The sequence below is a fragment of the Rutidosis leptorrhynchoides genome, chromosome 1, assembly GCF_046630445.1.
Source record: "Rutidosis leptorrhynchoides isolate AG116_Rl617_1_P2 chromosome 1, CSIRO_AGI_Rlap_v1, whole genome shotgun sequence".
Classification (NCBI taxonomy): Eukaryota; Viridiplantae; Streptophyta; class Magnoliopsida; order Asterales; family Asteraceae; genus Rutidosis; species Rutidosis leptorrhynchoides.
In genome coordinates, this window is record NC_092333.1 from 86,864,290 (window position 1) to 86,936,378 (window position 72,089).

General features: G+C 31.9%; 3 protein-coding genes across 4 annotated transcripts in view; 2 read left to right on the forward strand and 1 right to left on the reverse strand.

The window, feature by feature from the left end:
• The first annotated feature begins 43,479 nt into the window (after positions 1 to 43,479).
• LOC139886480 (polygalacturonase At1g48100-like) lies at positions 43,480 to 48,434 on the forward strand. The gene is made up of 7 exons (XM_071870311.1): positions 43,480 to 43,857; positions 46,253 to 46,384; positions 46,720 to 46,947; positions 47,073 to 47,117; positions 47,198 to 47,405; positions 47,487 to 47,677; positions 47,760 to 48,434. Exons 1-7 carry the CDS (start codon positions 43,480 to 43,482, stop codon positions 48,159 to 48,161), a joined length of 1,584 nt encoding a protein of 527 aa, XP_071726412.1. The 3' UTR covers positions 48,162 to 48,434.
• LOC139886479 (uncharacterized protein At4g10930) lies at positions 47,409 to 56,947 on the reverse strand. Its single transcript, XM_071870310.1, has 16 exons — positions 56,820 to 56,947; positions 56,634 to 56,718; positions 56,302 to 56,399; positions 56,042 to 56,132; positions 55,560 to 55,609; positions 55,236 to 55,314; positions 55,013 to 55,122; positions 54,830 to 54,895; positions 54,439 to 54,677; positions 53,949 to 54,251; positions 53,401 to 53,463; positions 53,244 to 53,316; positions 51,596 to 52,673; positions 51,039 to 51,113; positions 49,950 to 50,963; positions 47,409 to 49,103 (listed from the first exon to the last, which is right to left on the reverse strand). Exons 2-16 carry the CDS (start codon positions 56,700 to 56,702, stop codon positions 48,891 to 48,893), a joined length of 3,621 nt encoding a protein of 1,206 aa, XP_071726411.1. The 5' UTR covers positions 56,703 to 56,718; positions 56,820 to 56,947; the 3' UTR covers positions 47,409 to 48,890.
• A 14,142-nt stretch (positions 56,948 to 71,089) lies between these two features.
• Positions 71,090 to 72,089, forward strand: part of LOC139862521 (DNA glycosylase/AP lyase ROS1-like) — a 5,685-nt gene continuing 4,685 nt past the window's right edge. For both annotated transcript variants that reach the window (XM_071851144.1, XM_071851149.1), the window contains exon 1: positions 71,090 to 71,736. In XM_071851144.1, coding sequence (XP_071707245.1) covers positions 71,262 to 71,736 — 475 coding nt within the window. In that variant the 5' untranslated portion in view covers positions 71,090 to 71,261. The remainder of the gene's footprint in view (positions 71,737 to 72,089) is intronic.

Consider the following 72,089-nt stretch of genomic DNA (forward strand, 5'->3'; position numbering starts at 1 on the left):
TCTTAACCCATTGCGTAAAATAGCATTTGGGTTCCCCGCAATATATGCGTCAAAGTAAACACATCGTAACTTATGGATTTCCTAATGTGATATCCCCCATCTTTCGAACGAAAGCCTTTTATAAACCAAGGCATTCTTGGAACGTTCTTCGAATGTCTTACAAACTGATCTCGCCTTAAATAGTTGTGCCGAAGAATTCTGACCGACTCTAGACAAGATTTCATCAATCATGTCTCCGGGTAGGTCTCTTAAAATATTGGGTTGTCTATCCATTTTGTGTTTTTATACTGTAAAATAGACAAGAGTTAGATTCATAAAAAAAATACTTATTAATACAAGCAATTTTTACATATATCATAAAGCATAAGCACACTATATTACATATATTACACCACATGAATATAACTATCTTATTCCGACTCACTTGTTTCTTCTTCTTCGGTTTTGGTTCGTTTTGCCAAGTTTCTAGGGATATATGATGTTCCCCTAATACGAGCCGTCGTTTTCCACATTGGTTTAGAAAAACCTGGTGGTTTAGAGGTTCCCGGGTCATTGTTACAACTTAAGGACTTCGGGGGTTGACGATACATATAAAGTTCATCGGGGTTGGAATTAGATTTCTCTATTTTTATGCCCTTTCCCTTATTATTTTCTTTTGCCTTTTTAAATTCAGTTGGGGTAATTTCTATAACAACATCGGAATTCTCGTCGGAATCCGATTCATCGGAGAATTGGTAATCCTCCCAATATTTTGCTTCCTTGGCGGAAACACCATTGACCATAATTAACCTTGGTCAGTTGGTTGAGGATTTTCTTTTACTTAACCGTTTTATTATTTCCCCCACCGGTTCTATTTCTTCATCCGGTTCCGATTCTTCTTCCGGTTCCGATTCTTCTTCCGGTTCCGACTCTTCTTCCGGTTCCTCTTCGGGAACTTGTGAATCAGTCCACGAATCATTCCAATTTACATTTGACTCTTCATTATTATTAGGTGAGTTAATGGGACTTGTTCTAGAGGTAGACATCTATCACATAATATCAAACGAGTTAAGAGATTAATATATCACATAATATTCACATGTTAAAAATATATAGTTTCCAACAAAATTTGTTAAGCAATCATTTTTCAAGTAAACACGGTCGAAGTCCAGACTCACTAATGCATCCTAACAAACTCGATAAGACACACTAATGCAAAATTCTGGTTCTCTAAGACCAACGCTCGGATACCAACTGAAATGTCCCGTTCTTATTGATTAAAAACGTTCCATATTAATTGATTTCGTTGCGAGGTTTTGACCTCTATATGAGACGTTTTTCAAAGACTGCATTCATTTTTAAACAAACCATAACCTTTATTTCATCAATAAAGGTTTAAAAAGCTTTACGTAGATTATCAAATAATGATAATCTAAAATATCCTGTTTACACACGACCATTACATAATGGTTTACAATACAAATATGTTACAACAAAATAAGTTTCTTGAATGCAGTTTTTACACAATATCATACAAGCATGGACTCCAAATCTCGTCCTTATTTAAGTATGCGACAGCGGAAGCTCTTAGTATTCACCTGAGAATAAACATGCTTTAAACGTCAACAAAAATGTTGGTGAGTTATAGGTTTAACCTATATATATCAAATCATAACAATAGACCACAAGATTTCATATTTCAATACACATCCCATACATAGAGATAAAAATCATTCATATGGTGAACACCTGGTAACCGACATTAACAAGATGCATATATAAGAATATCCCCATCATTCCGGGACACCCTTCGGATATGATATAAATTTCGAAGTACTAAAGCATCCGGTACTTTGGATGGGGTTTGTTAGGCCCAATAGATCTATCTTTAGGATTCGCGTCAATTAGGGTGTCTGTTACCTAATTCTTAGATTACCAGACTTAATAAAAAGGGGCATATTCGATTTCGATAATTCAACCATAGAATGTAGTTTCACGTACTTGTGTCTATTTTGTAAATCATTTATAAAACCTGCATGTATTCTCATCCCAAAAATATTAGATTTTAAAAGTGGGACTATAACTCACTTTCACAGATTTTTACTTCGTCGGGAAGTAAGACTTGGCCACTGGTTGATTCACGAACCTATAACAATATATACATATATATCAAAGTATGTTCAAAATATATTTACAACACTTTTAATATATTTTGATGTTTTAAGTTTATTAAGTCAGCTGTCCTCGTTAGTAACCTACAACTAGTTTTCCATAGTTAGATGTACAGAAATAAATCGATAAATATTATCTTGAATCAATCCACGACCCAGTGTATACGTATCTCAGTATTGATCACAACTCAAACTATATATATTTTGAAATCAACCTCAACCCTGTATAGCTAACTCCAACATTCACATATAGAGTGTCTATGGTTGTTCCGAAATATATATAGATGTGTCGACATGATAGGTTGAAACATTGTATACGTGTCTATGGTATCTCAAGATTACATAATATACAATACAAGTTGATTAATTTATGGTTGGAATAGATTTGTTACCAATTTTCACGTAGCTAAAATGAGAAAAATTATCCAATCTTGTTTTACCCATAACTTCTTCATTTTAAATCCGTTTTGAGTGAATCAAATTGCTATGGTTTCATATTGAACTCTATTTTATGAATCTAAACAGAAAAAGTATAGGTTTATAGTCGGAAAAATAAGTTACAAGTCGTTTTTGTAAAGGTAGTCATTTCAGTCGAAAGAACGACGTCTAGATGACCATTTTAGAAAACATACTTCCACTTTGAGTTTAACCATAATTTTTGGATATAGTTTCATGTTCATAATAAAAATCATTTTCTCAGAATAACAACTTTTAAATCAATGTTTATCATAGTTTTTAGTTAACTAACCCAAAACAACCCGCGGTGTTACTACGACGGCGTAAATCCGGTTTTACGATGTTTTTCGTGTTTCCAGGTTTTAAATCATTAAGTTAGCATATCATATAGATATAGAACATGTGTTTAGTTGATTTTAAAAGTCAAGTTAGAAGGATTAACTTTTGTTTGCGAACAAGTTTAGAATTAACTAAACTATGTTCTAGTGATTACAAGTTTAAACCTTCGAATAAGATAGCTTTATATGTATGAATCGAATGATGTTATGAACATCATTACTACCTTAAGTTCCTTGGATAAACCTACTGGAAAAGAGAAAAATTGATCTAGCTTCAACGGATCCTTGGATGGCTCGAAGTTCTTGAAGCAGAATCATGACACGAAAACAAGTTCAAGTAAGATCATCACTTGAAATAAGATTGTTATAGTTATAGAAATTGAACCAAAGTTTGAATATGATTATTACCTTGTATTAGAATGATAACCTACTGTAAGAAACAAAGATTTCTTGAGGTTAGATGATCACCTTACAAGATTGGAAGTGAGCTAGCAAACTTGAAAGTATTCTTGATTTTATGTAACTAGAACTTGTAGAATTTATGAAGAACACTTAGAATTTGAAGATAGAACTTGAGAGAGATCAATTAGATGAAGAAAATTGAAGAATGAAAGTGTTTGTAGGTGTTTTTGGTCGTTGGTGTATGGATTAGATATAAAGGATATGTAATTTTGTTTTCATGTAAATAAGTCATGAATGATTACTCATATTTTTGTTATTTTATGAGATATTTCATGCTAGTTGCCAAATGATGGTTCCCACATGTGTTAGGTGACTCACATGGGCTGCTAAGGGCTGATCATTGGAGTGTATATACCAATAGTACATACATCTAAAAGCTGTGTATTGTACGAGTACGAATACGGGTGCATACGAGTAGAATTGTTGATGAAACTGAACGAGGATGTAATTGTAAGCATTTTTGTTAAGTAGAAGTATTTTGATAAGTGTATTAAAGTCTTTCAAAAGTGTATAAATACATATTAAAACACTACATGTATATACATTTTAACTGAGTCGTTAAGTCATCGTTAGTCGTTACATGTAAGTGTTGTTTTGAAACCTTTAGGTTAACGATCTTGTTAAATGTTGTTAACCCAATGTTTATAATATCAAATGAGATTTTAAATTATTAAATTATCATGATATTATCATGTATGAATATCTCTTAATATGATATATATACATTAAATGTCTTTACAACGATAATCGTTACATATATGTCTCGTTTAAAAATCATTAAGTTAGTAGTCTTGTTTTTACATATGTAGTTCATTGTTAATATACTTAATGATATGTTTACTTATCATAGTAGTTTAATTAACTATATATATATCCATATATATGTCATCATATAGTTTTTACAAGTTTTAACGTTCGTGAATCACCGGTCAACTTGGGTGGTCAATTGTCTATATGAAACATATTTCAATTAATCAAGTCTTAAAAAGTTTGATTGCTTAACATGTTGGAAACATTTAATCATGTAAATATCAATCTCAATTAATATATATATACATGGAAAAGTTCGGGTCACTACAACCGACGCCTTGAGCAGGAAGGACAGAGAACCCATTCGAGTAAAATCTATGAATATAATGATTCACAATAACTTTACTACTCAAATAAAGGAGGCGCAACAAGGAGTTTTAAAAGAGGGAAATTTAAAGGATGAAATACCCAAAGAATCGAAGAAGCATCTTAATATTCGGGAAGACGGAACCCGGTATAGGGATGAAAGGATTTGGGTACCAAAATTTGGAGATATGAGAGAAATGGTACTTAGAGAAGCTCATAAAACCAGATACTCAATACATCCTGGAACGGGGAAGATGTACAAGGATCTCAAGAAACATTTTTGGTGGCCGGGTATGAAAGCCGATGTTGCTAAATACGTAGGAGAATGTTTGACGTGTTCTAAGGTAAAAGCTGAGCATCAGAAACCATCAGGTCTACTTCAACAACCCGAAATCCTGGAATGGAAATGGGAAAACATAACCATGGATTTCATCACTAAATTGCCAAGGACTGCAAGTGGTTTTGATACTATTTGGGTAATAGTTGATCGTCTCACCAAATCAGCACACTTCCTGCCAATAAGAGAAGATGACAAGATGGAGAAGTTAGCACGACTGTATTTGAAGGAAGTCGTCTCCAGACATGGAATACCAATCTCTATTATCTCTGATAGGGATGGCAGATTTATTTCAAGATTCTGGCAGACATTACAGCAAGCATTAGGAACTCGTCTAGACATGAGTACTGCCTATCATCCACAAACTGATGGGCAGAGCGAAAGGACGATACAAACACTTGAAGACATGCTACGAGCATGTGTTATTGATTTCGGAAACAGTTGGGATCGACATCTACCGTTAGCAGAATTTTCCTACAACAACAGCTACCATTCAAGAATTGAGATGGTGCCGTTTGAAGCATTTTATGGTAGAAAGTGCAGGTCTCCGATTTGTTGGAGTAGAGTGGGGGATAGACAGATTACGGGTTCGAAGATAATACAAGAAACTACCGAGAAGATCATCCAAATTCAACAACGGTTGAAAACCGCCCAAAGTCGACAAAAGAGCTACGCTGACATTAAAAGAAAAGATATAGAATTTGAAATTGGAGAGATGGTCATGCTTAAAGTTGCACCTTGGAAAGGCGTTGTTCGATTTGGTAAACGAGGGAAATTAAATCCAAGGTATATCGGACCATTCAAGATTATTGATCGTGTCAGACCAGTAGCTTACCAACTTGAGTTACCTCAACAACTCGCGACTGTACATAACACTTTCCACGTCTCGAATTTGAAAAAATGTTTTGCTAAAGAAGATCTTACTATTCCGTTAGATGAAATCCAAATCAACGAAAAACTTCAATTCATCGAAGAACCCGTCGAAATAATGGATCGTGAGGTTAAAAGACTTAAGCAAAACAAGATACCAATTGTTAAGGTTCGATGGAATGCTCGTAGAGGACCCGAGTTCACCTGGGAATGAGAAGATCAGATGAAGAAGAAATACCCGCATTTTTTTCCAGAAGATACGTCAACACCTCCAACTGCTTAAAATTTCGGGACGAAATTTATTTAATGGGTAGGTACTGTAGTGACCCGAACTTTTCCATGTTTATATATATATTAAATGAAATTGTTATTTACATGATTAAGTGTTTCCAACATGTTAACCAATCAAACTTGTTAAGACCTGATTAATTGAAATAGGTTTCATATATACAATTGACCACCCAAGTTGACCGGTGATTCACGAACGTTAAAACTTGTAAAAACTATATGATGACATATATATGGTTATATATATAGTTAACATGATATTATGATAAGTAAACATATCATTAAGTATATTAAAAATGAACTACATATGTAAAAACAAGACTACTAACTTAATGATTTTGAAACGAGACATATATGTAACGATTATCGTTGTAACGACATTTAATGTATATATATCATATTAAGAGATATTCGTACATCATAATATCATGATAATATAATAATTTAAAATCTCATTTGATATTATAAACATTGGGTTAACAACATTTAACAAGATCGTTAACCTAAAGGTTTCAAAACAACACTTACATGTAACGACTAACGATGACTTAACGACTCAGTTAAAATGTATATACATGTAGTGTTTTAATATGTATTCATACACTTTTGAAAGACTTCAATACACTTATCAAAATACTTCTACTTAACAAAAATGCTTACAATTACATCCTCGTTCAGTTTCATCAACAATTCTACTCGTATGCACCCGTATTCGTACTCGTACAATACACAGCTTTTAGATGTATGTACTATTGGTATATGAAATGACTCGTTCATATACATTATAAACGATTCACAATAGTTGATTACATTGCGAGGTATTTGCCTCTATATGATACATTTTACAAACATTGCATTCGTTTTTAAAAGAAAAAATTTCTTTACATCGAAAATTGACAGGCATGCATACCATTTCATAATATCCACTATCCAACTATAAATTGATTTAATAATAATATTTGATGAACTCAATGACTCGAATGCAACGTTCTTCGAAATATGCTATGAAAGACTCCAAGTAATATCTTTAAAATGAGCAAATGCACAGCGGAAGATTTCTTTAACACCTGAGAATAAACATGCTTTAAACTGTCAACCAAAAGGTTGGTGAGTTCATTAGTTTATCATAATCATTTATTTCCATCATTTTAATAGACCACAAGAATTTCATTTCCAGTTCTCATAAATATACGTCCCATGCATAGAGACAAAAATAATCATTCATATGGTGAACACCTGGTAACCGACATTAACTAGATACATATAAGAATATCCCCTATCATTCCGGGATCCTCCTTCGGACATGATATAAATTTCGAAGTACTAAAGCATCCGGTACTTTGGATGGGGTTTGTTAGGCCCAATAGATCTATCTTTAGGATTCGCGTCAATTAGGGTGTCTGTTCCCTAATTCTTAGATTACCAGACTTTAATAAAAAGGGGCATATTCGATTTCGATAATTCAACCATAGAATGTAGTTTCAATTACTTGTGTTTATTTCGTCAAACATTTATAAAAGCGCATGTATTCTCAGTCCCAAAAATATAAAGGGTAAAAAGGCAAATGAAACTCACGCATATAAATATTGTAAAACAGTTAATAAAGCATTTGCATGTATTCTCAGCCCAAAAATGTAATGAGTAAAAAGGGAGCAAATGAAACTCACCATACTGTATTTCGTAGTAAAAATACATATAACGTCATTGAACAAGTGCAAGGTTGGCCTCGGATTCACGAACCTAAATTAATTATATATAATTATGTGTTGATCAATATTTGTCTAACAAATTAGGCCAAGTCATAGTGTACCACAATCCTAATGCTCGAGACTAATATGCAAAAGTCAACAAAAGTAAATTTGACTCAAAATAATTTCCAAAAATCTATACATGATTAATATATAGTTTAAATATCGTCGTTTTATATTTTTAAATATTTTTAAGAGATTTATTAGAGTAAATAATATAATTTATTTATTAATAAATAAAATTTTATATTAAATTTATATAATATAATATACTTTTATATATATTAAGTAATAAAATTTATAGGGTTCATTTAATATCATAAAGATAATATGATAGGTATTATTAAAGTAAGTTATTACACGTAGTAAAATATGTTTGTATCACATATTTATTTGATAAAATAATATCTATAATGATAGTAAGTAAAAGTTGTATTATTTTGTAATAATAATTATTATTATAAAAATATCAATATTTATAATTACTAAGATGACATTATGATAAAACGATAATTCTAATTATGATAACTTTAATATTTACGATAATTTTTAATATTATCTTTAAAATAATAATTCTATTTAAAATAATAATAATAATAATGATATTTTATAGTAACAATAACATTTCTATTAAAATGATAATTTTTGTTAAAATGATAGTTTTAATACTAACGATATTTTTAATAATAATAGTAATGATAAAAATAATAAGAACGATAATTTTATCTAAATCAATATCTTATAATATTTTAATTTCATCATGATACTCTTACTCATTATTTCCTAATCGTTTCGTTTAATAGCTTTTAATCGTCTTTTATATCGTGTTCATAATAATGATAATAATAGTAATCAAAATAATTAGGTGTTACAAATATTTGTTTTAATTACACTAATATTAATAATGATAGTTATTATAACATTTTTAACGATAATACTAATAATTATCTTAATGATAATATAGTAATAATAATAATAACAATGACAATATCCATTTTTAAATAATAATATATATATTAATAATGATAATAATAATAATAATACTAATAATAATAATAATAATAATAATAATAATAATAATTGGATAATAATAATAATAATAATAATAATACTAATTATAACTTTAACGATAATAACGATAGTAATAATAAAAAAAATAACAATTTTTAATGATAAATCCCTTTTATTGATAAAGATAATAATAATGATAATAATAAGATAAAACTAGAACGACGATAAAAACGACGATAATAATAATCATTTTTAATAAAAATATCGAAAATTTAATTGATTATAACTTCTAATCCGTTCATCGAAACCATTCGATATCTAAAGGAAAAGTCCTTAATTTTTCGCTAGCTTTCCAAGGACATGCATATCTTATACCTTATCTCAACCGCAAGTGTAACTAATTCAATATTCAACCTAACCTGTCTAAGGCAATATCAAAAGTACAAGCATGCATAATCCTAAATACTAGAGCACTAGTCAGGGATACACTATTAGTATGTAAAAGTGAAATTATGAGTACTCACGTATCAATATTGAGATTCAATATTGCAGGAAAGGTACGTAGACGCAACGGAAATGATAAACACTATATTGACCTCACGAGCATACCCATGAACCATACTCAATCACCTCCATAGCTATAACCCATAATTTCCTTAATCCTATCCTACTCGAAAAACAATTTCGAAATCACTCGGACAGCACTCCGTCGTAATATTTTATGTATACTAATAATATCTTGAAATAATACGGAGTAAATATATATATGTAAATCGATTGAGAGAGTTTAGAGAAAAATATTTTCAAGTTTCTATGAAATAATGAAACCTATTGAATTCTATTTATAATAGATTTTTGAATTATTAAAGTGAATTATTAAAGTATGAATTATCAAAGTGAATTATTAAAGTATGAATTATTAAAGTGAATTATTAAAGTATGAATTATTAAAGTGAATTATTAAAGTATGAATTATTAAAGTGAATTATTAAAGTATAAATTATTAAAGTGAATTATTAAAGTTAAAGTAAAGTAAAAATAAAGTAAAGGTAAAGTTTAAGTATAGTAAAAGTATAAAACTATGTACGTATAATACGCGTATAAATATATATAATATTAATTTAAATCGTTATATATATTTAATAAAATAAAATATAAATATCGTTATCTTTATCATACTAGTTAAGTAATAAGTTGTCAAAAGTGGTTCTAGATATTTATAAAAGTTATATACGTTTTAATAATAAAGTTCTTTTTAAACTGAAAACGTTTTTGTACGTTTGAAACTAAATAGATCAATCGAGTCTTTATGAGATTCAATCTTCCACTATCCTTTGTCTAGTTCTCAATGATTGACAATTTGTTCTTATTTATAAATCACTTTACCATTTTCCGAATATTATTAAAACGGAAAGATTTCTCAAATCAACGTGGGCCTTTCAACAGAGACTTGTAATCATAATTCAATATATCTGATAATTCAATCATTTGATCTTATCTTCTAATTCCACTGATAAATATTTTGAAACAGATACAATCATATAAAGTATTTAATCTAATATTTTGTTTACGTTTCAAGTTATAATATGTATACACATATACATATATAATCATATTCGTTTAATGGTTCGTGAATCGTTGGAACATGGTCGAGGTTGAATGAATGTATGAACATAGTTTAAAATTCTTGCAATTTAACTTAACAAATATTGCTTATCGTGTCGGAAACATATAAAGATTAAAGTTTAAATTTGGTTGGAAATTTTCGGGTTGTCACAGTACCTACCCGTTGAAGAAATTTCGTCCCGAAATTTGAGTGGAAAGGTCGTGAATGAGAATAAGTATGTTTTCATGATGCATACGGGCTGAAAATTAGAGTTTTATCATCATCGAATAATTTGGATAAACAATCCATTTATATGAAGAGTACTAATGAAGCTAACATAGAAGAGTAAAATGAGTAAGTGTAGATTCATCTTATCATTTGACGTAGATATGATTGATTCCCAGATTTCAAGGGATTTGAAGAAAATCTTCTTAATAAGATTTGACTCTCCGGTAATCAAGGGAATTAGGATCCGCTTTAAATGCGGTCGTCCATTTTAATTGTTCTGTTTGAGATTTTCTTATAAATTCACCTCCTTCGTTTCCTTACAACTCACACCTTCTGTTGATTCATTTTATGCAAGTTCCTAGACATCTACCCGCGTCCATTGCAGGTACAACAGTTTACAGGCCACCATGATTGCTCGTTATTATCCTATCCGTGTTTGTATGTGGTTACAGGAACTGCAGGAACGAGATTTAGATGTTTAACTATGTTAGACTTAGTCAGACGTACGAGTGAAGCCTCACTAGTACAGCTGACAGGCTCATACGCACGGTTGATGCTGAGCTAAGTCACAATTACCACCTAAATGAGAAGACACGAGTGAGTGATCACCCGTACGACTGATGAAGCCAACTCGTACGTGTGATGAATGAATCGTATATGTGAGTCAACAGCAGGGGTATATAAAGTCTTATGTTCTTCATTTTAGGTTAAGCCACTCATTTGTTACACACACTCAGATCTAGTGAGCTCCTCCGATTCTCTCTCAGTCCAAATCACCCAGGTGGTGAATAATAGCTCTAGGTGTCGATCTAATCACACTTGATTTAGTTGTGGTTTGACTAAATTAATCAAAAAAAACACAACCTATTCACTAGAGGGTTTGATTCACTTATTCCGCCATTGTGTGAGTTAAATCTGTTGATTTCTAAGTTCCTAGCCATGTTTCATCACCTTCTATTCTTTCCCCCTCAATTCATATTTTAAAGTATTCATCAATATGCTCCATCCAGTTCTGATTCTCGATATACTTCTAACTTTCATATCGGTCATTCTTCTTTTTCATCTACCGCCGGAAGAATCTATTTACTTCTACTATACTCTTGGGTTTATAGTGTTTCTAGTTCTCCCGTGTCTTTATATTGCTATATGCATCGATATATATGGTTTATAATTTCTGGTTTGTCGTTGGGATTTATATGTTCCCTTATATTTCAAAGTATCTGCTTCTGTCTTCTATAATCATTATCATTCACAGTTAATGCTCTCTTTTATTTGCTGCAATTTATACCCCAATTTCTATTTCGGAGTTTTGTCCTTTCGTTTCTTCTTCTTGCGATTAAGCACCGCTTGTAATGGTCCAGAATTCACAGATATGAATTTCGGAATGAACATTGTTAATGTTCTAGGAAGAAAATTGTGATGGCACGATCTTGACTTGTCAAATTACTAGAATACCTTGAAAAAGGCCGAATCATCAAGAAATATTTTCTTGATATTTTAGAGGTTAAATAGAATACAAGAGTCGTATAACATGGCACATGATGATGTTATGATCTGTGAATCATCACGTTCCATTTAGAAACTCAGCATGACTTACTGTAATATAATCACATTGATCAAGTGTCATTATATTATACTAATTCATGCTTCAGTTCCCAACATTACTTCAAAATATTCCTATTTTAAACTTGAATGTTTCAGAATTTTGAAACTAAAATAGTTTCTTTTATGATGTAATACAAATAGCACGAAGAGGTAAATGATTTCAAATAAGAAAAATTAAGAAAATATCTTCAGAAATATGGAGGATATTTATAATGAAAGATATGATGATATTTTAGAATTTCTAATATCAGAGGATGATGAAGAATATTGTCCGCAGGGGTTTAGAGTCAGGAGCAAGGTATTCGTTAATGACTTCAGCAGGTACTGAATTATTTGGATCCTTTGAAGTCAGGTTCAGTCTTTGTAATTTGTCCACAGCCTCCTTCTTACTTTGCTTAATCCATTTTTCAGTTCCAAAACTTCTTTTTTTCTGCGCTTTGCCAACACACTTCATCATTATCATCCAGCTTTTACCGTTTAAAGTCGTTTATAGTTTTTGCTGCTTCATCAGCATTTTTTTTTTTCATTTTCGGAGAACCAATTCGTAGTTCGGAGTGTTTTTCAGAAACTTCACATTCAAATTAAGTCCATAAGATAGACGTTATATATACACATATAACTGTTGGCGTAGACATCCTGCGAGATTTCAAAATACTGATTGCTAATTCCCAATGATTCGTATGGCAATTCTCATTACAAGATGCGAATGAGTAAATGATGGGGTTTCAATGAATAATTATAATGACTTTTTGGAGAGGCTAAAGTCAAAGGGTAATGAAGTTATTGGTACATCTGCTAATAATGTGGTGGAATGTAAAAGGTTCCCTGGTAACGAAGGTGTATATCTCAAGGTTATAATAAGGTTAGTCTGACTGAAAAGTTGAAGTTGACTTGCTGGAGCTGTGACAAAACTGGCTACTTTGAATAGGAGTCGCAAAGTTATTTTTGCTAATAAATGCCAAAGAATCTGACGCGGATACGTTGTTTAAACTTTTACTTTGGTTTCAAGAGTTTTTCGGGTACATAACTGTGGGTAACATGTGGTTGGATTATCATCTCGATTGCTCATCATTCGAAGTGCCTTCAGAAATTTTCGAAGGGTTTGAACACATATTGTAATCGTTAACATACATTTGATGTTCTAACACAGTTTTGAAGTCAAAATATAGCTTGTGAAAGATGTAAGGATCTAAGAGTGATGATTTTGGTCATATCTCAAGTTGAATTTTGAGATTTCAAAATCAGAATATGTAATTAAATTTTGAATGAGTATGGTTGTTTTGATTTTTATAAAAGAATGTATATTGTTGTGAAAGTAGGGAGTATAATGGATGATTTACTGAATCAGATTCGAAGAATGTAACATATTAATTGTGAATTTATATATCTCTCGGGTATTACCTACCCGTTAAAAAAAATTTCACAATTAATATTTTGTACAAAAGAATTTTATTACAGTCTTTATGAAAATATATATATGTATATTTTCTTCAGATGTAACATAGATTTAATGAGTTAATATTAAATTAAACTCATTTGATTTACGGTTGAAACTAGAATTGAATAATCCCTAAAGGCTTTAAAAAGTACATAACTTTTACGCAGTATTTCTTTAATGACATTGAAATTATGAATCAATACTTCGTTATTTGTTGATGTATGATGTTCGGTTCGTGGAATTCTTGTGAATTTCGCAAAGTACGAATGATGTTATCTGAAAAGTTTTGGGTACATCGATGATGAAAGTGTAAAATCAAATATATACTTGATTTATTATGAATTGGAATTTGTTGAATTGCGACAGAGATTGTAGTTAACGCTGGTTAAGTTGCGGCCAAAGGACGTACATTATTGCATATTTGTAATATGAATTAACCGAGTAGCTAAGATTCACACACAATAGCTTAGCACGAAAAGATTTATTTCAAAATATATATATATATATATATATATATATATATATATATATATATATATATAATATACATATAATTTCTTCAGATGGAATGAGTTAATTCTTCATAACTCGTTGATACAATATACATGTTATTGATTCGTAATGATGTCCACAGTGATTCTTAAACTGACGGAGTTTGTGATGTTATCGGTGTTGTTGATTCAGATGTTGACTGTACTGACGATGCTGGTAACGCTGACGGTACTGTTGATGCTGTTGGTAAAGCAAGTTTATCTTGTTAATCACACACCATTTTTGTCAGGGTTTCTACTCTTTCTTCTATCATTTTGGTTCGCTTAACTGATTTATGGTTAGGGCTAGATTAGATAATCTCTAAGACTTTAGAGATTACATAATCGCCGCGGAAGGTTTCTCCAATGAAGTTATGAATTAATACTTCGTCAGTTATTGTTGTTGGTACTCCTTGGTATCTATGGTGCGTATGACGTTGATGCTCGTGGGACAGATTGTGAAGTTGAGGTTTACGACGCGGTTGTGGTTGGAGGTGGTAATGGTACTGTTGGCGTTGATGATGGTGGTACTGGTTATGCTGCTGGTGCTGCTGCTGGTGTTTGTAATCTCTGCACCATATTCTCCAAAGCCACTACCCGAGCGCGAAGCTCGTTGACTTCTTCTATTACACCGGGGTGATTGTCGGTTCGGACGAACGGATAAATAAAATCTAAAATTTGATGTAATATATAATCGTGACGAGATACTCTGGAAATGAGCGATAAAATGGTGTTTCGGACAGGTTCGCCGGTAAGTACTTCAGGTTCTTCGTCAAGAGGGCAATGTGGTGGATGGAAGAGATCACCTTCTTCTTATATCCAATGATTGAGGAGGCTACGAACCCATCCCCAATTCATCCAGAATAGGTGATGACTGATTGGTTGATCTATTCCGGTCACACTGCTTTCGGAGCTTGAATGGGATTCCATTTCGGAATCTGAGTGACTTGAACTGATGACGAATTCCATTTCGTACGATTGGATAAAGGATTTTTTTTTTTCGATATGAAATGATTTTGGCTAACGGATGGTATTCTAATTACATAGTATATATATATATATATATATATATATATATATATATATATATATATATATATATATATAGATCAAAAGATTTCGTAGATTACGGAGGACTTTGCGGGATATGTCAGGCAAAGTTTAAAGTAACAGATACGATAAGATATGATTTAGCAGATATGCTAAGATATGAATTTTTGTCTATACACTATTCATGCAATTAATGCAGCAAGACGTGTCTTAGACTAAAAATGATAAGCAGGTAATTTCCTGAGGATGATAAGTAGTTAATTTTTGACACAAAATAATAAGCAAAACTTTTGACATGCAGACACGGTCGAAGTCCAGACTCAATAATGCATCCTATCGACTTATCAGTTAGACACATTAATGCAGACCTGGTTCGCTAAGACCACCGCTCTGATACCAACTGAAATGACCCGTTCATAAACATTATAAACGATTCACAATAGTTGATTACATTGCGAGGTATTTGCCTCTATATGATACATTTTACAAACATTGCATTCGTTTTTAAAAGACAAAATTTCTTTACATCGAAAATTGACAGGCATGCATACCATTTCATAATATCCACTATCCAACTATAAATTGATTTAATAATAATATTTGATGAACTCAATGACTCGAATGCAACATTCTTCAAAATATGCTATGAAAGACTCCAAGTAATATCTTTAAAATGAGCAAATGCACAGCGGAAGATTTCTTTAACACCTGAGAATAAACATGCTTTAAAGTGTCAACCAAAAGGTTGGTGAGTTCATTAGTTTATCATAATCATTTATTTCCATCATTTTAATAGACCACAAGAATTTCATTTCCAGTTCTCATAAATATACCTCCCATGCATAGAGACAAAAATAATCATTCATATGGTGAACACCTGGTAACCGACATTAACTAGATACATATAAGAATATCCCCTATCATTCCGGGATCCTCCTTCGGACATGATATAAATTTCGAAGTACTAAAGCATCCGGTACTTTGGATGGGGTTTGTTAGGCCCAATAGATCTATCTTTAGGATTCGCGTCAATTAGGGTGTCTGTTCCCTAATTCTTAGATTACCAGACTTTAATAAAAAGGGGCATATTCGATTTCGATAATTCAACCATAGAATGTAGTTTCAATTACTTGTGTCTATTTCGTCAAACATTTATAAAAGCGCATGTATTCTCAGTCCCAAAAATATAAAGGGTAAAAAGGCAAATGAAACTCACGCATATAAATATTGTAAAACAGTTAATAAAGCATTTGCATGTATTCTCAGCCTAAAAATGTAATGAGTAAAAAGGGAGCAAATGAAACTCACCATACTGTATTTCGTAGTAAAAATACATATAACGTCATTGAACAAGTGCAAGGTTGGCCTCGAATTCACGAACCTAAATTAATTATATATAATTATGTGTTGGTCAATATTTGTCTAACAAATTAGGCCAAGTCATAGTGTACCACAATCCTAATGCTCGAGACTAATATGCAAAAGTCAACAAAAGTAAATTTGACTCAAAATAATTTCCAAAAATCTATACATGATTAATATATAGTTTAAATATCGTCGTTTTATATTTTTAAATATTTTTAAGAGATTTATTAGAGTAAATAATATAATTTATTTATTAATAAATAAAATTTTATATTAAATTTATATAATATAATATACTTTTATATATATTAAGTAATAAAATTTATAGGGTTCATTTAATATCATAAAGATAATATGATAGGTATTATTAAAGTAAGTTATTACACGTAGTAAAATATGTTTGTATCACATATTTATTTGATAAAATAATATCTATAATGATAGTAAGTAAAAGTTGTATTATTTTGTAATAATAATTATTATTATAAAAATATCAATATTTATAATTACTAAGATGACATTATGATAAAACGATAATTCTAATTATGATAACTTTAATATTTACGATAATTTTTAATATTATCTTTAAAATAATAATTCTATTTAAAATAATAATAATAATGATATTTTATAGTAACAATGACATTTCTATTAAAATGATAATTTTTGTTAAAATGATAGTTTTAATACTAACGATATTTTTAATAATAATAGTAATGATAAAAATAATAAGAACGATAATTTTATCTAAATCAATATCTTATAATATTTTAATTTCATCATGATACTCTTACTCATTATTTCCTAATCGTTTCGTTTAATAGCTTTTAATTGTCTTTTATATCGTGTTCATAATAATGATAATAATAGTAATCAAAATAATTAGGTGTTACAAATATTTGTTTTAATTACACTAATATTAATAATGATAGTTATTATAACATTTTTAACGATAATACTAATAATTATCTTAATGATAATATAGTAATAATAATAATAACAATGACAATATCCATTTTTAAATAATGATATATATATTAATAATGATAATAATAATAATAATACTAATAATAATAATAATAATAATAATAATAATAATAATAATTGGATAATAATAATAATAATAATACTAATTATAACTTTAACGATAATAACGATAGTAATAATAAAAAAAATAACATTTTTTAATGATAAATCCCTTTTATTGATAAAGATAATAATAATGATAATAATAAGATAAAACTAGAATGACGATAAAAACGACGATAATAATAATCATTTTTAATAAAAATATCGAAAATTTAATTGAGTATAACTTCTAATCCGTTCATCGAAACCATTCGATATCTAAAGGAAAAGTCCTTAATTTTTCGCTAGCTTTCCAAGGACATGCATATCTTATACCTTATCTCAACCGCAAGTGTAACTAATTCAATATTCAACCTAACCTGTCTAAGGGCAATATCAAAAGTACAAGCAGCCATAATCCTAAATACTCGAGCACTAGTCAGGGATACACTATTAGTATGTAAAAGTTAAATTATGAGTACTCACGTATCAATATTGAGATTCAATATTGCAGGAAAGGTACGTAGACGCAACGGAAATGATAAACACTATATTGACCTCACGAGCATACCCATGAACCATACTCAATCACCTCCATAGCTATAACCCATAATTTCCTTAATCCTATCCTACTCGAAAAACAATTTCGAAATCACTCGGACAGCACTCCGTCGTAATATTTTATGTATACTAATAATATCTTGAAATAATACGGAGTAAATATATATATGTAAATCGATTGAGAGAGTTTAGAGAAAAATATTTTCAAGTTTCTATGAAATAATGAAACCTATTGAATTCTATTTATAATAGATTTTTGAATTATTAAAGTGAATTATTAAAGTATGAATTATCAAAGTGAATTATTAAAGTATGAATTATTAAAGTGAATTATTAAAGTATGAATTATTAAAGTGAATTATTAAAGTATGAATTATTAAAGTGAATTATTAAAGTATAAATTATTAAAGTGAATTATTAAAGTTAAAGTAAAGTAAAAATAAAGTAAAGGTAAAGTTTAAGTATAGTAAAAGTATAAAACTATGTACGTATAATACGCGTATAAATATATATAATATTAATTTAAATCGTTATATATATTTAATAAAATAAAATATAAATATCGTTATCTTTATCATACTAGTTAAGTAATGAGTTGTCAAAAGTGGTTCTAGATATTTATAAAAGTTATATACGTTTTAATAATAAAGTTCTTTTTAAACTGAAAACGTTTTTGTACGTTTGAAACTAAATAGATCAATCGAGTCTTTATGAGATTCAATCTTCCACTATCCTTTGTCTAGTTCTCAATGATTGACAATTTGTTCTTATTTATAAATCACTTTACCATTTTCCGAATATTATTAAAACGGAAAGATTTCTCAAATCAACGTGGGCCTTTCAACAGAGACTTGTAATCATAATTCAATATATCTGATAATTCAATCATTTGATCTTATCTTATAATTCCATTGATAAATATTTTGAAACAGATACAATCATATAAAGTATTTAATCTAATATTTTATTTACGTTTCAAGTTATAATATGTATACACATATACATATATAATCATATTCGTTTAATGGTTCGTGAATCGTTGGAACATGGTCGAGGTTGAATGAATGTATGAACATCGTTTAAAATTCTTGCAATTTAACTTAACAAATATTGCTTATCGTGTCGGAAACATATAAAGATTAAAGTTTAAATTTGGTTGGAAATTTTCGGGTTGTCACAGTATATACACTCCAATGATCAGCTCTTAGCAGCCCATGTGAGTCATCTAACATATTTGGGAACCGTCATTTGGCAACTAGCATGAAATATCTCATAAAATTACAAAAATATGAGTAATCATTCATGACTTATTTTCATGAAAACAAAATTACATATCCTTTATATCTAATCCATACACCAACGACCAAAAACACCTACAAATACTTTCATTCTTCAATTTTCTTCATCTAATTGATCTCTCTCAAGTTCTATCTTCAAGTTCTAAGTGTTCTTCATAAATTCTACAAGTTCTAGTTTCATAAAATCAAGAATACTTCCAAGTTTGCTAGCTTACTTCCAATCTTGTAGAGTGATCATCCAACCTCAAGAAATTTTTCTTATTTACAGTAAGATATCTTTCTAATATAAGGTAATACTCATATTCAAACTTTGATTCAATTTCTATAACTATAACAATCTTATTTCGAGTGAAAATCTTACTTGAACTTGTTTTCGTGTCATGATTCTACTTCAAGAACTTTCAAGCCATCCAAGATCCTTTGAAGATAGATCCATTTATCTCTTTTCCAGTAGGTTTATCCACAAAACTTGATGTAGTAATGATGTTCATAACATCATTCAATTCATACATATAAAGCTATCTTATTCGAAGGTTTAAACTTGAAATCACTAGAACATAGTTTAGTTAATTCTAAACTTGATCGCAAACAAAAGTTAATCCTTCTAACTTGACTTTTAAAATTAACTAAACACATGTTCTATATCTATATGATATGCTAACTTAATGATTTAAAACCTGGAAACACGAAAAACACCGTAAAATTGGACATACGCCGTCGTAGTAACACCGCGGGCTGTTTTGGGTTTGATAATTAAAAACTATGATAAACTTTGATTTAAAAGTTGTTCTTCTGGGAAAATGATTTTTCTTATGAACATGAAACTATATCCAAAAATCATGGTTAAACTCAAAGTGGAAGTATGTTTTTCAAAATGGCCATCAAGACGTCGTTCTTTCGACTAAAATGACTACCTCTTACAAAAATGACTTGTAACTTATATTTCCGACTATAAACCTATACTTTTTCTGTTTAGATTCATAAAATAGAGTCAATATGAAACCATAGCAATTTGATTCACTCAAAACGGATTTAAAATGAAGAAGTTATGGGTAAAACAAGATTGGATATTTTTTTATTTTTGTAGTCACGGGAAATATTAACAATTCTATACAAATCATATCCTAGCTAACTTATATTGTATTATACATGTATTCTAATATATTATGTAATCTTGGGATACCATAGACACGTATGCAAATGTTTTGACATATCATATCGACCCATGTATATATATTATTTGAAACAACCATAGACACTCTATATGCAGTAATGTTGGAGTTAGCTATACAGGGTTGAGGTTGATTCCAAAAATATATATACTTTGAGTTGTGATCTAGCCTGAGACGTGTATACACTGGGTCATGGATTGATTCAAGATAATATATATCGATTTATTTCTGTACATATAACTGTGGACAACTAGTTGTAGGTTACTAACGAGGACAGCTGACTTAATAAACATAAAACATCAAAATGTATTAAAAGTGTTGTAAATATATTTTGAACATACTTTGATATATATGTACATATTTGTTATAGGTCCGTGGATCGACCAGTGGCCAAGTCTTACCTCCCGACGAAGTAAAAATCTGTGAAAGTGAGTTATAGTCCCACTTTTAAAATCTAATATTTTTGGGATGAGAATACATGCAGGTTTTATAAATGATTTACAAAATAGACACAAGTACGTGAAACTACATTCTATGGTTGAATTATCGAAATCGATTATGCCCCTTTTTATTAAGTCTGGTAATCTAAGAATTAGGGAACAGACACCCTAATTGACGCGAATCCTAAAGATAGATCTATTGGGCCTAACAAACCCCATCCAAAGTACCGGATGCTTTAGTACTTCGAAATTTATATCATATCCGAAGGGTATCCCGGAATGATGGGGATATTCTTATATATGCATCTTGTTAATGTCGGTTACCAGGTGTTCACCATATGAATGATTTTTATCTCTATGTATGGGATGTATATTGAAATATGAAATCTTGTGGTCTATTGTTACGATTTGATATATATAGGTTAAACCTATAACTCACCAACATTTTTGTTGACGTTTTAAGCATGTTTATTCTCGGGTGATTATTAAGAGCTTCCGCTGTCGCATACTTAAATAAGGACAAGATTTGGAGTCCATGCTTGTATGATATTGTGTAAAAACTGCATTCAAGAAACTTAATTCGTTGTAATATATTTGTATTGTAAACCATTATATAATAATCGTGTGTAAACAGGATATTTTAGATTATCATTATTTGATAATCTACGTAAAGCTTTTTAAACCTTTATTGATGAAATAAAGGTTATGGTTTGTTTTAAAATGAATGCAGTCTTTGAAAAACGTCTCATATAGAGGTCAAAACCTCGCAACAAAATCATTTAATATGGAACGTTTTTAATCAATAAGAACGGGACATTTCAGTATACAGTTAAGTCTTGATAATTGGGTGCTCATGATACGACAACTTTTGGAATGGTTTACTATTATTTTAACGATATAAATCTTGTGGTTCAATATAACATACTTACTAAACCTATGATTTCACCAACGTTTTCGTTGACAGATTTTTCTATGTTTCTCTCAGGTCCTTGAATGCTAAGTGGTACATGTTTCCGCACATTATTTTGATACTTACTTGGATGTCGAGTATACATGCATATATGGAGCGTCTTTTGACTTTATTTAAATTGTGTCGCATAGGTTTCATTTGTACTTAAACGTTGTAACGTACTAGTTGTCGAACTACTTTTGTAAACCTTGAAACATCCTTACATTTGAAATGAATGCGACATATTTTGGTCAAACTTGGTTTTAAAGACTTATGACCACGTAACGGGACCTAAGTTGACGGCGTCGTCAATGGCGATGTTGGCGGGTCGTCACATGCACCTTAACTAAGGTTGTTTTTGAAAAAAGATTGATTAAGCGTTGAATAGTTCTAAATTCGGATTAGTCAATGGTCGTAATTGAACGTAATATTGAATAACAATAACATGTTTGATAATCATTTTTAATAAACTTTTGAAATGATATAAAATTAATGTATTAACATTTTTTATTGATAAATAAATAAATGTAGTTGTTTGATAAGAATTTTAGATATGTATAATTTAAGGAGTATATTGAAGGAAAATAATATGCTTAATTAATGGTTTAGATAGTTAAATTTAACTATGAATGGCTTAGATCATATTTTTGTATCATTGAACTTTATTTGTCATTAAGATATTATAAATAAACAGATTCAATGCCGAATTATTGAACATTAAATACTATTTTAAGAAGAAATCGAACACAACCTAGGTTTCTTTTGTTTATTCATTCCGTGTTTATTTGGTTTGGAGCTCTAGTTCTTAGTTTCTTTTATGTTGAGCTCAGATGTCATCCTTTTGTATGTTGTGCGGAGCTTCATCTTTTGAATGATGTTTTCTCGGTTGTTATAAAGTATTTTTTTGTCAAAAAATTAATAACACACCATAGGCTAATATTATATCCAGGTCTTGGGTGTTGGTTGAACTTAATAATCTTTTCTTGGTTAATCATGTTAATGAACAAAGAAAGTTTGTTTAAACATAAATGACACACTTAATGGCTACATCAACTTATGTAATGCAGTGTTCGAGATATATTAGTTATTTTATGACATGTTTAGACTGCTAGTATTAGATTGCTGTTGGGAGCACCAAACCCACCGCGATTACATGCCACCGAAAATAGCAGCCGTGGTTGACACCGTCATTACTACACCAATATGCTTCTAGCCATAGTATGGCATATTTGACCATGCTATAGTCGGTTTTTGATGAATTAAAAAAATCAAAAATTGAAAAATTAGCCGTCGAATGGTAACGACTGGGAGGTTTTTAATTTTAAAACTCTTATTTTTATCTTATAAATACACACATAATTTCAACAATTTTTCTCACACAATCTATGTATTTTCTCTACTTTCAACCATTTTTTCTCACACAAACTTATCATTTAACTTCAACAATTTAACATATCTTAATGGATCTAATTGTTATTTGTATGAACGTACATTATGTGGCTAAAATTGGGTATGACTGGAGGTCATACGCTGGCAGGATGTGAAAATTATTTGAGATCGATGTTACTGACTTCGATACATCAAGGTTGTGTCACTGCCTCCGATAATATATTAAATACCGTTTGAATTCTCGGAGATTGTGTATTTCGACGAAGACATGAAAGAATTTACGTTTCTTATGTGAGATAACCAATGAGATGCCAAAAACAACGAGCCAAGATACGCTCTTCTCGAATTGAGTGTTATCTTTATTCTTTGATGGAAATCATGAACGTCCATTTAATTCGAGTAGTCTTGAGTCAGGTTACGCGAGTAAGGACTCGATTTCTACCTATTAAATGTGTTTATGTAATGGTATTATAAACTTTTAAGACTTTAAAATCGTTGTAATTTTTTGCTTTTATGACGTTTTAGTATGTAATCGTGTAATTTTAATGAAATATTTTTAATTTTATAAATTTGTAATTAATATAATTATAAATTATAATACTAGTATGTATATTATAATAATAATAATAATAATAATGATAATAATAATAATAATAATAATAATAATAATAATAATAATAATAATAATAATAATAATAATAATAATAATAATATGGAGGTGGGTCCAATGTTATAGTATAAACATATATCATGGATACTAGTGTAGTGTGATGAGTTAGTAATGAGAAGGAAATAGTAATGTGTCGTTGACATAACACAATGTTAAAGTTAAGATATATGTAACGGAAAAGAGTAATCTTAGCTTCATGGACTTAATAATCTTGGACTTAATAATTATGATTTGAAAACTACACTTTAAGTTTAAAATATTACTACCATAATAATTTAGAAATTAGAAATAACGTACCAAAGTACAGTTTGTAAAAAACTGTGGGTGCATATCATATTCAGGAAACTTTTGTAGATGCTGGTATTGCAATGTACCTTCTGGCTTTTGTTGTACATCAACTATTGTTGCATCATCAAATAGATGCAAATTTCTCCCTGATAATTATTGCAATACATCATTGTCCCATCTTTATTTTGTAAAAATATTATGATAGACACCAGATGACACAATGATAATTTAACAATAGATTTATTCTTCGGGGTACCTTCGGGTAATTAGGCCCTAAAATTAAATTGCGACATCTGAGTAAAATTACTCACGGTCCACATGCAACTAAGTAACCATGAAAAAAGTTCATAGTTTAATTTATTGTGAAAGAGTGACCATTTTTTTGATTAAAAAACGATAATATTAACCAATCGGAAGATTAACAAGTACAATCGGTACATCACCTTACTAGAAACACACATTTTCTAGGACATTTTTCATCCTTTTCGGAAGAAATGTCGCCCATATAGACCTTTTCGGAAGACATGTCGTCGGAACATGTCCTCTGCGAAGTTTCATGCCTGAAAGTTTTTCCGGACGAAATTTTGATTCTTTTCCAGACGAACGTGGTACCCACATTGACTTTCTTCAATAACGAACGATTCATTCTGAACGACATTTGGTGACGACATGTCTTCCGTCCGTAGGCACTATCAAATAAATATTTAATATGTAATAATAAGTAAGTTTATTAATAATTTATTTTTATCTTTTTAGACGACATGTCGTCCAAAAAGCTGCTCGTCATTTTTGTTAGGAGAGCTGCATCGTCCCCATTCTGGACCACCATGTCCTCCGGAAAGCCCTCTGTGGTGTTTTTACAACAGGTTAACAATATGCATTTTACTAGCCTAAAAACGGCACATTACAAAACACAAACCAGCTGTACGATTACAATATATTTCACAAACACTACAATAACTTTCAATTATTAGGAGTAATGAAAGGATCCGTCCTAATCCATCCGGATGAAGTCCATATCGATTATAAACGATTCACAACAGTTGATTACATCGCGAGATACTTGACCTCTATATGATACATTTTACAAACATTGCATTCATTTTTGAAAAGACAATCTTTCATTTCATTGAAAATTAACAACATGCATACCATTTCGTAATATATCTTACTATAATTGACTTAATAATAATCTTGATGAACTCAACGACTCGAATGCAACGTCTTTTGAAATATATCATGAATGACTCCAAATAATATCTCTAAGATGAGCAAATGCACAGCGGAAGATTTCTTTCGTACCTGAGAATAAACATGCTTTAAAGTGTCAACCAAAAGGTTGGTGAGTTCATTAGTTTAACATAAATAATCATTTCCATCATTTTAATAGACCACAAGATTTCATATTTCCATTTCTCATAATCATACGTCCCATGCATAGAGACAAAAATATCATTCATATGGATTGAACACCTGGTAACCGACATTCACAATATACATAATAAGAATATCCCCATCATTCCGGGATCCTCCTTCGGACATGATATAAATTTCGAAGTACTAAAGCATCCGGTACTTTGGATGGGGCTTGTTGGGCCCGATAGATCTATCTTTAGAGTTCGCGTCAATTAGGGTGTCTGTTCCCTAATTCTTAGATTACCAGACTTAATAAAAAGGGCATATTCGATTAGATAATCCAACCATATAATGTAGTTTCGATTACTTGTGTCTATATCGTAAAACATTTATAAAAGCAGCTCATGTATTCTCAGTCCCAAAAATATATATTGCAAAAACATTTAAAAAGGGATTAATGAAACTCGCGCATATAAATATTGTAAAACAGTTATTAAAACAGTGCATGTATTCTCAGCCCAAAAATGTAATGAGTAAAAGGGAGCAAATGAAACTCACGCATATAAATATTGTAAAACAGTTAATAAAACATTTGCATGTATTCTCAGCCCAAAAACGTAAAGAGTAAAAAGGGAAAATGAACTCACCTATTGTATTTTGTAGTAAAAATACATATAACAACATTGCACAAATGCAGGGTTGGCCTCGGATTCACGAACCTATATCAGGTATATATATTAACACATATAATAACATTTAAACAAGTTCGTATATTAATATTTATTAATAAATAACTTAGTTACATCTAGTTAGATAGTTTAAATAAATGCTTAAAATTTAAATATTAGATTCATATTAAAGTGTTCTAATTAAAATATATAATGTATTAAAGTTTATATATATATATATGATTATATTAAGATATTTTCATATATTATGTGTAATTTAAATAATAATAATACTTTAGTTTTAAGATATTATTATGTAATATGATATATGTATATAATAAATATGGTTTTGTAAAAACATTATTTGTTTGATAATATAATAATTATAATAATAATAGTAATTCTAATAATAATAATAATAATAATAATAATAATAATAATAATAATAATAATAATAATAATAATAATAATAATAATAATACCTAATATAAACAACACGCGTTCTATTAGGGTTTCCCCAAAAACAGATCGAGATAGCAGAAGTACCATAGAGAAGGGTTTCATCATCGAGCAATCGTTCAAAAAGAAAATTATCATCATCCTCATCATCATCTTATCTTCCCTTCCACATCATTATCATCGTCAATCGAGCACTCAATTTTTTTATCGGTATAGTTACAATAGTTTGAAATTAGATTTCAATTTCCCATGAATCCGTATGATTTTGTGTAACCCTAACTGTAATTTATTATGAATCTGTTTGTAGTTAGGGTTTTTAAGTGGCTTCTGTTGAATGAGGGGTGTATCGAAGCTATTTCATAGCAGAAGAACTCGTTATGGTATTCGACGACTCCGGCAGTTAGATTCACCTCATTTGACGCCAAATTTACACCGTCGCCCCATAGACCGTTGACATCATTACCATTGCGTATCGGTATTTGTCAAAAACTTAACTAATTAAAATTCATTTTCCTATTTGTAAGTTCTGTTTTACCTCTAATCTTAGTTATAAACCAATTGCTTATGATTCGAACATAATTCAGTAATTGTAGTAGCAGTAGTTGTATGAATTTAATTATTTGTGTTATCTTCGTATAGAACAGAAATAGAATAGGTAGTTATAGGACGATGATGATGAAGGTGTATTATTTCGATAGTGGGAATGATACCATTGATGTGTGAATTGACCTAGAATTAGTAGTAGTAATGACTAATTATTATATGTGTGTATTTGCGTTGGTGTTCTTGTATGTGCAGCAGGTTTATCAAATCGCAAGATAAGGTAACGGGGAGTGGTAGCTTGAGGTTTATTGGTGGTTGGTTTTGTGCAGCCCAGGAACGAAAAGTATATGTAGTTTTATGTGAGGGGGGTTTGATATAGTGCACAATATGAAGTGGAACAAATTGTAGGTGTAGCAGTTCAAGATACGGTGTTGTTTTCTGAACAAACAAAAAGGAAGTAATAGCAGCAACATATGTTAGTATTTTAATGGTGCCGGTTGGGATTTAATGCGAACAGAGAATAAAGTAGTACCGCAGTAGAAGTTACCTGCAATTCGTGACGTGTTGTGGTTTCAAACAAGGGTAATCGTAGCAGCAGAAGTAACTAAGGTGGAGAGGTGGTTTGGTGTTCTCTGGTGGTGGTGATTTTAATGGGATTCGAATAAACCGAGATCAAAGGAACACGTGCATTAGCAACAGCCGAAGATTTGCAGGTTGTGGTCGTGGCTTCCCAGTTAGACAGAAGCCGAAAACAGAAGTTACCAGTGGCAGTTGGTTACAGAAGAAGATGAAAGAGCAAGAAGATGGTCATGGGTCAAAGTGGTTCATGAGTGAATTGGTTCAATGTATATGTATGTATATATCAATAATATAGGTAGATAAAGATATATGAAGGTAGATAAATATAGATAGTGATAGATTGTGATAGCCAACAGAAAGGTGTACTAGTGTGTAGCAAAAGAGATTAATAAATGGAATTTGAGTTCCATTCTTGTGGCCATCGAATATATGGAAGATATATAATAGGAGACTTACAAGTGGTCTCTTTAGTGGTGATGTTAAATCATACAGATAATGCAATCTATATATATACTATAGATGTTAAAGTCCAACACTAAAAACAAAGGAATATATATACCGTAAGATTTGTTGAAGATGAAATTGATATTCTTTGAATATGAAAATAGAAAAGAAGTAGAAATAAGAACAATTTAATTGATGATGGTTGTTTTGTTTGTAAGAGACGAGTAGTCTCAGTAGGCAAACAAAATTAGTTGTTGGATGATAATGATAAGTAGGGTACCTATATATATAATAAGATAATTAAATTACATTCAATCAACTAATATCAATACCTAACAATTAGTTAGTGGCAAGGGAATCAAACATCACACACTCATTATATTTGTTATATTTATATATTTGTTTTGATAGTTTATAATTAGTATTACTAATAATTATTATTATTATAACTATAGTAATAATACTATCAATGTCATAAATATTAATAACACAAGTTTATAATGATATAATAGTAGTAATATTATTACTAATGATAATGATAACAATTACCATGAATGTATAGTAATAATATTGTTAATATCAATAATTCGAATTTTACTAATATTATTAATAACAACAGCAATATTAATAATAATAATAATAATAATATATATCAATTTTCATATATTAACTTATTCATACCAAATTTCAAATATTTATACATATATATATCTATATATATATTTAGTTGCTTACAATCATTTGTTCGTGAATCGTCGAAAACAGTCAAGGATAAATGAATACATGATTACAGTTCAAAGTTTTTGAAACATCAATATTACAGACTTTGCTTATCATATCGAAATCAAATAAGATTTAAGTTTAAATTTGGTCGGAAATTCCCGGGTCATCACAGTACCTACCCGTTAAAGAAATTTCGTCCCGAAATTTGAGTGAGGTCGTCATGGCTAACAATAAATATATTTTCCTGACGAATATGAGCTGATAAATAGAGTCTTATCATTATTGAATAATATGGATAAAACAATTTGATTACTCGAAGCGTAAGAGTGAAGCTATCACAAAAGATTGAAATAGGAAAAGTAAAGATTCGTCTTAACTTTTGACAGAGTCAGGGTTGAATTTTGAAAGTAAGGTGTATCTTAATTTTTGACGTAGTCACGATTGAATTTAGAAAACAGTATGCGTCTTAACTTTTGACGTTGTTTTGGTTGAATTCCGTAATTCAAGGGATATAAAGAAAATTTTCGAAATCTAAAAGATTTGATTCTTTGGCGAATAAAGGAATTAAGATCTCTATAATTAAATATGGGGATCTGCCTCGATTACTCTGTCTGATATTTCCATTATAAATTAAGCTCTCCCGTTCCATTATTCTCACCATTCCTATACTTTCTTTCTTAGTTCATATATCCAAAAGATTGTGAAAATGCTTAATCCAGTTCTAATCTTTGATATTTTTCTAATTATCAGTTATCCTTCTTTTCAATCTTCCATCAGAAGAATCTGTTTACTTCTACTATTACCTTGTGGTGATACTATTCTTAATTATACCGTGTCTTTATATTACTATTTGTATTAATATCCACGGTTTGTAATCTCCGTGTTGTTATTGGGCTTTATATTTTCCCTTATTTATCGAAGCTTCATGCTCTTAGTTTTCTCTTCCCGACTTTAAATCAAGCGAATAATGATCCAGAATTCCTAAATGTGGAGTTTCAAATGAATTTAATGTTCTAAACAAGAAAGAAAGTAATCGCATGATTTGATTTGTCAAATTACCCGAACCTCTAAGAATAGAACTATCAAGAATATATTTTCTTGATATGTTCAGAAGTTAAGTAGAATGAGAGAGTTTTGTAACATGGCACGTGATGATGTTATGATCTGTGAATCATCACGTCCCATTAGAAACTCAGCATGACTTACTGTAATATAATCACGGTGATCAAGTGTCATTATATTATACTAACTCATGCATCAATTCCCAACATTACTTCAAAATCATTCATAATTTAAACTTGAAGGTTTACAGAATATAGAAACTAACAGTTTCTATATGATGTAACACTGATAGCATGAAGAGATTAATGATTTCTGATAAGATTAGTTATGAAAATATATTCAGAAATATCGAGGATATTTATAATGAGAGATACGATAATATCTCGGAATATCTAAGATCAAAGGATGATAGAAACTATTGTCCGCAAGGGTTTAGAGTAAGGAGCAAGATATTCACTAAAGACTTTAGCAGACATTGAATCATTTGGATTCTTTGAAGTCAAACTTATTCTTTGTGATTTGTCCACTGCTTTCTTCATAGTTTCGCATAATCTGGTTTTCGGTACTAAATTTTCTATTGAATGTTTCCAACATAATGATACACAGGAAGCACGAAGAGGTATATAATTTCGGACGAAAATATTTATGAAAATATCCTCTGAAATATCGAAGATATTGATGATGATATTTTGGAATTTCTAAGTTCGATGGTTGATGAGGAAGATTTTCCGCAAGATTTTAACATGAGTACGGAGCAAGATATTCATTGAAGGTTTCATCGGATCCAGAATTACCTGGATTCTGTGAATATATGGTATGGTACTTGTATTTGTCCTTGGTCTCCTTCGTGGTTAGCTCACTCCGTTTTCCAGTTCCAACTTTTCTGAGCTTTTCCAACATACTATTCTTTATCATCAAACTTTCGATGATTAAGGTCATTTACGGTTGTCTATGGTTTCTGTTGCTTCATTCAGCTTTTTCAACATTCAGAGTATTGATTTGTGACTGAGCGCTTTTCAGAATTTCAGACCGAGAGATCATAATTCTAAGAGATAAATGTCATACATATAACTGTTGATGTAGATATGCTGTGAGTTTTCAAAGTACTGATTGCTGATTCCTGGTAATTGTTATGGCAGTTCTCGTTACAAGATGCGGATGAGTATATGATAGGGTTTCAATGGATAAATATAGTGATTTATCGGAGAGGTTTAAGCCAAGGAGCAATGAGGTTGCTGGTAAGTTTACTGCTAATGTGGTGGAATATAAACGGTTCCCAGGTAACGATGATGAAAGGTAAACTTATATATCAAAGTTATAATAAGACTTATTCGAATGAAAGGTCGATGTACTAGCTGGAGCTGTGACAAAATTTGCTACTTTGAAAAGGGATCGCAAAGTTATTTTTGCTAATAAATGCCAAAGGATCTGACGTGTCTACGTGTTAAATTTTTATTCAGTTGCTGAGAGTTTCTCAGGTGCATAACTAGATGCATAAATCTTTTCTTCTGTAGATGAAGTGTGGTTGATTCATCCTATCATTTGAGGTGTTTTTCAAGAATCATGAGAAGTTTGAACGCAGATTGTAATCGTCAAGATACAAATGAGGTTTAAGATGAAATCAAGTGGCAAACCTGAAGAGATGTTTAGTTTCATATGTTATAATCAATATTTTTTTTAATTGTCCAATTTTATTAGTCCGCAGTCGATAATCCACAGTTGACAGTCCAATAATTCATATATAATTTAATATATAATATTCGAATTAATTAATACGTATCGTGACCCGTGTACATGTCTCAGACTCGATCACAACTCAAACTATATATATTATTGTAGAATCAACCTCAACCCTGTATAGCTAACTCCCACATTACTGTATATAGAGTGTCTATGGTTATTCCAAATAATATATATAGATGGGTCGATATGATATGTCAAAACCTTGTATACGTGTCCCGACATTTAAAATGCGTAAAATAAATAACAGAATTTAAATGACGATAAATAAAGTGCGTAAAGTAAATAAAAGAAATTAAATGACGATAAATAAAATTGCGATAATTAATTTGCGATAAATAAAATGTGATCAGTTAGCTAGGAACAGTTAGCTAGGATTTTGTTAGCGTGGATTCTTAACAAAATTTCTCATAGTTAATTTGTTTGTTTCTAACAAATTTTATTTTGTCCAATGTTTTCTTCATTATGCCACTTGTCGGATTTTGATATGTCAAAATCCAAATATGAAATTGAATGAAAATGGTTATTCTGTGATGAACGGATTCGTATAGCTGTGGTTGCAAGTAGGATAGTAAATGACTGTTGAATCAGATTCGAAGAATGTACAGTGTAACTTATTAATGCGAAATCTAAATATTCCTCGGGTATTACCTACCCGTTAAAATATTTTTACCATTAACAGTTTGTACAATAAGAATTTTAATTACATTCTTTATGAAAACATATATACATATATATTTTCTTCAGACGTAATTATGGATTTAATGAGTCAATGTGATATTAAACTCGTGAGTTTTACGGCTAGAACGAGGGTACATAATCTTTAAAATATTAGAGATTACATAATTACCATGAAGGACGAAGATAGTTTATGTAGAACGATTCGTAAAATGATTCGTAGAACAATGATTATGCTTGAGGTATAGATTGCGAGGTTGAGACGTGTGATGATGTTGTTGTTGTTGGTACTCCTTGGTATCCATGGTGCGTATGACGTTGATTTTCGAGGTATAGATTAAGATGTTGAGGTGTGGGATGCGGATGTTGATGTTGGTGGTAGTACTGGTTATGCTGCTGGTGCTGCTGCTGGTGTTTGTAACCTTCGCACCATATTCTCTAAAGTCACTACCCGAGCGCGAAGCTCGTTGACTTCTTCTATTACACCGGAGTGATTTTCGGTTCGGACAAGCGGATAAATATAATCTAGAATTTGGTATAGTATATAATCGTGGCGAGATACTCTGGAAATGAGAGAAAAGATGGTGTTTCGAACAGGTTCACCGGTAAGTGCTTCAGGTTCTTCGCCAATAGGGCAATGTGGCGGATGAAAAGGATCACCTTCTTCTTGTCTCCAATGATTGAGGAGGCTACGAACCCATCTCCAATTCATCCAGAATAGATGATGACTGATTGGTTGATCCATTCCGATCACACTACTTTCAGAGCTTGAGTGGGATTCCATTTCAGAATCCGAGGGACTTGAACTAATGACGAATTCCATTTCATACGATTGAATAAAGGATTTTTTTTTTTAGATATGAAATGATTTTCTGGCTAACGGATGGTATTCTTAATTACATAGAATATCCATATATATAGAACAAAAGGTTTCGTAGATTACGGAGAAATTTACGGGATACGCCAGGCAAGGTTTACAGTAACAGATATGCTAAAATATGAATCTTGTCTATACACTATTCATGCAATCAATGCAGCAAGACGTGTCTAGACTAAGAATGATAAGCAGATAATTTTCGACACAAAATGATAAGCAAAACTTTTTGACATGCAGACCAGGTCGAAGTCCAGACTCACTAATGCATTCTAACGACTATCAGTTAGACTCACTAATGCAAGACCTGGTTCGCTAAGACCACCGCTCTGATACCAAATGAAAGGACCCGTCCTAATCCATCCGGACGAAGTCCATATCGATTATAAATGATTCACAACAGTTGATTACATCGCGAGGTACTTGACCTCTATATGATACATTTTACAAACATTGCATTCGTTTTTGAAAAGACAATCTTTCATTTCATTGAAAATTAACAACATGCATACCATTTCGTAATATATCTTACTATAATTGACTTAATAATAATCTTGATGAACTCAACGACTCGAATGCAACGTCTTTTGAAATATATCATGAATGACTCCAAATAATATCTCTAAGATGAGCAAATGCACAGCGGAAGATTTCTTTCGTACCTGAGAATAAACATGCTTTAAAGTGTCAACCAAAAGGTTGGTGAGTTCATTAGTTTAACATAAATAATCATTTCCATCATTTTAATAGACCACAAGATTTCATATTTCCATTTCTCATAATCATACGTCCCATGCATAGAGACAAAAATATCATTCATATGGATTGAACATCTGGTAACCGACATTCACAATATACATAATAAGAATATCCCCATCATTCCGGGATCCTCCTTCGGACATGATATAAATTTCGAAGTACTAAAGCATCCGGTACTTTGGATGGGGCTTGTTGGGCCCGATAGATCTATCTTTAGAGTTCGCGTCAATTAGGGTGTCTGTTCCCTAATTCTTAGATTACCAAACTTAATAAAAAGGGCATATTCGATTAGATAATCCAACCATAGAATGTAGTTTCGATTACTTGTGTCTATATCGTAAAACATTTATAAAAGCAGCTCATGTATTCTCAGTCCCAAAAATATATATTGCAAAAATATTTAAAAAGGGATTAATGAAACTCACGCATATAAATATTGTAAAACAGTTATTAAAACAGTGCATGTATTCTTAGCCCAAAAATGTAATGAGTAAAAGGGAGCAAATGAAACTCACGCATATAAATATTGTAAAACAGTTAATAAAACATTTGCATGTATTCTCAGCCCAAAAACGTAAAGAGTAAAAAGGGAAAATGAACTCACCTATTGTATTTTGTAGTAAAAATACATATAACAACATTGCACAAATGCAAGGTTGGCCTCGGATTCACGAACCTATATCAGGTATATATATTAACACATATAATAACATTTAAACAAGTTCGTATATTAATATTTATTAATAAATAACTTAGTTACATCTAGTTAGATAGTTTAAATAAATGCTTAAAATTTAAATGTTAGATTCATATTAAAGTGTTTTAATTAAAATATATAATGTATTAAAGTTTATATATATATATGATTATATTAAGATATTTTCATATATTATGTGTAATTTAAATAATAATAATACTTTAGTTTTAAGATATTATTATGTAATATGATATATGTATATAATAAATATGGTATTGTAAAAACATTATTTGTTTGATAATATAATAATTATAATAATAATAGTAATTCTAATAATAATAATAATAATAATAATAATAATAATAATAATAATAATAATAATAATAATAATAATAATAATAATAATAATAATAATAATAATAATACCTAATATAAATAACACGCGTTCTATTAGGGTTTCCCCAAAAACAGATCGAGATAGCAGAAGTACCACAGAGAAGGGTTTCATCATCGAGCAATCGTTCAAAAAGAAAATTATCATCATCCTCATCATCATCTTATCTTCCCTTCCACATCATTATCATCGTCAATCGAGCACTCAATTTTTTTATCGGTATAGTTACAATAGTTTGAAATTAGATTTCAATTTCCCATGAATCCGTATGATTTTGTGTAACCCTAACTGTAATTTATTATGAATCTGTTTGTAATTAGGGTTTTTAAGTGGCTTCTGTTGAATGAGGGGTGTATCGAAGCTATTTCATAGCAGAAGAACTTGTTATGGTATTCGACGACTCCGGCAGTTAGATTCACCTCATTTGACGCTAAATTTACACCGTCGCCCCATAGACCGTTGACATCATTACCATTGCGTATCGGTATTTGTCAAAAACTTAACTAATTAAAATTCATTTTCCTATTTGTAAGTTCTGTTTTACCTCTAATCTTAGTTATAAACTAATTGCTTATGATCCGAACATAATTCAGTAATTGTAGTAGCAGTAGTTGTATGAATTTAATTATTTGTGTGATCTTCGTATAGAACAGAAATAGAATAGGTAGTTATAGGACGATGATGATGAAGGTGTATTATTTCGATGGTGGGAATGATACCATTGGTGTGTGAATTGACCTAGAATTAGTAGTAGTAATGACTAATTATTATATGTGTGTATTTGCGTTGGTGTTCTTGTATGTGCAGCAGGTTTATCAAATAGCAAGATAAGGTAACGGGGAGTGGTAGCTTGAGGTTTATTGGTGGTTGGTTTTGTGCAGCCCAGGAACGAAAAGTATATGTAGTTTTGTGTGAGGGGGGTTTGATATAGTGCACAATATGAAGTGGAACAAATTATAGGTGTAGCAGTTCAAGATACGGTGTTGTTGTCTGAACAAACAAAAAGGAAGTAATAGCAGCAACATATGTTAGTATTTTAATGGTGCCGGTTGGGATTTAATGCGAACAGAGAATAAATTAGTACCGCAGTAGAAGTTACCTGCAATTCGTGATGTGTTGTGGTTTCAAACAAGGGTAATCGCAGCAGCAGAAGTAACTAAGGTGGAGAGGTGGTTTGGTGTTCTCTGGTGGTGGTGATTTTAATGGGGTTCGAATAAACCGAGATCAAAGGAACACGTGCATTAGCAACAGCCGAAGATTTGCAGGTTGTGGTCGTGGCTTCCCAGTTAGACAGAAGCCGAAAACAGAAGTTACCAGTGGCAGTTGGTTACAGAAGAAGATGAAAGAGCAAGAAGATGGTCATGGGTCAAAGTGGTTCATGAGTGAATTGGTTCAATGTATATGTATGTATATATCAATAATATAGGTAGATAAAGATATATGAAGGTAGATAAATATAGATAGTGATAGATTGTGATAGCCAACAGAAAGGTGTACTAGTGTGTAGCAAAAGAGATTAATAAATGGAATTTGAGTTCCATTCTTGTGGCCATCGAATATATGGAAGATATATAATAGGAGACTTACAAGTGGTCTCTTTAGTGGTGATGTTAAATCATACAGATAATGCAATCTATATATATACTATAGATGTTAAAGTCCAACACTAAAAACAAAGGAATATATATACCGTAAGATTTGTTGAAGATGAAATTGATATTCTTTGAATATGAAAATAGAAAAGAAGTAGAAATAAGAACAATTTAAATGATGATGGTTGTTTTGTTTGTAAGAGACGAGTAGTCTCAGTAGGCAAACAAAATTAGTTGTTGGATGATAATGATAAGTAGGTACCTATATATATAATAAGATAATTAAATTACATTCAATCAACTAATATCAATACCCAACAATTAGTTAGTGGCAAGGGAATCAAACATCACACACTCATTATATTTGTTATATTTATATATTTGTTTTGATAGTTTATAATTAGTATTACTAATAATTATTATTATTATAACTATAGTAATAATACTATCAATGTCATAAATATTAATAACACAAGTTTATAATGATATAATAGTAGTAATATTATTACTAATGATAATGATAACAATTACCATGAATGTATAGTAATAATATTGTTAATATCAATAATTCGAATTTTACTAATATTATTAATAACAACAGCAATATTAATAATAATAATAATAATAATATATATCAATTTTCATATATTAACTTATTCATACCAAATTTCAAATATTTATACATATATATCTATATATATATATATATATTTAGTTGCTTACAATCATTTGTTCGTTAATCGTCGGAAACCGTCAAGGATAAATGAATACATGATTACAGTTCAAAGTTTTTGAAACATCAATATTACAGACTTTGCTTATCGTATCGAAATCAAATAAGATTTAAGTTTAAATTTGGTCGGAAATTCTCGGGTCATCACAAGTAACATGTACCACAGTGAACCAAATGTCATTTGTTTATCGGTCATTGAAGCCGGTCTTCTCTGGGTTTTAACTCACAGTATTGAATGCTCATTTGGTCGCTTCTCGAATGAATCAGCTTCATAATACATAAACAATACCTCTTACGTAAGGAGCGTTTGTGAATCGTATATTTGCAAAGATTAATTGGTGTGCTTGAAGGTCTTATTGGATGACATCCGATAACTAAGTTATATATCAACTTGGCATTCGTTGCTGAAACTTCGGTATCGTCGAGCTCCGATTAAGAAACTTTGTCTACTAGATCGGATCATACCAATCTATCCACTTGCAAGTCGCAACGGGAGAACTATGAAACAAAAAATGAAATTAGCTTATGATGTAATATTTCGTTACTGAGCATAAATATTAAGCAAATAAATTTAACTAAACCGGATAATTAGGAAAACGATGGAATCATCGATATGCATTTCGATCTGACGATGACATTCGGATAACGGCAACTTCGCCACACTCACAGTATCTCGCCGTTTCGAATTCGCTGCAAAAATGATGATGGTGAGGTTGAGGTTAGGAAAATGTTAATGATAGTGCTTAAATAGATGAAAATGGTCAGCCAATTTTTTTTTTAATATTTTACATTTTTTAGATGACATGTCATTCGGGAAAGTTACCCAGAAAAAAAATGTTCTAATTGGAGCCAAAAATAAGTTCACGAGGGAAATACAAATCCAAAATAAAAAATGTTTTCTTCGGGACGACATGTCGCCCTGAAAAAATAGCGCGCACAAAAATATACTTTTTGGAGCCAAACTTGTTATCACCAAAGAAAAATAAAAAAATGAATTACCTTTATAGACGATATGTGTCGTCCAGAAAAGTATACAATCAAACTTTTCAGAAAAGCTTGTCAAAAGTAAGTTTTCGTCTTGTGAATCTTTTCTTAATGACAACGTGTCATCCAAAAAGGTGTCATCCGGATATATAAAGTTCCTTGTAGTGTCAGGAAATCCAAATCAGGCCAATTAAGGGTGTGTTTGGCACACCAGCTTATTGGAGCTTATGGGAGCTTATAGGAGCTTGAGCTTATGATTTTAATAAGCTCCAGGTTATAAGCTTTGTTTGGTAGACATAAAAAGTAGAGCTTATGAAAATCATAAGCTCTTAAAGGATAAGCTACTTGTAGTAGCTTATGAAGAAAAAAAAATAGAGCTTATGAACTGGAAAATAACTTTCAGCTAGTTTACCAAACACTTATAAAAAATAATAAGTTCCAGCTACCAGCTTTTAAAATAAGCTCCAGCTCCAGCTCTAGTCCATAAGCTCCAGCTCCAGCTACAAGCTCCAGCTCCAGCTATTTTCATCCAAACACACCCTAAGTGGCAAAATAAAAGAACGTAACAAACGTCCCCACCAACATACTGAAAAAGCCGTTTACTAAGAAACTAATCAATACAAACATAAACACAGAATAACCTAACAACTGATTGCACTAAACATGATAAAAAAAAAAAAATTAACAGTAACACCATCCGCCACCCACAGAGACCTCAAACTCAAAAAATAAAGGTAGGAAATGATTTTTGAACAATTATATTATCTCTGCTTATTGATACATTATTCCAACAATTGAATATGTTAGGTGTAAGTTTATACAAAAAAACTCAAAAATGCTCTAACAAATCTAACTAAACAAGCAACTAAAATGCTCCAACAATTCCTACATACTTGAAATGCAATTACTCACAAGCTTATATATAGTAATAACTAGTGTTCGAACTCTCGCTTCGCGCCGGAGGTTCAGTTTTTAATGTATTTTATTGCGTTTAGTTTGTAAAATTATTTCGTGGCTAACGATGATGTCGTTGAAGCGCAACTCGAGTCGAACTAAAATGTATATCTCGTGAAAGATTTAAATGTTATTTTAAATTAACAATATATGTACATCTCCGCGTTTCGCTTGGAATTGTCGACTTTTAAAAATTTAACGCAAAATCAACGTGTATGAAAAGTACCCCAAATATTTAGCGTTTTTTAAAAAGCGTCCGTTTTGCGTATAGTTAGTGACATTGTGTTCCTAAAATTATTTCGAGTTTAACGATGGTGTCAGAAAATTTAACTCGATGCGAGCGAGAGGATATGACCCGTTGAATATTTGGGTGGAATTTATTTAAGAATTTTTATGAAAATAATTATTTGACACTTTACCTCTTGTTTGGGGTCGATTTAATTTTTTGAAGAAAGTGGTGGGGACATTGTAAGTGAAATGAAATTTAGAAAGAAAAAAAAGTGAAAAGACGAAAACGTCCTTAGTTACTATTCATCATTTTTGTGTAATAGCTAATAAATTAATTTCCTATGGTTAGAAATGAACAAATCATATACTCAGTACTTAATTTGCTCACCAATGAAGTTTTGTTCCTTTCGCTCAACACATACTATACTAATCAACAAAATGCAATTATTCACCCAAAAGTCTATTTGTTTTGTCCAACATGAAGTCTACGACGGATAGCTAACCTGAAATCTAGGGAAAAAAAATTATTATTTTTCTTCTTCCTTTTGTAATCTAATGAATCTTTTATGATTTTTAATTTGAGGGTAAGATGGAAGGAAGTTGTATGGTGTGCATCAACAAAATTATTAAGATAGACCATTGATCGGGAATGTGTTTGGTTAACCAGACAAAAATACTATTAACAAAGGTTCACTCGTGAATGGTTTGCATGTGATATGAGCCCTTTTACATTGACCCACTCATTTGTCTTTACTCATTTTGGAATTTTTTTTACTACATACTTATTCAAGGGGGAAATTGTCAATACAACTTGTGTTATATGTGGCAAGTAATAATAATACCAAAGTTAATGATAATACATGAGTTTATTAAATGTGGTGCTTTAAAAATAAGATAAACAGAGTTGCAGGGATAACTCAATTCATTTTTATCACCTTTAATTTTATACCCAATCAATGTTATCAAGATGGCATAATATTAAACTGGTGTTCAAATACATTTTTCAGAGGTGGATCAACTTCTTCAAGCGTAACTTAGAATCTTTATCTTTATGATCCTCCTCGTTGGTGTATCAAATTATTACATTTTTATATTCCATGTGTTTCATCTACAATTTGCTATTTATGTAAAGATAATGTAATTAATTGATATAACATATCACTTAATAGAAAAACGACCACAACACATCATCATCATATTACACATTACACATTACACATATAATAAATATAAATATATAATTACGGAGTAATAATTTACCGTACTTATAAACCTTCTAAAGCAAAAGTTAATTATTTTCCTAAATATTAGTAAATCATTATGGTTCTTGTAAGTTTTGGTTGTTTCGTGTTTGGGTCTAGTTTGTATCTTATTAGGTTTTTGATCTATCTATTGATGAAATATCCACATTTATGTTAATTTTTTTTTTTTTTTGAAAAGCAAGTAAAACTTTCATTGATAAATGGAATATTTACAAAGCCCTATAAACTATACATTATGATGAGTCGTGAATATGGATAAAAAAAAATGAACCCGGAATCATAAAAACATGAACGAAGAGACACTAAACCCCGCGGCACTTGAGTGAATTCGAGCTGGGCTGGAGCGGCCAGACAGTACCGCTAACGCGATGACAAAGTTGACCACTACAACCCATTTAACCAAGTGAATAGTGGGATCTACGACATGTCTTCATGACCCGTTTCGAGACCGTATGAGAGCTTTGTATTCAATTATCCGATGCCCGTTCTATGAGTGTTCAAGGATGTGTAGAATGAGGGATTGATGAGCCATTGATGCCATTCGATTGTTGATTTCTTTGATCTTTTAGATATTCATGAAAACGATTGTGCTTGGATCTCGGAGAGTATAATGGCAGGACACCAATCTTTCTTACTAAATACTTTGCCATTTCGGTATTTCCATAATATGTAAATTGTGGTCCATTTTGTTGCTTGCCAAATATATTTACCAGAGGATGATGTGGTGAATGTTTGATCCGCTAAAGTAATGTCTTGGAGGTTGGAAAGCGAGTTTGTGGAAAGATTCCACCAAGATAAGATTGCGTTCCAGATCGTTTGGGTTGAAGTGCATTGGAGTAGAATATGTTCTATGGTTTCGACATGTGAGTTACAGAGTGGGCAAAGAACGGTATCGAGATCAATGTTTCGCTTATCAAATTCTACTCTAGTCGGGATTCTACCAAGTATGATCTTCCAAATGAAGATGTTAATCTTTTGTGGTATGAGTTTGTTTCTGGGCGTATTGAAGGTGTTGGAAGGTATTTCGAGTTTGAGATTGTCTAAAATGGATGAGAGGGATTTTGTAGTGAAGAATCCGGAATTATCTAAGTTCCATATCCAAGTATCGAGTTTTTCAGAAAGGTTAATGGAAGAAAAGGTTGTTTAGTTCCGATAGTTCATTAATTGTTCGTCCATATGGTTCACGAGACCAATTCCAGGTTCCGAAAGTGCGCGAGTTGGTGGAAGAAATGCGTTCCGATACTAATGCATTTTTATTTGATTCAAGCATGTAGAGTCTTCTGAATTGGTTGCTAAAAGCTTCTGTTCCGAACCATTTTTCAAGCCAAAATTTGGTGTTGTTGCCACTCCCTATGCTTTTTGTTATTGCGGTGGTGAAATTGGCTCCAAGATTGTCAGCAATTTTTCCGGCCTTGATGATTTCATTCCATATTGTGGTACCTGAAATATTTCTAGAGAAGACATTAGTGTTAACCCCCCCCCCCCCCCCCCCCCCCCCCCTCCCCCTCCCCCTCCCCCTCCCCGTAAATGCTCGATATGACTTTGGCCCAAAGTGCGGTTTTTTCATTATAAAATCGTCACCACCATTTACATAGTAGGGAAATATTTTTGCAGAAAAGAGACCCGGTGTTCAGCCCGCCTTTGTCGTAAGATAAGAGGATATGTTCCCATTTAATCCAGTTTATTTTATTTTCTGTGTCCGAACCACCCCAAAAAAAATTTTCTTCTTTTTGATTCAAGTAAGTTGATTATTTTAACTGGTGCATGGAATAAGGAAAAGTAGTATAGAGGTATACTGGATAAGACGCATTTAATTAAGGTTTGGCGGCCTCCGTATGACATGTATAGTGGTATACTGGATAAGACGGATTTATGTTATTATATTCGTTTTTAGCAAAATAAAAAGTGTGTATAAATATATTAATGTATGTATAGTGAATCAAGTTTGTGAATTTATTTTAAGTATATTTTCAACTGTCATGTAAATTGATAACTCATTTATCAAAATTTAGTAATCGAATCATTAGATTGTGGGAATGTGGGTTCAAAGTTAGTTAGAATATATAGTGTCAATTTATGTGTGAATTATACTTATACGTGGGAAAAGAAGTAAGTTTATCTTATTAATAAAGATTAAATTAATGAAAATGGCACCATTACAAAAGTACAAGTGATGATATGTTAATACATACACTGATACACATATAAAGTAACTATTGCTTATATATAAAGTAACTATTGCTTATATATAAATACTACAACACGTCTCATCTTTTAACACACTCTCTGCTTCACTAGCTAACCTCTCTGCATTGCAATGACTACTTATTCATCTAATTTCAAAAGCTTTACATTGACAATATTGATTGCAATTTTAGTTTGGAGCTCATTTTCGTATCAATCCTGCAATGCAAAACGGCATTGGAAAAGTACATCAACTTCATTCTCAAGGAAGAAAACAGGAAACAATCACAACAACCACAACTACAACTACAACCACCACCACAAAAATGGTGGTAAAACGAAGCCGAAATCGCCTTCTACTACTCGTAAGTCACCACCGCCACCGTTACCATCGTCACCTCCTCCACCAAAATACAATGTGCCATCAAGTCCGCCTGAAAATGATAATGGCGCGATTTATAATGTGTTGAGTTTTGGAGCAAAAGGAGATGGAATTACTGATGATACAAAGGTTAGTAATTACGGAGTACATGTTTTTCTTATATTTAATATATTTTCTCACATTTTCTAATAAATATAATAAATAGCGTGATGAGTGGTCGAGTACTCGAGTGGATTGTAATATTTCTATCATTGAATTTGATACATTTACCGTAGTCATGTATTAGGTACTTAATACAATTTAATTATTTAATGCATATATTATGGTGAATTTATTAAATTTGATATAATTTTAAAACCCGTGATAGAATGAAACTGAAAAAGTTGGTTTGGTGGATGAATAATGTTCGTTGTAATCGTGAACAAAAACAAAAAAAGGTAGTAATAATAATATTAACAAAAAGATGGCAACAGAGGGACTATACTACTGGCACTGAATTGATTCCGTTATTTTAGTTGCACCACATATGATTCTGTCCAAACTAACATTTGTAATTCTTAATAACATTATTATGAGTATATATATATTTTTTTCAATGTGTATAGCTTTATAAACCATATAAACAACTAAAGATACATTACTAAAATAGAATATATACCGAAATTTTGAGAAATAATAAAAATCTCTAATTTTACTCCATAAGTTAGTTAAAACGATTATCTTTAAAAAAAAAAAAAAAAAAAAAAAAAATAGATTGCGCTCTTGAACGTCACTATCAGATATCAAAGTGTCTATTTTATTGCAATAAAAGGGTACCTAAGTAGCGGAATTTGGTAAGGATTATAAACGGATAAACGGTAAGGATTATTCTCTAATTAGGTTATTTGAAGAGGAAAAATACTTGTCTAACCGAGTTAACTCATGATCAATTGCAACAATTTATGATCAAATGAAGATATATTACTAGTGAGGTTTAATTTGAAACCTCTAACGAGATATCCGAACCTCGATCAATAATGCAAAATGCAAAACTATATATATATATATATATATATATATATATATATATATATATATATATATATATATATATATATATATATATATATATATATATATATATATATATATATAAGTTTTTTATTTTAGAAAAAGAATTTTTACTACACTGTAAGTAACTAACGTGCATATTTCGGGAAGAGTATACTATGGAAAATGATTTTTTGTCCTATGATTTTTCCTAATATTCCTCTTACTATTCTAAAATTAAAATTAAGACATGTGTCATTTATAAATTGTTTTTCCCAAACTGTGATTGTTGATTCATTCATGTATTACTAGTATTATGCTATTGAGGAAGATGATCGGTACGAAGAAATATATGTTGATAATTTATTATTCTTATAGTGAGGGGTTAAAATTATAAATTTACCATCAAAATACCTTTTTCACATAAATAGTTATTATACTTATTATTTATAAATTGTATAACTTTTTTTTAAAATGACAACTTACACACGCAACACTAATTAATCTATGAATAAATTGTATAACTTTTAAGTTTTTTAAAATTATCATACACCTTATCGGCTGCATCAAGTAATCCATAATTAGATTACGGCTTATCTGTTTCCCGTTAGTTATTGTCGGGAAGGGTCAATTGCTTGTAGCCGGAAGACGGAACCGGAGTTGAGAAGAAGTAAATGTGTGTGGATGGATAGAAGATAAAAGGATTGGGTTGACAAAGTGGAAGGCAAGATATTTTGGCTCTGTGACTAGGGGACCGGATAGAATTGGATGGACAGAGATGGCCGGAAAGAGATAGTTGGAGAATTTTTAGGTTGTGTTACATGTAAGCCCTTTAGCTTGGGCATCCTATGCGCTATCCGGTAGCTCGCGATGTAACTCTCTATATTTAGGCAGTGTCACACGAGTGAAGTGTGTGTGCCACGCCAGCCCGACTATCTCGGAAAGTTGGTTACGCACACAAAGTGACACGTGTGCCACGTCATTATTCATGTAACAAACTTTTCCACTTATAAGTAGACCCCATTTGATCATTCATTTCATCATCTACACACAACAAACTTACTCTGTAGAATCTCATTCTCAAACGTAAGCTCTCAATCTCTAATCGAATTCCAATCTCCTAAATCGGAATTAGATTAATCAATTAATTTTTTTACACTCTCGTGAATCTAGATTCCGATCGGGTTTGCATGATTGTCAGAGATAAAACAATTGATCAACTCTTTTTTTTCTCTAAATGAGCAGTTGAACTTATTATCCTGATAATTAGGTTCAATCAGTAAACATGGTCACTTACTTTATTCTTAACATATAAATTACAGAGTATAGAACATGTGATCAACCTGTTAAATTGCTTCCTAGGTTAAGCGTTTATAACTGTAAAAAGCTCAAAGTAAATTTATGAAATTTGACAATTATTTGTAAATATATATGTGAATTTTGTTTATAGATCCCAACATAAACTAACAATATAAAATTTTTGCTTATGAAACAGTCGTTTGAAGGTGCTTGGGCAGCTGCGTGTAAAGTAAAGGGATCAAAAATTATTGTGCCATCACCATACAAGTTTCTTTTGGGCCCCATTACATTTTCTGGCCCATATTGCCAACAAAATATTATTTTTCAGGTAAATTTTATGCAAATTATCCAAGTACAAGAAAGTTAGTAAATGAGGTTATCAAAACAGTAGTTGTATGCATTACACCAAGATTTATCATTGTGTTATTACTTTTCATGCATTTTTTAAGCCTTAAACTCAAATTTATTTCATTAATTAATATATGTTATATGAAATATTAAGAAAATGTAATTATATTTGTATAAACTTGATGTGGGAGAAGAAAATAATTTGATTAATAATGTTGTGACAATTGAAGTACATGATAATTGCGCATTATGCATTTATGCATCATTTTAAGTCATGTTTGTTTTATTGATATGTATATATTGGAATTTTGATAGGTTGATGGTACCATAATTGCTCCATCAAGCTTCAAACCTTATGGATCAGGGCTGTTTCAATGGATCTTGTTCACAAAACTAGTAGGACTCACCATTCAAGGTGGAGGAACCATTGATGGTAGTGGTTCTATTTGGTGGAAAGAGTATTCGTTGCGCGATCCACTTGACGATGAACTAAAACTGATAATTCCGATCAACGGCACCTCTAATGAAACCACCAATTCATCGGTAATCAATACTTCTCACTACAATCAACCTATTTTTACAATTGACTTGGTCTAAATTACCATCTTCTCACAAGCTATAACTTGTTTCACTTCCTTTTAACATTTTTAAATAATTCATTTTGGCAGATAATCGGCTCGCTTGGTGGTAAAATGCCAAGCATGAAACCAACTGTAAGTACCATTTCGCGCAATAAAATATATAATGAAGGTTTAGTATTACAAATATTGAATGTTTTATTGTGTTGAAATAGGCAATAAGGTTCTATGGGAGCTTTGATGTAACGGTTACTGGTATAACAATTCAAAATAGCCCTCAATGTCACCTAAAGTTCGATAACTGTGTGGGAGTCACTGTTCATAACTTCAAAGTCTCATCACCTGGTGATAGCCCAAATACAGATGGGATTCATTTACAGAACTCGAAACAAGTGCTGATCCACACAACCGATCTCTCATGTGGTAGTCATCAGTTCCGAAATCTTGCTGGTTATTTGCTAAGAATTAAGTACGGTTTTTAAAAAATGATGATTATTTGTGCAGGAGATGATTGCATTTCTATACAGACGGGTTGTTCGAACATATACGTACATAATGTTAATTGTGGACCGGGTCATGGTATAAGTATTGGAAGTTTAGGAAAAGATAATACGAAAGCTTGTGTTTCAAATGTCACTGTTCGAGATGTTGTGATGCACAATACTATGAATGGTGTCCGAATCAAAACATGGCAGGTAATATAACAACCTTCTAAATTGTATATGCTCTACATTTTTTTTGGAACAGCTGTTATGAGGTTAAACTGTACTAATGCAGGGTGGATCAGGGTCGGTACAAGGAATAATGTTTTCAAACATTCAAGTGTCCGAAGTCCAACTACCGATCGTAATTGACCAATTTTACTGCGATAAATTATCATCTTCCAGTTGTCAAAACCAATCGTCTGCTGTTTCACTATCGGGGATTAGTTATGAACGAATAAGAGGAACATACACAGTAAAACCAGTGCATTTTGCATGTAGTGACAGTATGCCATGTACAGATGTGAATCTGAACGGAATAAACTTAAAACCGGTTCAAGAAAGATACCATATGTATGACCCGTTTTGCTGGAAGACGTTTGGAGAGTTGATATCGCCAGCTGTGCCGCCAGTCGAGTGTTTAATGATTGGGAAACCATCTAGCAGCCATGTTCAGGTTGATCATGATACATGTTAGTGAAGACATTGTAGGCATGACAATATGACATAAATTGTGTGTGGTCTGTTTGATTATCTGACCGTTGAAAATTATTGACTTTTAAAAAGTCAACAAATGCATATTCTTTGTAGTATAGTGATAGATGATGATACAAATGTTAGTAGTATTTGTAGTAGCAAAGTTCTTGATGCCAATGAGTGTGAACCTACTGGTACAACTTTGTTGTCATATAGATATATAAATGCTTGTTTTCATTGTGTGAGATAAATAAACAAGAATTACTTCAACTTATATGTATAGTAAAGGAATTCAATAACTAATGTAAAAATAATCTTTTTGTAGCAAATAATTTCCTTTTAATCCCTAAAGACACACCAAATATCTTCTTACACATTCAATGAAACCAGAAACCAAACCTTGAACTAGAACAAACGCATAGCTCTTAATTTGTTACGGAGTACTTTTTAGGCAGATTCAACACGATCCCGTTATGAGCTTTTTGAAGCTCATAATCTTTAGCAAACAAAATTTTCTTCATACACACACCTGCTAATACCTGTTTTTTTCAGGTAACTGCTTAGATTTTGTCACATAATCTTCAGATATTTCCAAAATCCAAAAACTGGAGCAAGATCAAACACACAGTGGTTTTATAACCAACCGTTTCCACCTTTGGTAGACCCAATTACTGCTCCATCATACGATTTAATCATATTCACCTTCCAAAAGTATTATGTAATCATTTTGTTACTTTTCTACCTTTTGGGCGGTTTCAACATACTGTTCAGCAAGTTTCTTAACTTTCTCCCCTTCCTTAATGAGGAAATTTGCATTGGTATCTTTGGAATGGTACTTCATGATTTTGTCAGTTGTTTTTCCGACAGCCCATCTGTACTGATCTACTGTGATCACCCCACTCTTGCACAACGGTCTGATGTGTTCTTTTATATATGCTTCAACCTGCAGATATGCATCAAAATAACAAGCTTAGCTAAGAAACTTCGACAAATGCTCTCTAAGTCCCACACAAAAATATAACGATACGTGAGCAACAAGAGTGTACAACGGCATTTCAAGCCTAATTACGTTTTTGGTTCCACATAAAACAATTATTTCCAGCAAAAAGAACCCTACATTTTTCTACCACGAGCTAGATGTGATTTGCCAAGTATGATTGTTACATTTATCCATTATCCATAATTCCATAATTCAAGTTAAAACCATACCAGTAATAGTAACTTATAATCGTAGGTCAACAGAGCAACGAACTTTTACTTTAAAGACTCGTACCATGTACTCTTCAAAGTTGTAAAGTTACAAAATGCAAAGAACAGTAGATGGGAAATAGCACCCATTATTCCAGTCACCAACTAGTATATATCAACCTAAAAACTCTATAAATTACTGTATTAAACTTTGAAACTCAATAAAAACAACAAAGAGCACCACTACTAAAGGAGAGTCAAAATAGTATCAATTTGGTACCTTTGAAACTTTATAAATTATTGAACTTGTATTGATCGTAGATGATATATAATTAGTAAATTAAACAAGAAAATGTTCGAAGGTGATACACCGTCCTTCCTGTAGAAAATTGTAAAGTCGGCTCTTTTTGGGGAAGGAAAATAAATCTGGAGTTTTAAACTATTTTGATAAAAATATCCACATCAGCTTAATTTTGATAAAAATTTGGAGTTTTAAAGTAAACATGGACCTATTATGTGAGGGCAGCAGTATTTGATATGGTAATTATCACCTAAAGGAAAAGAAACGGCTACCACAATGAATAAATATATTTGTACTAACCTTCTTATACACAGAACTGCGATTATCAGACTGCTGCTTCTTGTCAGCCTGCAATTTTTTATCCTTTCTTTCTACAGTTTCTTGAGGCTTTTTGGGCAAATCCTCGGCCTTCTCCCTGTTTTCTGATTTTTCTAGGGGCGTTTTAGTCAAATTATCCCCACCAGATGACGAGTTAACCAAAGTGATGTCTAAATTTGACCCTGGTTTGCCTTCTACTTCTGCAACAATGTTTTCTTGTACCAAATCAAGCGGCTTTATTTCTGGATACTTGCTTATAAGAGGTTCTTTATCAGGTCCATATAACTCTTCACATTCACCATCTTCACCTCCTTCAAGAACTGAAGTTTTCTCATTCATATTATCTTTTGCCACCTCAACTGGTGCTTCATGACCCTCGAAACGCCAAGAACTATCAACATCAAGTGTAGAGAAAACCATTTTTATTTTGGTATCATCTTGTTGAACTTTGGAAGCTTTAATTGTGTTAGTCCCTATGAAATCGTCATCGTCCTCCAGATCATACTCAAAATCGCCGTATATATCAAGTTCCGGTTGTGTATCTATTTCAAAGACGTTATCAGGACCATCTTCATCTTGCTGACGTGGACTGTCAGGAGGAGAATCAGACAAGAGACCAGCATTTCTAAGTGCTTCATCAACATCAATATCAGTACCAATAGGACGATCATCATTTGCACTTTTTGGGTCAGGTTTAGTTTCTGATTCATGGGTTGCACTTTTTGGGTCAGGTTTAGTTTCTGATTCATGGGTTGGACTTTTTGGGTCAGGTTTAGGTTCTGATTCATGATCCGTACATGAATCCATATTATCTGATCTGCGCAATAATTCCTGAGAACATAAATTGAGATACACTAGCTTGCTGTTCGATCTATCAGCAACTGCCTTTTCAACATTGATGGCGTCTGCAACAGCCAACTCTATTTCTGCAGTTGGTCGAGTAACTGGCAAGTTTGTTTTCCTCAAAAAATGCTCTGTGAGGCGGTAAAGTTGAACCTGTAAAACCACTATGAAGTTATTTGGGACACGTAGCAGTTTTGCTAGTAAAAGTACATTGAGAACTAATCATACCTGCCTAACTGAAATAGGGATTTTATTATGGCGGCAAGATGCCAAACATGGTCGCATTTCAACTGGCAACTTAGCCTGTCCAAATAGAAAACAAAAATTTCACCATATAAACAAGACTAGAGGTGGCAATGTCTTTCGGTTTACTTGGACACTGGGTCAATTTGGGTGGCTTCTTAACCTCCGGTGGGCAAAAGTAACACTATAAAAAACAGTTAAAAAAGAAACTGGGCCTACAGGTTAAAACGAGTCAAAAATAACCCAAAGCGTTCTGAAATGCTTTAAACCACTTACATCATTTTAATAAGAAATTACACTACACTGTTAGATAACAGTATAACTTTTGTAATCTTATTTCATACAATCATGATCTATTAAACAAACAACTATTGGACAAAATAATGTGACCAACTTCAGCTGGACCTACTTTGACCCATATTAAGATGTTAAAGATATTTGAACTTTTACCCAAATGGGTCACTCGCCCATTTTGCCATCTTTAAACAAGATCAAAGCTAGCTGCAATAGTACATAACAGAATTAACAGAATGTTGATGTACCAAAAGAGGATAATTCCCTTTGAGCACCGCATTATCTTGTCCCTGTGAAGAATTGTTTCCCGAGACAGCAGTCTTTCTCGCAAGAACCTCCAGCGCCCATTTCTTTTTGTCAAATTTCATATTCGTAGATCCACTACCTGATTCCTTTTGGACATTCTTAACGGGCTCACTTATAGATTTGGACGACTGGTCTTTGTCCTTATTTGACTTTACTTTCATGGTCGCAGGTCCACCGTTTTTGTATGGAACAGCAACCACAGTCTCCTTACGATCAACCAAAGAATTAGTTGGTTGCACAGAAAGAGGCTTGATATCATCTTTCCTAGGAAAAACAGATGCATCCGCAACATACAATCTTGAAAGAATTGAACTAGGGGCCTGTACCGTCTTTTCCTTTTTAATCTCCGTAGCCTCGGGACCCTTTCTTAGAAGATCAAGAACAGATTTCAAAGTTTCAAGCTTTTCAGGTTTCGATACTTTAGAGCATCGGTGCTTCCAAAACTCAACTTCACAATCACGGGTCCACGCTCGTTTCCGTTTTCCACCAATCCCGTAAATCTTTTTAGTTAGATTTTCACGTACGGTTCCTTTTTGTAACAAAGCCTTCTTTGCTTTCACATCTAATGGCAGTGGTCTTTTTGTTTCATTTGTTTGCCCTGCTAACGCAGTTCTGAATGCAGCCAAAAGTTTTGGATCAAAAACATTTTTCCCAAAATCATTTGGTGATCGGTTACGTATAGCGTCTCTAATTTCTTTCCTTAGATTCTGAACTTGTTCTAACGACTCCTTATTGTCAGTTGTTCGTCTCATGATCTTTTTAATCCTCAACCCAGATGAAGTTTCTTTCCCTTCAGAGAGTTGTTTCGAAGGTCTGTGAGTCCCCTGAACTATATCTCTTATATCAATCTCAGCCTTTCGCTTCTTCACAATTGCACCTCTAGGGCCCGCTATCGCTTTATGCAAGTGTTTAGAATCATTGGCTTTATTCACAGAATGAGCACCTTGACTTTTTCCCTCCTTTGCAATCTTCTCGGGTACACTGTTCGGAATCTTCATTTTGGTTTCCCCTGCGTCAGCACTTTAACAAAAACAAGGTAAGAAAAAAAAGGTAGCAAGATGGACATATTGGGTACAGGTCAAAACTGCTTGGTCAGGTTGACCTGAAAACACTTGTTGGTCCCTTTTCACAGATAATGGATGCATTAAATATTATGAATACATGGTATATGTATTTTACAACCCCAATCTATATGTTTTAATACACACTCAAATAGATGTAGGACTCTTTCCTCACTTAGCTAAACAACTCTTTCAGACCTATTCAAGATACAATAACAACCCAAATCTAAGTAAATGGGTCAAAATAACAGCTATAAAAAAATTAATACCCAAAAGGCCCCGAAGATTTTCACAATCATCAGAACTTGGTACTGAAAACCACAAAGTAAGCAACTTTAATTCAGGGGGGTAGTGAAAAGGTTTCAAGGGTACATTGTAACACATCATATCGCATCTAGTTATACAAATTTATACAATATGGTGCCAAGATGTATGGTTTACTATACAACAGTATATGCATTTTAATCTCTCTTCAGCTAATCCTTTACAATTGTAGATTCAATAGAAAGTAACGGGTGAGATAACGCACCTGTGATATCTTTGTTTTCTCTTCACACCTGCAACTCCACCAGCTTTTTCCTTTTTATCATGGTTTTTGTCAACTGAGAACAATTAAAAGGTGAAAGTAAGCAACACGTGAGTAACGATCTTTTTCTCTTTCGTAACACCAAATATCATGTTTATACCTGGTCGCCTACATACTTTAGAAACTTTCTTCTCTTCCACTTGTACGGTCGTTTTAGATTTATCTGAAGTAGTCATTTGTATTGAAACTATAAGCATTATGAAAGCGAAGACATATGAGGTAACAGATACCAACTTCCAGTTATCAATAGAGGTAGCAAAACAAGTGTTAATTTAACAAAATATAACGATAAAAAATATGCAATTATTATACGGGTCAAAACAAGCCAGGTTGGGTTGACCTGAAATACATCGTCCCAATTTAATTATTTTTAGTAAGCAATGGGTGTGTCAAGATAATTAGAGAAATTTATATTTTCGGTAATAACATCACACACCAGAAATACAGTTTAACTTTTGACCCATTTGATGTTTCAAGTTAACCGTTTTTTTTTAATTAACCTCTGAGGTAAAACATGATCCAAGTTCAGCCCATTTAAATATAAATGGGTCGAAATTATGACCTCTAATTAACAATGTAGCCACTATTAGGTCAAACGTTCAATGCACAAAAGTTAACATGGATAAGGAGGCAGTAAAGCATCAATACCAGACAAAGGGTCTATGGTTGATGAAACAAGATGAACATCGGATTCAAGAGGTTCGATGCTGCTGTTATTGTCATGCAACTCTGAAGTTCTTAAACCATCAGAGACACTTGGTTCGCTTGTTTCATCTTTAAAGTCTTCAATTAACCCCGGGATCAGAGATAAACAAGGATCTAGTTCCACTGACTCTATCTTTGGTTTCTTAGTAACTTTCTCAGCTAACTCTTTTTCTGATTTGCAATCATCTTCACAAATATTTGAAGCTGGCAAATTTTTTTGATCTGTTTCTCCATTCTCTTGATTCCCTTCAAGTAATAGGAGCAACATAGTCTTTACTCTTTAGTAACAACAAATATAGACATGGTGGCATGTCCCAGTATACAATCATAAACCTCAAAAAAAGTGAAAAAGAAAAAGAAAAAAAAACTACAATAAAAATATAAAAATCGGAGCTTTTCAAAAAATATATATATAAAAAACCTCGGACCATACCAGTTTTCAAGTTGTTACTTGTATTTACACTTGTCAATTTGCTTTCACCGGGTAATTTGGTGTGTTGATTTCTATCAATAATCGAGACAACAACAGCCGTCTCTCCTGCATCAGCAACAGATACAGACACGTTCATGGGAAAACTAAGATCCACTGAATGCTCATGGCTAGAGCTTTCTGAACCATTATGGTTACTTGGGTCCACTTCCAACTTTTGTGATGTCTCGTCAACCAGACACCTGTAATACAAACAGAGTATAGTAATCTATGTAACGAAATGAATATTTAAATTTTCATCAACCTTGTAATTAATTATAAAGTGACTTATAAGTATGCATCCAATCATTTATTCAGATGAAAATATGCCACGTACAGAGCTTACAAATAGTACCTCGGGCACAGCCATGAATTCTCGCAACTCCCCTCGGTATCAAACCCGACACATATGGCATGATACCTGATTCCATGAAGTAAAATATCAATTAGCAAACTAGTAAAACAGACAAAATCATGATAGGATAATGTAAAGTTAAAGCCCAGTTATTCGTTTAATGAATATATAAAAAAATAATACCACAAATCACATGAATCACAAGCGATAGATGTGTCCAGATCTGGATCATCTTCAACATTTGCTAACTGGCCACGAATTTTGCAGCTGTTTCCTTCCAAGCAGCTGACTGCCTATAGATAACAAAAGCAAAACGAGACGTTACCAATAAAGCATTATGATGTGGATCAATTATAGACGCCACATTTTGTGGATTACAGAGAGATTACTTCTGTAATGGACTTACATTTTCATCAATATAGTATGACGGAAAAGAAAGAGTACTATTGTTTTCTTCAACACTCCAATCATCCTCGTCATCGTCTCTGCATTGGAGATACAAAAGGAAGTCGCATTAGATATTGCAGCAAACCTAAACTACTAGTATTTACAGATATGGAAACCAATAACACAAAATGTGAACAATCACGGCTTCAAAAGATACTGGACCAGCTACCATTAAGCCAGATATATAGTGTTCCTCATCTCATCTACGCCTATTACAGACGGTCGTGTTGCCCTAAAATCCTCTAAAAATCCATAAGATGTAAAATAACCAATGCAAAGGTACCTTGATTCTGAGTCATCGTCAGGCTGGGCACCTCCAATAGTATCATATACCTTCATAAATATCAAATCCAGGAGTAATAAGCATCCAAATTCCAAAATTTCCATTCTTCTCATTCCTTATATTTTTTACTGTTTATTGTACTTTACTATAAGAAAGAGCGAAGGAAATAAACTAAGAAAATTTGCATGATCTACTTTTCTGATTTATCAGCTGGTCCAACAGGGTTATATTTTTTTAATCTCTAAAAGGTTGCTTACAAAAGAAAGTAAAACAACTGTTTATATGAGTATGTGAGCAGCCACTCGAGTAATACAGACAGTTACCAACTGAATTGAGGATCAACAATTAACAGGTGATACTAAAACAAAGTGGCAATTCTTTTAAAACAAACATAGTAGTCAAAGCATAGAGGCATTTTAATTGATTATTCTAAAATGAGAAGTCAGACGTAGTATAACAATAACAGAAAGTACATAACTCACAGGAACACAAGTGATCAGCTGAAATTCATTCTGGCAAAGTGGACATAAGTTGGTGATACTAGCCCAGTTGTCGATACAAGAAAAGCAGAACCTAAAATTTTAGAAACGGAAATTTTAGTCGCAGATTATCTCCAACTGAGTAATAATTATGTCAATCATGACTAACAGCAATATTACACTACCAAATTAACTCTCAGAAAACAACCTAAACTAATGATTTAAATGAATTTAAAAGTTAGTTATAAAGACTATTGATATACCAGTGTTGACAGCAATCTAAAACTCCTCTATCAACAACAACATCCATACAAATCCCACATCTTTGACCTTCTTCATCTCCTTCAACCACTAAATTCTCCTGCATTATTAAGAAGACGAGAACGCGCACGTACACAAACCGCATTACATTCTAACATTATTTCCTTAACAATCAAACATCATCTAGTCTAATCTAATAAAATAGAATGATATTTATACTTGATCAAGCATACCTACATATAGAGCTACCGCAGTATTTATGGTTACTAATTGATCTCACATTAAAGTATAAACCTAACATAACATAATACGAGTACATATTACACATACTTACATTAACACTATATTCAGCTCCAAATGTATAATCATCGTCAACGCACTCATTAAACAGTTCAAAATCCATACTGTGTTCTAAAAACCTGCATAATTGAGCAATCAATAGATACGAATTCAAACAAATTTTATGATCATCGGTATTATTATTCGGATATCTAAATATTTTATATATTTATCGACAAACCTAGGGTTTCTGAAATCCGTTTATTATGCAAATTATCGCAGATGTATATGCTTCGCGATTCGATTGAAAGTTTTGACAAGTAAATCGTGTTTTGGGGAATTTTGAAGAAAATGAACGCTAAGTACACGATACATCTGATTGGATTTTATTAAGACGAGATTTTCTTATATATCGCGAGAAACTGAAAACGTAAATGTCGCTGACTGGTGGCAAATCGGGTTGGTTAATTGACCCGACAAAATCACCAAAACCAATCTCTTTAATATATTAGAAGAGGAGTATTAGCTTTCCTCCCTAAAAAAAACTTAGCCATCTATTTTTTTTTTTTTTGAAAGTCAATAAAATTATATTATGGTAGGATCAAGAGGGAAGTAACCATTCGGGGGGAAGCGGGGGGAAGCAAAAACTTTTTTTTTTCGTTTTTTGAAAAAACTTTGTTCACTAACATTATAGATGAGATGAAAATATGAACATTTAGTAGAGACACTTTGTGATAAATGTTTTTATTTTGTCGGGAAAACGCTCGAAGAAGTAATATATAACAATTATCGTGTTTTTCGAGCGTATTTTGAAGTTTTAGCTATTGGGGTTTAGATATCAGGGTTTAGATATTATGGTTTATAGGGTTTAGATATTAGGGTTTAGAAATTTAGGGTTTAGGGTTTAGATTTAGGGTTTAGATTTAGGATTTAGATTGAGTTTTTAACACGAACGGTTTAGAGTTTAGGGTTTAGGGTTTAGGGTGTGGTGTTTTGGGTTTATGGAATAAACCCAAAACACCAAACCCTAAACCCTAAACTCTAAATCGGGCTAAATTTTATTTCATAAAACATGGAAAAAAACGTTTATATTCTTCACGAACAATATTATCTTGAATGTTATTTTTGTCGATCGTTTTTCCGCCTAAATAATAACATTCATCACGAAGTGTCTCTTCTAAATGTTCATATTTTCGTGTGATCTTGATGCCGGAAAAAAAAATCAAAAAAAACGATTTTTTTTTTTTTGCTTCCCCCCGCTTCCCCCCGATTGGTTACTTCCCCATTGATCCTGCCCCAAATTATATTAATAAGTAAAACTAGCAAGATGCTAGGAAATACAAACTCGAATTCAAAATACAAAATCACACGATTCACGACATCAAACTCGAATCAAACACGAATCGACTACCACATAAGTTTAAACACGATAGAACATACAAATCTAAACACGAGTAGATCTACCCACGACAAGATCCGGCTGCAGATACAACTAGACCCAAATAAACCCACGATATGAAGAAGACCTCCACCGTCCGCTGTACCCAAATGAAACCACGAGAACTTTCACCACGATTAACGCACACGGCAAAAACGAGACAGCATCCACGTCCGAAAACACGAACCTGCAACCATGAATCCCAACACCTCGAACACGAACCCAAACCACGAACCAACCCACGAAAATACCTGTAGTCAAAGGTAGGAAGACGGTGAAGGAGAGAAATCTCGAACAAGCCGCCGGCCGGAGAAAGAGGCAAGATCCGGCCAAACCACTTGAATACCCACGAAAGCATTGATCGATAACCCGAAATGAATACACCCGAAATTGAATAACCACGATCTGAGTTCCTGAAATCAGCTACCGAGAACCACATACACGATTTGAACACACCCGATTGAATACACTCGATTTGACAGACCCGAATTGAAATACACTCGATTTGACAGACACCTAAAACGATTCAAAACAGAGAAGGGAAAACAAGGAAAAAGAGTGAAGGACAGGGTTGCTCCGGACCGTCGGAGATAACCGACGGCCGGAGGAGAGAAAGTTAGTGATGGCGGCGAGTAAGTTTAGGGTGAGAGATAGAGAGAAAAAGGGATTTAATATTAACTAATAAATACAATTAGCTAATCAACATGAGAAAATACTGAAATACTCTTAAATTAATTATTGTCCAAAATAATAAAAATTTATAAACATAGTAGTAATCTTCTCTGATCTCTCATACGACTCGCCTCGCGTATCCTCTCCTCTATCTATAGTTAATATTAAAATACTATAATGATGATATCATTATTAGGCTAATTCCTTTGTTAAAAAAAATCAAAAAGAAAAAGAAAAAAATCTAAACATGGTGGGTGATGTCATTAACTTAAATAATTTTGAATTAAAACTAAATCTTATTAATTAATTATTATTATTAAATATTATTAATAATTATTTTAATTATTAAAATTAAATAATTTTGAATTATTTTAATTAATTATTTTGAATTGAGTACGAGAAGGTATAAAAACTAGACAGAAGGAAACCAATTTCAAATTTATATTTTAATTTACACTTTTAAAATAAAATGACAACCAATATTATCTCTTATGATTGGATGTGGATTGTTTAATACGCATTTTAGGTGTTTGATGAAATGTTCAGCTGGCGAGTTTCTTAGTCGGACTTTGTGATTTCACGGGTCATTAAACTAAATAACTTTAGCATTTACGTTCACTTAAGACCTAAAACATATCATTAAACTGTTTCGTTTAAACAAACCCGTGATTCCACGGCTAAGTACTCTTTATTTCTGTAAAGTCTGTGCCCTAGCACATTGGAAGCCTAACCAATTTTATGTTCAAATTTTACAGTTAGTTGTTATTAATAATCAAGGTTACACGATATATCATGATGATGGTAACAACGATGGGAAATCAGATGTTGATTTGGGATCCTGTTTCATCTACCACAGGTAAGTTTTGAATTATTTGATGTCAACTAAAGCACCCAATCGATGTTCTTTGTGCTTCTGTTTACATTATCAATTCACCATTTGCATATTGTAATTACTAGAATTATAGTTTCAAACATGTTCCCAATTACACACCCCAACATATTTGGTCGATTTTTTTTTTCTCACACTCCTTTAAATATCGATTGAAGACTGTAACGATGTATCCATAATTCAATCGATTTTTGAAGATACCATATACATGATTCAAAACCCTATATTTTGTTTCTATTCGTTTCTTTATCGGATTTAAAATCAAAACCCTACTTGTGTTTTTTAGAAACTATTCATTTTTAATGATTTTTGGATCTATTAATGTTCTGTAATTTTTATCAACCTTTAATATTACTATGTGATGATGAATTCAACATGAAAACACAGAAGCATTCAACCGATATCTTACATTCGGCCTTTGGCTTTGTCATTTATTGACCTCTACCTCTAACATATATATATGTTTATTGTCGGCATCAACAAAAATGATTGGTGGACAATTTTTTATTTTTATCATCACAATTCATATCATAACCATCCATCTAGAGGAATTTGACTATCACTCAAAACACAGTTCATATCATAACTATATATTTGAATTTCTATTTTTGATAATTGTTAGCATAAAGTCTATGAATACATAGTAACTATATTTGTGCTTGTGATATCATTCATGGTTTGGTGATATTGATTAATTTGATATATAATTCAGTGTATATCAAATTGTAACAGTACAAAACTTACCTTGACATGATGGAGTGCTGACTCGAGGATTGCAACTCTATATTCTGATCAAGTCATCAAGCAGGTAAATAACTTAAATTAATTCTTATTAGTCAATATTCGGAACCCATGCTACACATAAAAGGCAATTACACGACAAAGAGGATATTGTGTCTAATCGACATTATGTACATTATTCAAATCAAAATTACATAAGATCTGGTGGTCTGCAAAGGCAATTTATTTTGCTTATAAAACTGTATAATGATGTTTGTTTGTTATTTGTTATTTTTTATGGATCATAAAACTGCAAAACGTGTATGTGCGTTTTTGTGAAGTTGTTGTTTCTTACTCTTTTGCTTAAATGCGTTATTGCTATTTAATTGTATGTCCTCAATAAGTATTTCATAGAATATTCATATTACTATAATTTGGTTTTTAATGGCAGACAAAGTCAATCTCATTGTTAGAAATCATAAAATGTTGCACTAGAGATGTGTTATTTAGCATAGGTCTACATATATGTATTTGTGATGACCCAGAAATTTCGACTAAATTTAAACTTAATCTTTGTATGATTAACATTTCCGACACGATAAGCAAAGTCTGTAAAACTGAATCTCAAAATTTTTGAATTACTTTTATATATTTAAATACCCTTCGGTTGTTTTCGACGATTCGCGAACAATTATATGTAAATAGATACATATATACTATAACATGAAAAGGTAACAATGTATTAATTGTTTGATATCGTACATTAAACTTATTGGTTTAAATATCTATTTGAATGTATATGATAAGTTGAAATATTTATTATTAAAATTTATTTATAAATAACTTCCAATGTGTATTTAAAAACTGATTTATGTATATTAAAAAGATATATACATATATATAATAAACGATAGTAACATTCGTTTATTGATTCAATTGATATTTAGATAAGTTAACTAAAGCGTTTAAGATGAACCAGTTAAACACTAATTTGTTACAGTGTTTTCAAATTGCCACATTACTCAAAATGCTACAGTGTTTTCGAAAATCACTATTTGCTACAGTGAAATTGACTTTGCTACAGTGAATTGCTACAGTAAAATTTGACTTTGCTACAGTAACTTTGCTACAGTAGAACACTATTATAAAAATGTATTTTAACAAATAGCGAGACGATGATTTATAGAAGTAAATGACCAAAACACTCGAAAGTTTAAGATACACTTTGAGTGATATAATTAAGGGATAATTTAAGGCTATATTTTGACAAAGGTACGTGTCACGAAATGTAAAATGCAAGTTTTCTAAGCGTACGAAAATGCGTTCGAGAAACCGGAACCGGGACATAAGTCGAGTGATGACGTACGACTTATCGGAACAAAAATTACAAGTCTACTATGCACGTGAATTTAATATAATATATAATTAATTATATAAATTATATATATTATATTTATATTTATTTATTATGTCGACAAGCTAGGAGCCAAAACAATGTGAGCTGTCCCTGGTCCTCATGCGAGTCGCATGGCCAGAAGGCCATTTCCATGCGAGTCGCATGACTCCAGATTTCAGGCCAGGTTCTATAAATTGCAACATTTTCTGCCGAGTAAAGAAAGAAAAAAAACACACACATACATATTACTCCGTATTTATTTTATTTATTATTTATATTATTATTATTATTATTATTATTATTATTATTATTATTATTATTATTATTATTATTATTAATAAGATTATTATTAATCTTATTATTTTTTTTTATTATTAGTGTTATTATTTTTGCGATACAAAAATAATAATGTACATCAAATATTACGACGGAGTGCTGTCCAAGTAATTTTCAAAATGAGTTTTCGAGCAAGCTAGAGCTAAGGAAATTATGGGTTATTGCCAAGGAGGTTATGGGTAATGTTCGGGGGTATTTTTTTGTGAATCAAACCTCGTGTTTATCATCTTCGATGCGTCTACGTGCTTTTCTGCAATATTGTATATCAATATTAAACAGTGAGTTTCATAAGATCCCTTTTACTCTCTACATTTTTGGGCTGAGAATACATGCAAATGCTTTATTAACCGATATACAATATTTATATGCGTGAGTTTCACTTGCTCCCTTTTTAATTGCTTTTGCAATCTATATTTTGTGCTGAGAATACATGCACTTTATTTTAAACGCAATGGATACAAGTACATACTAAATTCTACACTGAGTTTGAACCGAAAATCCCTTAGCTTTGGTAACTAGTAACTGCCAGTTATAAGAACTGGTGGGCGCGAGTAGTAGTATATGGATCCATAGGGCTTGACATCCCCGTCCGAGCTAGAGCACTAGCCTTTTAACGGACGTATGCTATTTGAGAAGCGTATACGTTGGTTTGCGTGTATTATTAAGATGATTATACAGAGGGTACAAATTATATAAACGTTAAAGTTTAGTTACCAGGGTGCTCAATTTTGTAGAACCGATTGATAAACGTTTCGGATGAAACAACTGAAATCTTGTGGTCCACCTTTTATTTAAAACATAATGATAAACGTTTTGAATGAAACAACTGAACTTTTGTAATCCACATTGATATACGGATTATGTGTAATATTAAAACTATGAACTCACCAACCTTTGTGTTGACACTTGAAGCATGTTTATTCTCAGGTTTCTAGAAGTCTTCCGCTGTTTGCTCATACGTGATACAAGTTATGTGCTTGGAGTCATACATGCTATATACAAGAAACTTGCATTCACCAAACCATTACCATGTATCTTATTTTGACTGTATTGTCAACAGATGTATTATTGTAAACCATTTAAATGGTGATTGTCTATACCTAGGAATCATCACATGTTAAAAACCTGGAATTTATATATTCATTTATGAAATACCTTTTCAAACAAATGCAATGTTACAAAACGTATCACATAGAGGTCAAATACCTCGCAATGAAATCAATGAATGACGTGTTCGTCCATATGGATTTGGAGCGATCGTCACAGTATTACTATAGCCTAATTTATATGGTATTTGCTTAACATTTCTAAGCAAGAAATTAACCATGTTAATACTATTATAGTAACACCAACCGTCATATTCTTTTCTTAGAGGTATTACCATCTTAGTTGATTCAATGATGTGTCAGATGTTGTTGTGACCAAAATTGATGGTTTTTTGGTTTAACTCTCTTGAATCGGAGTTCAGATTGGGTGTATTCTCTTTTAGTAAAAGGGTTATGTCGGAAAGATAAAGAATAAGCTTTTAGTTGGAAAGAAGAACTTTAAAAGGTTGATAATGGATGGGTGCTTGTGAAGGGGAATGTTGGCTCATGGAGTATAATCGTTTTCGTCTACTTTTTTTAGAAAAAAAATTTGCTCGAGAAGGGTCAGAATTGACGGGTGAATCATAAAAAGGTATGAGTATAACCGTTTTCGTCAATTTTTTTAGATAAAATTGCTCGAGAAGGGTCAGAATTGACGGGTGAATTATAAAAAGGTATGGAGAAAATGCGTCTCTTTCGATATCCTAACACCCAAATTATAAATGTTATTTATTGACTTTTTTGAATTATTATATACTACCTCCGTCCCAAATTTATTGTCTATTATTCCATTTTGGGACGTCCCAAATTAATTGTCCAGATTCTTTTTCAGCTAATTAAAAGAGGTTATAGTGGAGAGAGAAAGTATTTTATTGGTGGAGAATAAAGTTAGTGGGATTTCCTAAAACTGTGTATTTTTTGTCTGGAGACAATAGATTTGGGACGGAGGGAGTAAGTAATAAAAAGACGTGATTGTATTAACTTCTAATGCTCTTAACCAATTCATATTGTGGGAAGATGATAAAGAGGCTTATGGGCTGCCTATGATGTTACAAAGACACCTCTTTGGTTATGCATATGAAGATGGGTCAATATTGACACCATAGGATGCTTTCTCAAGTCACCTTTTTTCAGTAATGTCATGTTTGTAACTTGTACATTTAGTATCCTCTTTTTATTTACTTACATTGATATATCATCCAAATTATATACTCTTGTACTTTTGGAAACTTCATTGATATGTCATCCAAATTACAAAAACGGACGTATTTTATAATTGTTACAAGACACCTCTTTGGTTATGCATTGTAACTGTAGTTTTAATTACTTACATTGATATGTCATCCAAATTATGTTCTATTAAATTCTTAACAAATCAGAAAGAGAAACCTATATATGAATTGACCATTAAAAAACCCCGCAAATTTTGCGGGTCTTAAACTAGTTACGAATTTAAAAAGGAACTCATATTCCACCATCAAAATTGACAAATTCAACACATATCTGCATAAGCCCACCAAATATACGTGCTTAATACAAAAGGGAAAAAGTTTAACAACCTAGCCGCTTGGTATGTGTTGAAAGATAAATCAAAGTGGCATGTTCCGGGCACGAGTGGTCGAGTTGATCTTGGTGCGGATGAGGAGGGTTTTGAACCTTCGATATCTCAAAACGATATTTTTGATGATGATTTTGTTCGGAGGCCAATTGGACGTGACAAGGCTAAAAAGAAGGTCAAAAAATCACATGACTCCGATTCTAGTCAATCGTCTTGTTCGTCTCGTTCGTCAAAAGCGGAGGATGCTTTGAACGTTATTTCGAAGCATAAAAAGGCACAAACTAAAAGTATTAAACTTTTAGATCAACAAGAGCTCCTCCGAACCGCTTTAACGGGTGCGGGTGTTTTATCGGTGAAAACCGAAGATATCACCGACCCGGAACAACGAGACTTCATCACAAGGCTTAAGCGAATGTACCTAGATAATTTTAAGCATTTGCTCGACAACCCACCGCAACCACAAAATCAAGACTCCGACGAAGATCAAACCGTCGAAGACTAGTTTTATTTAAGTATTTGTCTTTTTACTTTTATGTTTTTTTTTAAATAAAACATTGTATTAGTTTTTTTTTAATGAATGAAATAAATTAGTTTTATTAATTCTATGTTTAAATATAATATGATAAAATGAATAAAATGAATAAAATAAATAAATTAGTGGACCCTACTTACATTTGACACACTCCACTTGACATTTTGGGTTATTGAGGGTCAAATTTTGACATGGTCCAGTCACAGTCACCTTACACTTTTTAGGCCAAAAAGTACACTTTTGCCTGTAATGTCACATGCAGGGTTAAAAACAGTCTAAGTATTTGTACTCTATGTGTTTGGATGACGCAATTTAAGCGCTTATGAAAACTTAAAAATGTAGAGCTTATAATTTTAAAGTGCTTATGCTTTTTAAGTTTGGTTTGGCAAAAAATAAAAAAAAGAACTTATGAAAAAAAGTAAAGCTTAAAAATTAAGCTCTTCTAAACTAACTTAAAAATTAAGCTCTTTCAAATTAGCTTATAAAAAAAGCTCCTAGCTTATGAGGTGATAATTTACATAATTACCCTTCACATAATTATATATCATGATTATTATTGGCCTTTCTAGTCAATTCACACACATAAGCTCTAGCTCCAGCTACTTTATCATATAAAAAATAATATGTTCCAACTTCCAGCTTTAAAAATAAACTCCAGGTCCAGTTCCAGCTATAAGCTTCAGCTCCAGCTCCAGCTACTTTCGTCCAAACATACCCAATATAGTTGTGGCTTGTGGTAGATTATCAAGTGAAAAATATCATCATACAATTAAAAAAAAGTATACAGTCATTTAAAAATCAAGACAAAATTTCATAAATATTCTCGTAGTTTGTACCAAATTTTTGATGTATTCAAAAAGAACTTTCTGCTTTAAATCATCACTATGGCTTGCACACTCTTTACGAATAGTGCAAATCATTAGAACTTTTTCTTTTAAATCATCACTATGGTTTGCACACTCTTTACGAATAGTGCAAATCATTAATGATTGTTATTGTTTTCGTTAAATCAGGTCATGTGCATTGCATGTATGAGTAAAAAAGGTCACTTTATTCACCTTAAATTTATTTTCATCTTCATTCATTTCTAAAACTTACATCGATATTTATTAATATACATACTTTTTGTCTCATGCAGTTATTTTGAAAAGACGAGTAATAACATGTTGAATTGACAAACCATCTTATTTAAGACCACTTTATATAAGTATACTTTTGGGTGTGGGACATCTCACGTGGCAGATAACAAGACTCATTAGTCCTTATGGAGCGTTATGAATGTAAATTGTTGAGACGTTGTGCATTTCACAACATTTTTTTAAAATGAATTAGTGGCTTGTGATTGCTTGTTGACTATTTAAGGAGCGTTATGGATGTAATTTGTTTAAACTTCTTTACGCGTATATTTTTTGAGCGATTTACCTTGTGTATTGCTCCATATATTATTAGGGATGAGATACAACATCGTATCCATCTTCAAATAATTTATTTGATTGGTGTGTCGTTTTTTTCAAGTTTCTATTTTTTTTTTTGAACGGCGGTTAGATGGTTAGTCACGCACACACGCAAGGAAGAAACCCGGGATCGAATCCCCTTGCAGGAATTAAATCTGGTAAACTCCCCCCCCCCGGATTCGAACCTGCGCCACTTCAATGAGCGGTGAACACGGGCCCGCCCCCAAAGGAGCTGGTACCACTCAGGCTGATGCCTCGGTGGTTTTTTCAAAGTTTCTATTATTGGTATTTGTTTTTTAATGTTTCGAGTTTTTACTTTAGGTTTCAAGGTTCTATTTTTTCAACTTGGTAACTATATTTTTTTCCTCACACGAATATGTGTTATATGCTAAGTAAATTTGCTACATGTGAAAAAAAAAAATATACAATAAGACAATTAATTTGGTACAACTCAAAAAAGAATATTGAACAATAGTATCGATCATATATGTAAAAACTATGTTACACTATTTTTAACAATTATCATTTTATATACAAAAATAATCGATCACATGTCTAAAATAATATTCTTTACCATGTTTTTAGTTTAAATGTTGTAATTTAACAATTTATTATTTTTTTGATGTACAATATCTTTATAATATATACTAGAGTTTACTAGAAAATACAATCGTTTTGTTATTGCCTGAGACAACCCGATTTTTTTTCTAACTTTCATTTTTTCCTAATTCATATATATTCAAACTGAATGGTTTTCACGTTTTACTTAAATTATTTTGTACCCAAAGTTATAGAAATACGAAAAATTAAAGGAAATAAAATATACATAAGTTTTTGTTTCAAAGATAAATATTCATAACCAAAAACTACAATCATTTTAATTAAATAATTGTTTCAACTTATTTTATAACCTTTATTTTTACGTTGTTCTCGAGTTTTATTTTCAGGAGAAAGGAGTGTAAAATAAAGCGGACGAGAGTGTTTTACTATACGTACTTCCTAATCCGTTCAAATATAGGCGGAGAGTATTGTTAACAAAATGTTAATGTATTATCTTTTCTAATCCGCTATTCTCATCTTCTCTCTGCCTAAAATAAAAACTCGTGAATCAATACTATTTTTTAATCTGTCCGTTTCATTTCCCTTATATTAAAAAAAAAAATCTCGAGAATGGAGCGTTAGAGTATATATTTATATCTTTTACTCTTCATGTAATAATTTTGTTTGCAAATAATCGATGTACGAATTTTAATTATAAAATACGGAGCGAATTATTTTTTACAGCAACGCACGGGATCGATGTCATTCGTTATTATTATTATTATTATTATTATTATTATTATTATTATTATTATTATTATTATTATTATTATTATTATTATTATTATTATTATTATTATTAATTAACCCTTATATACTAGAGGTGGTGGGAAACGTCGTCGTTTTAGTTATATCGAATTGTCGTTTTGAGTTTGCGTTCACATTACAAACGGTCCCTCAACTTCAACCATATTTACACAACAATCCCTCAAGTTTACACTTTCTTAGGGGTAAAAAGTATATAATTTTATTAAAATAAAAGAAAATAATTTCACCCGAATTTATAACGGGCCCTATCTTCTCGCTCGGTGCGCGTTAAATTTTTCAGAGATCACCGTTCAACTCGAAAAAATCTTACGAACCCAACGGGACTAACTATATGCGAAACGGACACTTCTCAAAAAACGCTAAACACAACGACAACCCGTATCTTCCCGCTCGCCACGAGTTAAATTTTTTCGACGGCAGCGTCAGACTCGAAATAATTTTATGAACAAAACGAAACTAACCACGTCCAAATCGGACACTTTTTAAAAAACGCTAAACACAACGACAACCCGTATCTTTCTGTTCGCCGGGAGTTAAATTTTTCCGACAGCACTGTTACACTCGAAAAAATTTATTGAACAAAACAAAACTAACTATGTTTGAAACGGATACTTTTTAAAAAACGCTTAACACAACGACATCTAAAACGGCGCTTAACACATGGGCCTTGTTCCCCTCTGTAAATACACAACGCTACGTTAAATATGAATACGCAGGCCGAAAGCCCCCACCGCAACGCGCGGGTCGGTCCGGACTAGTTAATTATTAATTATAGATATTAATATTAATATTACTTTTTATTCTTAATTTTATTATTATTTAATTAATTATTATCAATTATTATAATTATTACAGGTGTCATGGATTGAACGCTATACGTGTCGTAATGGTATATTTTCACCGAATAAAGATTCTATTCACGCACTCGCTTTCGTTCATCCCTTGTCTTGTGTTCTTTCGAATTTGTATCGTTGTTGTCATAGCAACTGTATTTATCTTCCGATTGAAGTACACGTTCTTCACGCTTTGGAATCCACCGTCGACACTTGCCGTCTTCCCATCTTCTTACTGGTACCTCTCTTATTTAATCTTCTTTGTTTCAAATATCTTGGTCTCGTTTCGGTGTTTATGTTTTCCGCTTAGATTTACGGAATGCGATGACTGTTTAAATGCAAGCTTTTTTTATCGTCTTTTTGTACTTTGATTTTGTTTTCGATCATTGCTATACTTTTTTTTATTTTTTTTTATTTTTTTTTATTGACTTAGATGCTCTTTGTATGTTTTTAAAGATGTTTTTGTTTGAAAATCTGCGTACCACGAGATGTGGCCTGAAAGTCTGTATGTTTGTTGAATATTGAAGACTGCTTGTTTTTTATGTCTGCAAAATTACTTAATTATGAAATTAATTATGTCTGCAGCAGTTAGAAGCACATTTCTATTAGTTGCAGGTAGAATAAGACATTATTCTATCTCATGTCTTCATATGTATGTGGGCATGCAGACGTACTGACTGAAAAACAAACAACACCTTATTACCTCTTATTGTGCATTTGTTGGTGCCATGTCTGTTATTGCATGACTTAGGGTGTGGTTGTTTACCTCTTAACTAAACTGAATGGTTCATCGCTGAATGCTAAATCAGCGTGTTTGTTTGTTTCCGACTTCCGAATGACATATTCATTCAGAGTTGAAACACTCTTTTAACCTTAACCATTAGGCACATAAATTTTCTGTAATATCCTTCTCAAATAAATAATATCCAGAACACTTAATAAACAAGTATATTGAAATTTTTATTCGTGTAACAAGTTAATGTTACCCATTTCATATCGTTAATTCAAAATGATTAGCAAACAACTTATTATTTTTATTCAATACCAAGTTTATTCAGAGACTCTAAATCATTTTATGAACCATTCAGCGCTAAATCAGTTAGTTTTATCAAACACACCATTATTTTTGTTTAGTAGCTGCACGGTTTATTTATTTACGGAGTATAAAATTAGCCTTCACAACCTGACAATTTATTTATTTATTATTATCATATGTAGCCAAATTGGTTGTACGATAATCATCCATGTACAACTTTCTCGTTAACATATTTAGTTAACGTCATACTCTTTTTAGTTACCCAGGGAAAAAAAAGATAGACATTGATAATGGAACCGGTTGATTTTAAGGAAAGAGACGGTATATGGATACCATTGACACCTGGAAAGTCAACATTGCCATTGCCATCTGGCATTCTTGATGATGGACATGAAGCTGTTTTGCCCTTGGATGATCATGATCCTAAACCTACTAAAGTGGTTCAGTGTAAGTGGTCTTTACGTTCCAGTTCCTAGACTAGCTTGTTCCTTTGACTTTTTAGAGTCAAACACATTTATGGTTTGAATTCTATTAGAGCCAAACTATCTATAAATTCTAATATTACTTCTTAATTCTTATATATATAGTCTACTACGTACAGTATCTATTAAGTTGTATAAAATTGCTTCGTTTTTGTGTAGATGACACAACCAGTGTACAAGAGGCTACAATCAAAGTCAAAGTTCCTATCTTTTTCGAGCCTGATCATCAGTCACAAGCTGACGTCGATTCAATTTCAACTCCATCTAAGTCAAATTTCAGCAAGAAAAGGCGCAATAAGGACGATGACTTGAACAAGAAACCAAGTCAAAGATTAAGAGTGAAAAAACACAGGCCTAAAGTATATGATGATAGCAAACTGAAAATAATCCCAAAGGCTAACACTTTAAAACGTTCAACCCCTAAACCAAAAACACCAAAACCTTCAACTCCAAAACGGGTACGAGAAGCTTCTACTGAATCCACAAATGATGTTAAGCCATGCAAGCGCTTCTTAGATTTTTATACACTAGCAAGAAATAGACTTCCAATGAATAGTGTTGAAACTTCAGACGGTTTGTTCAAATATAGTAATAGGCAACAAGGGGAAGATACTTATGTTTCAAATCATCAAGAACAAGCCAGAGACGATGGTGAAAGATATGATTACATCTACCAGAGACAAAAAAAAACCAAGTTAAAAGTTTCAAAATATCAAGAACAAGCCGGAGACGATGGTGAAAGATATGATTACGTGTACCAGAGGCGAAATAAAACCAAGTTAAAAGTAGTTAGTCACCCTCCCGTAATAAAAGTATATCAGAGGACGTTTAGAAACAATAATTGTTTGCAAAACAGCAGAAAATTCCAACCTAATTTTCCGAAGATGTTCAAAAAGCGTAGGAGGTTGAGGAAAAAAGTGTGCATTTGGAAATTCAAGTGTTTAGAAAAACCTGTCAAGAAACAACGCGTGCAAATTACCGAAGAGAAGGTATCAGGAGACAACAAAGGGGCAGTGAAAAGACGTAATCATGAGAAAAACAGGTGGCTCGTGACAAAGAATCACTCCGTAACGCACAGTCATGTGAGAACTGTCAACGGATTGTCTGATTCTGTTTCTGAAAGAAAGAATCAAAATGTGAACGGGGCAATTGTAAAGATAGCTCCTTCCAAGAAGCGTAAGGAGGTACCCAAAGTCGATCTTGACGAAGAGTCGTTGAGAGTTTGGAAATTGCTGATGGAAAATGATGGAAGTGGGCCCGTTGAAACGGATAAAGATAAGGAAGAATGGTGGGAAAGACAAAGAGAAATATTTCGTGGACGAGTTGAATCATTTTTAGCCAAAATGCATCTCATTCAAGGTAACTTCTTATTACTGAATGATGATGTAAGATACTAAACCAATTTTAAATATGTCATCTGTTAAAATTTATGGTCCAGAAATAAATATAATCTAATAAAGATGTTACTCAACATAGGGTAATTTGTCATATTTGTCTTTTCTGATATAATTTTTGGTTTTAATTAACAATCGTGTTATGAATCGGTTCAATATACTAGAGTATACTCGTAAAAGAAGAGAATGTAGTTATTGATGTATTAAACAAGATTAGTAACCTGAATTATCTGGGAAAAGTGATCGAATTTGTTTTAATTAAGTGAGTTAGGAAAATGTATACGGAGTATCCGGCCCATTCGACTCATTTTGTGTTTA

What these genes read in the sequence shown, in the direction of transcription:
- LOC139886480 (XM_071870311.1), top strand. Translation starts at nt 43,480, where the DNA reads ATGACTACTTATTCATCTAATTTCAAAAGCTTTACATTGACAATATTG. An exon ending in TGCCAAGCATGAAACCAACT is followed by an intron (nt 47,118 to 47,197) that starts GTAAGTACCATT and finishes GTGTTGAAATAG; the next exon opens with GCAATAAGGTTCTATGGGAG. An exon ending in CACAACCGATCTCTCATGTG is followed by an intron (nt 47,406 to 47,486) that starts GTAGTCATCAGT and finishes TTATTTGTGCAG; the next exon opens with GAGATGATTGCATTTCTATA.
- LOC139886479 (XM_071870310.1), bottom strand. Translation starts at nt 56,702, where the DNA reads ATGGATTTTGAACTGTTTAATGAGTGCGTTGACGATGATTATACATTT. An exon ending in AACCATAGACCCTTTGTCTG is followed by an intron (nt 53,464 to 53,948) that starts GTATTGATGCTT and finishes TGACTACTTCAG; the next exon opens with ATAAATCTAAAACGACCGTA. An exon ending in AAGGGAATTATCCTCTTTTG is followed by an intron (nt 51,114 to 51,595) that starts GTACATCAACAT and finishes CTATTTGGACAG; the next exon opens with GCTAAGTTGCCAGTTGAAAT.